General features: G+C 38.0%; 1 protein-coding gene across 1 annotated transcript; it reads right to left on the bottom strand.

Moving 5' to 3' along the window:
• Positions 1-17,581: 17,581 nt before the first annotated feature.
• RARS1 (arginyl-tRNA synthetase 1) lies at positions 17,582-61,506 on the bottom strand. The gene is made up of 15 exons (XM_007939742.2): positions 61,462-61,506; positions 58,178-58,312; positions 53,763-53,951; positions 52,165-52,273; positions 51,094-51,194; positions 50,526-50,647; positions 46,447-46,567; positions 44,272-44,401; positions 43,249-43,353; positions 38,583-38,761; positions 37,917-38,026; positions 29,981-30,086; positions 19,342-19,514; positions 18,614-18,861; positions 17,582-17,691 (listed from the first exon to the last, which is right to left on the bottom strand). Exons 1-15 carry the CDS (start codon positions 61,504-61,506, stop codon positions 17,582-17,584), a joined length of 1,983 nt encoding a protein of 660 aa, XP_007937933.2.
• Positions 61,507-63,735: the final 2,229 nt, after the last annotated feature.

Here is a 63,735-nt window from a genome sequence, read left to right as displayed (position 1 = left end):
TTCTTCAGTAGTGCTTTGCTTATCCGAGGTCTCTTTCCTTTCCATATAAAGTTAGTGATCATTTTTTCCATATCCCTAAAGAATGTTGATTGTTTGGCCTATGTTTTGACTAATTTCTACTCTCAGATCATTGACCAGAACTAATCACATGCCCTTCCTAACTGAAAGGCAATTAGGACGTGTAGGTGGCTGCTTTCACCAAAGTTATCTACCACATAATTCCAATGTCAGGCTGCTGTTCCTGGAGTCAGTTCACCCACCAGAAACATCACAGAAGAAATTCACTGTTCGATGCGCATATATTTAAAGTTACCTATCAAGACAATTACCTTATTAACACATGACTGGAATTCAGAATCATAATCAGTTCTCAATCAGACAATATCTAATACAGCTTGCTTTACCAAAAAATCCAAACCCATTGCTGTGGAATTGATTCTGACTCATAGTGACCTCCAGTGTTACAGGGTAGAACTACTCCAGTAGGTATTCTTGGCTGTAATCTTTACAGAAGATAGCCAGGCCTTTCTTCTATGGCACCACAGGGTGGATATGAACCACCAACTTTTAGGTTAGTTATCAAGTGCAAACAATTTGCACAACCCAGGGACGCTTATCTTGCTATGTAAGGTAGAACCAAAAAAAAAAAAAAAGACCAAACTCACTGCCATCGAGTCAGATCCGACTCATAGTGACCCCTCCTTGGGTTTCCGAGGCAGTATTATTACAGAAGTAGATTGCCCAACCTGCCTTCCAAGGAGTGGCTGGTGGGTTTGAACCACCAGCCTTCTGGTTAGCAGTCAAATGCCTTAGGCACTATACCCCTAGAGCTCCCACTATAAGGTAGAAAGAGAGGGAAAATATTCTTTTTTTTCCTAGTTAGAGAATAGCTAAAGTCCCTCATTTGGGATCTCATTAACATCTGGCCATTACACACCACTGCTGGGTGTGGCATTTCATCTCTGGGTAACTCAGACTCACATTCCATTTTCTCCTGTGGAATCAGTGACTGACATTTGGTAAGTGTGCTAAAAAAGCTTAGATTGACTACATTTTCAAATGTTTTCTTTCTAGAAGAAAACTAAAACCCCAAAAACCCAAACCCATTGCCATCGAGTTGCTGGCAGTTCACACACACCAGCTACGCTTTGGAAGGAAGATTGGGCAATCTACGTCTATAGTGATACTGCCTTGGAAACCCATGGAGGGTTCGCTATGAGTCAGGAACGACTCGACAACAGTGAGGTTTTTTTTTTTTTTTTTCAATCTTTACAGAAGCAGATTGTCTCATCTTGTTCTACGGAGCGGCTGATGGGTTCAAACCACTGAACTTTTGGTTTGCAACCAAGCGCTTAACCACTATGCCATTAGGTCTTCTCTTTCCAGAAGAAATCTCAGAAGTCATCTCATTTCTCATTTTACAGAGATTCAGACATAAGTTAGCTTATCCACACTACAAATCTGACAAAATATGTACAAATTCCTTTAAACAAGCTGAAGTCTAAAATTTTGTACACATATGTACAAAAATACAATGAGTTTAACTGCGGTCCCCTTCCATCCACTGTGCTTTACCTTTTATAACCGCTATCTACTCTTACATCATGAAACTGTTGGCCAGTATGGAAATAGAAAACCAAACAACAAAACAAAACAAAGTCTGTACTCAAGCTAACCTTACTGAATATTCTATTACCCAAGTGGATATTATTTGACCAGTTTTCTGGGGTAGTTAATGCTGACTATTTGGGGCCAACATTGAATAACTAAAAGACTGACAGGAAAAAATTAGCATGAAATTTGCATTGAAACAGATACTTGTTTAAACAGTTAACTTTTTTCCCATAGAAAGTTACCATCAAGGAGTCAGCAATTAACTTTGAGTGACTCCTCTCTCGGATTCTATACTTCCCCAAGTAATTTATAGCTCTTCTGCTTTCTAAGGATTTTTTTGCTCAGTGGAAAATAATCAAAGCTGCCAAGTGACTCTCACTTACCCCCAATGTATCATATAATCTCTCTGTGACCCAATTTGTATCATTAGTTTCTTCTGCTTCCTAAGAATTTGATAGTATGAAGTCCCTGCTGGGAAGGAAGGTTGGGCAATCTACTTCAGTAGTGATACCGCCTCAGGAGGGATTGCTGAGTCCGCCCAACTCGATGGCAGTGAGTTTGGTTTTTTTGGTATGAAGTCCCTGGGTGGTACAAAATTTTAACATGCACAGCTGCTAACCAAAAGATTGGTGCTTCAAGTCCACCCAGAGGCACACCAGAAGACAGACCTGGTGACCAATTTCCAAACAATCAGCCATTGAAAACTATGAAGCACAGATCTGTTCTAACATACATGGGATCACTATGAGTTGGACTTGGTGGCAGCTGGTACTGGTATTGTTCTGGTGGTGTAGTGGCTAAGGCATTTGGCTTCTAACCTAAAGGTTGGTGGTTTGAACCCACCAGCTGCTCTGCAGAAGAAAGGTGAGGCAGTCTGCTTCCATAAAAATTTACAGCCTTACATATGAGTTGAACATTTACCTGAGGTAGATACACTCCTTAGAGAGAACAAGCCTGGGAGAAAGAAGGGCTGCTTATAAACAGGGAGGCAGCTCAGGGGGCAGGAGGACATGGAGGGATGGACATAGGGAAAAGGTAAGTATTGGGAGGAAGTGGGAGGGAAGCTGTTGCATTGGGGTAAATTGTAGTCAATGTCATGAGACAAAGTGTCTGTGAACTGCTGTATGGAAAGTGAATTTGCTCTGTAAATCTTCACCCAAATCACAATTAAAAAAAAAAAAATTACAGCCTTAGAAACTCAATTGGGCTCACTATAAGTCAGAATCGACTTGATGGTATTGTTTGGTTTTGGTTTGGTATGGATATGGAAACCTCAGCTGAAGACATAAAAATGAAAACAACCATTTTTGAGTTCTACTGCTCTCATTGTTCCTCTTTGACCCTGGTGAACTTTAAAATAACCTGTTCATGACCTCATTCTTGCCCTCATAGATTTCCCCATCTCTCTAGGAATTTCTTGTTTTGTGTGTGGAGTCAAATCAGAGCCTAACAGAAAGTTTCTTCTTAAATAACCCCATGATTCCCTGTTAACCCTGAATATCTCTGACTGCTATTAAACTCCATTTATAAATGGCATCTCATTTTGGCATCTCTGTTTCTTGGGAATTTCTGGTAAGGTGGGACTAAATCAAAAGCTTCCAAAAAGATATAGATAGAAAATTGACCCCAGTCTTGTCTCTACTGCACTGCTGACCCCAGGATGATGCCTTTGGAGGTTCTCATAGGTGTCCAGGATGGAAAGTGATTTCAAAGGAAAAACAAACTTTACTAAAGTATATGTCTTTATTTTCTTTTAATAATTTATCCTTTATTTGCATTGCAAGGCTGAATATTTATCAGGCAATTGTGGTTATTAGGTACCATCAAGCTGATTCCAACTCATGGGACAAAGTAGAACTGCCCCAAAATGTTTCCAAGGCTATACATATTTACAAAACCACCTCATTTCTTACTTGTGGAGTGGCTGGTGATTTTGAACCTCTGACCTTTTGGTTAGCAGTCAAATATGTAACCACTGCACCACCAGTGCTTCTCTTGTAAAACATACATCTTTTTAAATGCAATGATCTTACCTCTATACAGTTCTTTCTTTTATTCAGTTCCCTTGGTCACAATGTGAAATCATTTTGGCAAAAATATATTGAAGTTCCCCAAACACACTCCCCCCCGCCCCTTAAATCTTAACAGTGCCCCTTATGTCTTCTTTGTGCTTCCTAGTGTGGTAGTAAAGGTTGTGTGTCAACTTGGCTGTGCCTGGGTGTGAGTGGCTGGGCAGTTGGATATAGTTATTCCCCATGATGAGACTGGTAATCAACTCCATGGCAGAGTTTACTGGAGCAGCTGAGTGGGGATGTGGGGTGCTTCCAGCATATAAGCAGCAGCATTGAGAAAGGTCTCTGAGCTTTTTGGCATGCTTGGACCCTGCCTGTAGTCGAGTCTTTATTCAGCAGCCTGCCATGTTGTTTGCCTATCTTGGGACTGTTTAACTAGTGGCTTGCCGTGTTGCTTAATAATCTTGGGCCTATGCCATTGTACTTGTGGACCTTGGGTTTGTCAGCCTTAGCAGCCAGCAGCTGCCTGAGTTAAGAGATTCCTCTAGCTCCAGTGGGCTGGGAGCAAGAGGCAGAGCTGAAGCCCAAGATTAAGGGGCTTTCACCCAGCCCTAGAGCTGGCACTTTGAACTCAGACTTCTAACCTCTTAAACTGTAAGAGAATAAATCCCTGTTTGTTCAAGCCACACATTTATGGTATGTCTGTTATAGTGGCATTAGAGAACCAAAACACTTAGAAAGGCTGAGTCTTTTTTCCAGAAGTATCTACTTTGTTTTTTCTTCAGTGACTGAAGGTGGCTCTAGTACTCGGGAGTCCTCAGCTCCCAGGGATCCACACCTATTGGTACGCTACTCAGGATTCTGTGTCCTGCAAAGAAAAAGCAGATGACATCTCTCTCAGCATACAAGGTACAAGGTTATGGGAGCAGGTGACCTGGAAGCCATGGATCATCATGGCATGATGCAAAGACTAGCCTAAATTCTGCTGGAGCTAGAAGAAAAAGTCAGGAATCTGAAAAGTAATAGAGAAGAAAGAGGAGGAAAAAAAGTAGAGAAGGAAAAACATGTATTTTAAAGGCAAACAAACATGGGTCCTAGTTCTAACTCTATGAATTGCTAACTCTGTTTTTGCAAAATTGTTGTCAGGATTACAGAATCTTACAATAAAAACCAAAACCAAACTCACAGCTATCGAGTTATTTCTGACTCATAGTGACCCCCACTGGGTTTCCAAGACTGTAAATCTTTATGGAAGTAGATCACCCAGTCTTCCTTCCGTGGAGCAGCTGGTGGGTTTGAACCACTGACCTGGTTAGTGGTCAGGTGCCTTAACCACTACGGCACCAGAGAATCTTAACAATAGGTGCTCAATAATGAGTAGTTCTTATCAAACTATTAAGCCAGAGCAGGTGTGCAGGGGCTTATGGTATTGATGGTGTGCCTTGTCTGCTAGATATTGGCACATCCTTTACTTAACTATACTCACAATTTCTTGAAAAGCCAAGAGCGGGAAAGTAAGTGGTTGATCTGGGTAAAAACTCAGCCCATGTTCTGTGAAGTCCTTTAGAACAAGGACACATATTTTATGTTCTAAAACGGCAAAAAAACAAGTATTCCTAATACTATACTGTTGTTGTTGTTGTAGTTGTTATGTGCCGTCGAGTCGGCCCCGACTCATAGCGACCCCTCCTTGGGTTTCCGAGGCAGTATCACTACGGAAGTAGGATTGCCCAACCTTCCTTCCGAGGAGTGGCTGGTGGGTTTGAACCGCCAGCCGTCTGGTTAGCAGGCAAGTGTCTTAGCCACTATGCTCTCTTGTATTCTCTCACAGAGTGAGGGTGCAATGATTATTTGTAAGCTGGTTACTTTTCCCAGTATTAAACTTGCATTATCAAGCCTGGAAAATTTACCAATATCCATGTTGGCAAGGGTGAGATTTCTCATTCATTGCTGACCATACATGGGACTTCCTATATATTTTCTCTCTAGGAAAAATTTGATCATGTGTTCTGAATCCTTAAATATGTGCAAACACTCTGAACCCAACAATTCCACTTGTAGGAACTCATTAGAAGGAGATGATCATGGATATGTCTAGAGATTTCACTCTAACAATTTTCACTGCAGTCTCATTTTAAAAAGCAGAAATTAAAAAATAAACTCTCTGTTCAACAATAAGGGATAAAGTAAATAAATTCTAGTTTATCCATGCAATCCATCATATAAACTCCAATATAATTTGACTATAAATGTGATGTCTGGAAGAATATAGAAAGCCACAGAACAATGTTCATTGAAAAAAATCTGGTTAAAAAATTGATTCTTTGTCATTAAAAATGCACACACATATTTGCACACAAAAGGACAAAATCACTACATGCTGCAATTAACAGCATTTATCAATGGGCATCAGAATTTTTATGTTATTTTTTCTTGTTATATAGTTTCTAAAATTAGTTTTCTAGCAAGAAAAAGAACTCAATTATTTTTTTAAAAAAACTAGCTATATTGCCTCTGAAACTAATTCGATTAAAATAATTTGGGTATCCATAGAAATGAAGGGACTGTAAGGAAGATAATAACAATGGCATGGGACCAATAACAAGATAATAACAAAAAATTAATCCACATTCCAGCTTCAGAAAAATGGGTTCTGTTTTTTCGTCTACTACACTCACTTATCCTTGGGGACAGGAAACAGCAACATAGAGTTCAACACAAAGGTGAGCCAACTAAATATTTTGCAAAAATAACTTAAGAGCTGGGAGTTTCTTGAATAGTTGACTAAACTCTCTGCTAAGTTGACCCTTGATATTTTGTGAATTCTTTATACAAAACAAATAAAGTGTAATATGTTGGTCTAGGGGCTCAAGGATGCTCAGGTTAGCAGAGAGCCCTCATACAACTCCTTTTAACTCACAATTTCTAGTTGCAGTTGGCACTCACTGGAAAAGGGGAAATTATGGTGAAAGCTAATTGGGAGGGAAGACTGTAGCTCTGCCTCCTTTCTTTCTTAACCAAAAACCAACCCACTGTAATGAAGTCCATTCTGAATCATAGTGACTCCTATTGAATATCCAAGGCTGTAAATCTTTACGGAAGTAGATTGCCTCATCTTCCCCCCACGGAGCACCTGGTGGGTCTGAACTGCTGAATTTGTGGTTAGTAGTAGCGTAGTGCCTAAGGCACTTGACTGCTAACCAGAAGGCTGGTGGTTCAAACCCACCAGCCAGTCCCAGGAAAGGAAGGTTGGGCAACCTACTTCCGTAATGATACCGCCTGGGAAACCCAAGGAGGGGTTCCTATGAGTCAGACCTGACTTGATGGCAGTGGGTTTGGTGTTGTTGTTTTTTTTTTTTTAAAAGCCAAATGCTTTACTCACCACACCACCAGAGCTCCTTTTCTTAACTAAGGAAGGTGGGAAAGAGTATAGATCTGAGCAAAGCAAAGGACTCCTAGGATAAGCTAGAATAAAGTTGAAGGACTCACATTTCCTAATTTTAAGATTACTACTGTTGAGTAATTTCTATGAATTGAAACAAATTTGAAACAATGCTGGTGATTTATTAGTGACCCTATTATGTACAACAGAAGGAAACACTGCCCAGTCCTGCACCATTCTCAGAATCATTGCTATGTTTGAGCCCACTGTTGCAGACATTGTGTCTACTATACTGGGAATGACACACTGAAGACTAATGGTGTTGCATTAATCATCAAAAAGAACATATCAAGATCTATCCTGAAGTACAATGCTTTCAGTGATAGTATAATATCCACCTGCCTTCAAGGAAGACTAGTTAATATGACTGTTATTCAATTTTATGTACCAACTACTAATGACAAGATGAAGAAACTGAATATTTTATTAAATTCTGCAGTCTGAAATTGATCAAACATGCAATCAGGATGCACTGATAATTACTGGTAATTTGAATGCAAACGTTGGAAACAAAAAAGAAGGATCAGTAATTGGATCATATGGGCTTTGTGACAGAAATGACACTGGAGACTGCAGGATAGAATTCTGCAAGACTAATGACTTAATCATTGTAAATACATTTTTTTCAATAACATAAACGGTGACTCTAATACTCACGGACCGCCCCAGATGGAATAAACAGGAATCAAGTTGTGGGATGACATCAAGAACATCATATCTGAAGAAAGCAAAGGTCATTAAAAAGACAGGAAAGAAAAGACCAAATTAGATGTCAGAAGAGTCTCAAACTTACTCTTCAACAGAGAGTAGCTAAAGTGAAAGGAAGAAATGATGAAGTAAAAGAGCTGAACAGGAGATTTTAAAGGGCAGCTCGAGAGGACAAAGTGAAGTATTATAATGAAATGTGCAAAGACCTGAAGTTAGAAAACCAAAAGGGAAAAACATACTTGACATTTCTCAAGCTGAAAGAACGGAAGAAAAATTTCAAGGCTTGAGTTGCAATATTGAGGTCGATCATACAATTTATGAATTGGACAACACACAGGATGAGACTGAGTGTTGCACCTGAGATCAGGCATATGGGGTTTCTATAGTCCAAAGAACAAAGTCAGGGAATTCCAAGTGGTTTCAATGAGTCTTTCAAATATTTGTCAAAATGTCTCTTGAAATCCTTTATTCTTCAGAATTTGTGTTTGGCTAAGGAGACAAATGACACAGGACTTGAGGACTTAGTGCCTGTTAACCAGGTTTCCAAATAACTAGGCAACAGTTTGTCTGGAATGTAGGACTGTTAAGCCAAAACCAAACTCACAGCCGTCAAGTCGATTTCGACTCAGAGCTACCTCTCCTTGGGTTTCCAAGGCGGTATCTCTAAGGAAGTAAGTAGATTGCACAATTTTACTTCTGAGGAGTGGCTGGTGGGTTTGAACTGCCAGCCTTTTGGTTGGTAGTCAAATGCCTTAGGCAACAGGCCACCAGAGCTCCCAAAATAGTTACACATAAACTTAAAGAGACAAGCTAGTTATTATCTAAGGTTTAGGTTACTTAATATCTTAAACATTTGCCCTGTGAAAACCAAGTAGCAGCCATAATTTTCCAGGCTTGGCATCGGTTACTTCATCTTGTTTTTAGCTTCCACAGCCACACTACAAAGCTATAATAATCAAAACATACTGGCATAAGGATATAGAGAAGATATAGATACAGATCATTGGGACAGAATTGAGAGTCCAGAAATAAACCCATACATCTATACTCAATTGATTTTCTAGAAGGGTGCCAAGACCATTCATTCAATGGAGAAAGAATAGTCTCTTCAACAAATGGTGCAAGGACAACTGGATCTACACACAGAGAAGAATGAAATTAAACCCCTACTTCATGCCATATACAAAAAATGAACTCAAAATGGATTAAAGGCCTAAATATGAGCTAAAACTACAAAACTCTTTGAAGGAAATACAGATGTAAATATTCATGATAGTTTCTTAAATATGACACCCAAAGCATAAGCAACAGAAGAAAAAATAGGCAAACTGGACTTCATTAAAAAGTTTTGTGCATCAAAAGATACTATCAAGAAAGTGAAAAGACAACACACAGAATGGAAGAAAATATTTACAAATCATATACCTGATAAAGGAGCCTTGGTGGCATGGTGAAGTGCTTAGCTGCTAACTAAAAGGTCTGTGGTTTGAATCCACCAGCTCTTCCTTGGGTGGATGATATGACAGTCTGCTTCTGTAAAGATTATTGCCTTGGCAAGCCTATGGGGGCAGTTTTGCTATGTTCTGTAGGGTTGATATGAGTCAGAGCCTATTCAATGGCAGTATTTTTATTTTTATTGTAATTTGGGTGAAAATTTACAGAGCAAATTCACTTTCCATACAGCAGCTCACATACACTTTGTCTCATGACATTGACTACAATTTCCCACAATGCAACAGCTCCCCTCCTACTTCCTCCCCATAGTTACCTCTTCCCTGTGTCCTTCCTTCCCATGTCCTCCTGCCCCCTGAGCTGTCTCCCTGTGCATACACAGCCCTTCTATTCTCTGATGATTGTTCTCTCCAAGGAGTGTATCTACCTAATGTAAATGTTCAGCTCATATGCCTGTCTTTTCTTTGGCGGGAAGCCATAGGAGTGGGCTCAATTCCAGACCTGAAGGGCAGCTAGGGCCATAGTCTCAGTGGTTCCATAAGGTTCTATCAGACCAGCAAACCTGGTCGTTTAGTTCCACATTGTTCTCCCACTCTGTCCAGTATCTCCTACATAGATCCCCCTCTGAGTAGTTGACAGTGGCTGCTGGGTAACCATCTAGTTCTTCTGGTCTCATAGTCATATAGGCTGAGGACTGCATGGTGTACCAGTCACTTGGACTAATTGTTTCCATGAATCTTTGGTTTTCTTCATTCTTCTTTGCTCTGGACAAGGAGAGACCCATCATTGCATCTAGATAGCTGCTTGCAAGCTTTTAAGATCTGTCGCTACTTGCCAAAGTAGGATGTGGAACAATGTTTTTGTGTAGTATGTTATGGAATGGCAATGGGTTCTGTTTTTTATATCTGATAAGGGTCTAGTATTCAGAATATATAAAGAATTCTTACAGTTTAGCAACAAAAAGATAACCCACTTTTCAAATGGACACACTTGAGTAGAACTTTCTCCAAAGAAGATACACAAATGGCCAATATACACATAAAAGATGCTCAACATCATTAGTCACTACGGAAATGCAAACCAAAACCATAATGTCCAGTCAAATGGCTATAATCCATAAAACAGAAAATAACAAATGGTGATGAGGATGTGGAAAAATTGGAAACCTCGTATGTTGTTGGTGGGAATGTAAAATGATGCAAGTGCTATGAAATAAAGTTAAACTGTTACTTATATGAGCTAATTCTACTCCTAGGTGTAATCAAGAGAGTTGAAAACAAGTGTTCACTCAAAAACTTCTACACAAGCATTCATAGCAGCATTATTAGTAATAGCCAAAAAAGTGGAAGAAACCGAAACGCTCATCAACAGATGAATGGATAAACAAAATGTAGTATATCCATACAAAGGAATAAGGAATAAGCACCCAGAAGAGGAATGAAGCACTGAGATATGCTGCAACATGGAGGAACCTTGAAAACGTTCCAAGTGAAAGAAGTCAGATACATAAGTTCACATATGATTCTATTTATATGGAATATTCCGAATAAGCAAGTCCATAAAGACCAATATTAGATAAATGGTTGCTAGGGGCTAGGGAGAAGGGTGTGGGGACTGACTGCTTAATGGACACAGAACTAGAGAGGAGGATCTGGGGACCCAATGGTTAGAGGATACAGTTTCCTTTTGGAGCGATGAAAATGTTCTGGGTACTGGTGATAGTTGTGTAACATTGTGAAAATACTTACCACCACTGCATTATACACTTTAAAATGGTTAAATTGGTGAATTTTATGTCAATAAAAGAAAATGTTTCATATCCTCAGTGATTTTTTTTTCCTGGTTTGATTGTTTTATCAGTTACTGAAAGAAAGCTGTTAAATCTCCCACTCTACTTTTGGATTAATCTATTTCTCTTTTGAGTTCTACTATTGTTGTTTGTACATTTTGAAATTATTCAAAAAAAAAAAAAAATCAAACTGCCGTTGAGTCTATTCAATCCATAGTGACCCCTCCTTGGGTTTCCGAGGCAGTATCACTACGGAAGTAGATTGCCCAGTCTTCCTTCCGAGGAGTGGCTGGTGGGTTTGAACCGCCAGCCTTCTGGTTAGCAGTCAAGTGCCTTAGGCATTATGCTACCAGAGCTCCTATATTCTAATATATATTCCAATATATATATGGACATACGGGGAAAATGAGGGACTCTTCTGTGGATCCGGATCCTGTTGTGCTGCCTGCAGCTGTCTGTGAGCAAACAATCCACCATTTGCTCTGGTGATCTTGGATTTATCATCCGCTGAAGTCAACAGCCAATATACTGCCTGCCAATCTTGAGCTCATCAGCCCCTCCAGCTGCGTGAGTCAGGAATAGCTTCTAGTGGCTTGATCTAGGAACTTGGAACTTCCTAGCCTCTGTAAATGTGTGAGCCATTTTCCTAAGATACATTTCTCTCTCACTGGTTTTGCTTCTCTAGAGTCGGGGCCGACTCGATGGCAAACAACAACAACAACAACAACAACAGAGAGCCTAGCCTAACACATGGTCTTTAGCCATTACATACACGCCATTGTGCTAAGTGCTTTACATTTATACTTTATTTCCTTTTCAAAGAAACCCTATGAAGTATAGGTACCATTATCATCCCCATTTTAGAGAGAGAGATTCAGAGAGGGTAAATTGCACATTGATAATGAATTTACAGAGCTGGAACTTGAACTAAAAACTAAGGGCTTTGTATGTATGATGAAACATTACAGTTTTTGTTCTGTTGATAGCAGATGCATGAAGAAAATAATTCTGGTGCATGGGTAGGTTTCTCATTGGTATTGCAGGAGTGGGCTCAAATGCGTAGGCAATACACCAAAGCTCCCTTTGAGGTTATTAGATATATAAAAATTTAGAATTGTTTTATCTTACTGGTGACTTGTCATTCTGAAATACTCCTCTGAACTGTATGCTTGCCAGTGGGCCCATGTGCCCATGTGTGTGTGTGTGTGTGTGTGCGCACATGCATGCACGCACACACACACAAATTTCTAAAAAGAGAATTGGGGATACTGCTAGGTAGACAACCTAGTTTCTGGAGCAAATATTCCTTTATAATAGTTATGTTCTCATCCCCTAGCTTACTAGTTTACTGGGGCAGCTGGGACTAATGACCACAAACTTAATGCTTAAGGCCTTCTCAGTCCTTCTTGAATATGTACATTAATTCTGGCCATGCACTTGGCCTTCTAGGTTCCCAAGAATATATAGGAACTTTTCAAAGCCCTTATTCCCCAAAGCATCTCATCCCTCAGCTTTTCCTCCTAAGCTTTGTAGTCTACTGTTTGACCCAGCTGTTACCCACTGCCCCAGGTAGCAGCAACTAAAACTTTCGTGTTTTTGATAAATGCCTCCTGGATAACTCCTCTGGATCTGAGAGTTCTGAGGTGTGGCAAAAGCAAGCCCTTTGAATTGATCCTCCAGGGAGCTACCAGATAGGTCAAAAGAATCACAATCCTTAAGTTGATGAGGTCCATTCTGCTCCCTCAGGTATGCACCTGTACCAAGAATGCAGGATTTTACTTTCAAGGCCACTACTGAGCTATAGAGTAGGGGATAGGACCAGGATTAAGTTAAAATGTTACAGAGCTCTGTTTTGAGTTTTGCCTGGTTTTTCTCAATTAAGCGTTCCCTTTGGTTGCTGCAAGCTTTTGGTTCATTTCCAGAGTGTTGAAAAAGTTGACCCTGACAGTTTTTGATTCCTTTATGGAGGGGCAAATTTTGGGAGTTCTTTACTGTGCCATTTTTGCTGACATCTGCATATACAAGCTTCAAGTAACAAGAATAACAAATGAACTTATGGATTTACTCTATTGAATAGATCATCTGACCAACTGCAGAAATCACATTCAAGGGTATATTTATAAAAACTAACTGCTGGGCAGTAAAACAATTTTAAGTAAATGTCAATAGATTAATACATCTCAGAATAGAAATGTGTATGTTTTCCAACAGATGGAATTAAAATACAACTTGATGAACAAAAGACAAGATCTGGCAGTCAATCCATTGCTAAAAACGGTTTCAGACAGAGAAGATGACTTTCTGGGGCCTCTGTTGTTGTTGTTATGTGCCGTCGAGTCAGACCCGACTCTCTGGTCATGTTCATATCAGTCACCAGCTGTCAGGATTTAAAGGTAGGGACATTAGGGAGATTCTGAGCTGGGTCTATTTCCATGCCTTAATCAGTAAACGAGTTGTCGAGTTGACTCTGGCTCATGATCAGTTCCTGTATGTCAGAGTAGAACTGTGTGCCAGTTCATTTATTTATTTTTTAAAATTATTTTATTGTATGTTTTGTGACAGTATGTACAGAAAAACAGGTTCCCATTCAATAATCACCCCATAGGGTTTTCAATGGCTTATTTTTCAGAGGTAGATTGCCAGGCCTTTCTTCTGAGGCACCACTAGGTATCGTCAAACTACCAGCTGAATGTGTTAACTATTTGCATCACCCAAGGACTCCTTAATCTCAAACTTTCCCTAATCCAGAAACATTGCTCTGCTAGTATTCACTCTCCCACAGCCCAACCCTACACTTTTCACATTTTAGCACTTCACAGGACAACTGGGGATCACACAGTTGGGTTTTTAAGTCCTTTCTTCAAACAAAATCTTCTCAACTGAGGGGAATGGGTGTCTTTTGACTCTGAGGTGGTAAATAACCTTAGTGTAGGGAGTTTTCAAATTCTCAGTCTGGGATTCTTGGCAAAGAACTTTGGCTTTCAGAGAACAGCCAGGGCCTTTTCCAATTTGTCTTTTTGCAAAAGTGACAAAATGCTAAGAATCAGTGAGTTTGAGGGAAAATATAGAGGAGCTGTTTGTGCAACTGTACTTTTCATTAGTTTAAAATTATTTCATAATGTAAAGCTTAAAAATGGAGGTTTCGTAAATGTGAATTTGCCAAAAATAATTTCATACTGAGACCAGGAAATTAAGTAATAGTTGACTGGGGAGAATTCCTATTTGTATCCAAACCAAGCACAATGCCAGAGTTGAACCCGACTCATAGTGACTCCTCGTTGGGTTTCCAAGGTGGTATCACTATGGAAGTAGATTGCCAACCTTCCTTCCAAGGCGTGACTCATGGGTTTGAACCGTCAGCCTTCTGATTAGCAGTCAAATGCCTCTGTATAGGGATCAATGAATTCAAATAGTTTTTTTTTTTTTTTTTTAATACTAAAGCTTTCTTGGGAAGACCTGAACTATATGCTCTCCAGTGGGCCCATGCACAAGCACGTGGGCACATACACATTTCTAAAAAGAGAATTGGGAATGTTGCTGGGTAGACAACCCAGTTCCTGGAGTTTCAGAAGTAACTGAGTCAAGTGTTCAGTGGTATAGAGTGCAAACACTGGGTCACTGTGCAGGGAGCTAAAGTGCTGAGATGATTTCAGGTCAGTTTCTTTTTCTGACAGTCTTCTATTTCTCACACTTATCAGCAATCATCTAGAAAGCATAAGGGGTTGATAATGAGGCCACAAATGAAGGAGGTTAACTATAGTCTATGAAGGAACGCTCAGTCATACCAGGTCAAACTTCCTCCCAGCAATTTTGTTTTCTTACTATTGTGTTTCATTGATCCTGTTGTTGTTGTTGTTATATGCTGTCGAGTCGGCCCCGACTTATAGCGACCCCTCCTTGGGTTTCCGAGGCAGTATCACTACGGAAGTAGGATTGCCCAACCTTCCTTCCGAGGAGTGGCTGGTGGGTTTGAACCGCCAGCCTTCCGGTTAGCAGTTAAGTGCCTTAGGCACTATGCTACCAGAGCTCCTCATTGATCCTAGGAGGCGCATTTTAACATCTCTGAAATCTGGATGCATCCTATAACCACCACTGGCCAGATGATGGTTGTACAATAGTTGTCATCTTCACATGAACATCAAAATCCAAAGATGTGTCAACAGTTTGGAAAATAATCCTGAAGACAAAAATGGAACATTCAAAGTGCTGCATCATCAATGTTTTGATAGCAAAGAGGATGATACTGTGAAAAAAAGACAAGACATCGAGGCTTCTGCATCACCAAGTGTCTCAAAAGAGTGGGACTCTGAATGATGTTTTAGGAATACCTATTTCATGTGTAATTTCCTTTTCTTTTTTAAAAATTTTATTTTTGTAAAAATATAAAGAACACAACAGTTGATAATTCAACATCTTGCACATGTACAATAAAATCAATTACATCAATCATGTTGTGCAACCATTACCAGTATGTTTGCCAAAGTTCCCATCCCAATAATAATAATAATAAAAAAGAAATTATAAGCTACCTAAACAATTTCCCTCTTTCCTCATCCCGAGCCTGTCCCCAGTGACCACTACTAAACTCTAATCTCTATACCTTTGCCTATTGTAGTTATTTCGTATTAGTAATACAATAATTTGTCCTTTTTTGATTGACAAATTTCACTCAGCAGCATGTTTTCAAGATTCATCCATGTTTTGGCATGTATCAGGACTTCATTTCTCTTTATGGCAGTGTAATATTCTATTGTATTATGTACCATTTTGTTTATCAATTCATCTATTGGGTGACATCTGAGTGGTTATTGTGACTAGTGCTGCAATGAACACAGGTGTAAACATCAGTTTGTGTTGCTCCTTTCAAACCTCTACCTAAGAGTGGAATTGCTGGATCACACGGTAGCTTTATATTTAACTTTTGAGGAAACATCATACCATTTTCCAAAGTGACTGTATGATTTTGCGTATGATAAAAACAAATGTAACACTTTTTATTAAGTATAAAATGAAAATTCTACCTTATGTGGAAATTCTGTCAATTTAATTGGCTAGGTTTTCTTCTTTCTCAATGGTGCAAGAAAAAAAAAAAAACTGTCTCACAATCCATGGTGTTTTAGATCTGATAAAATAACAGTACTACAATTTCCTAAAAAGCAGAGGTAAGCTTGGGGCACAGAAAGATCATTCCATTAATTAGGATTAATGACATATAGGGTCATCTGAAAACTCAACATTGTTATTTTTTTCTATTGACCAATAAATAAAATTCTTCTGAATTCTTTTAGGGTCAAATGAAGTCAATCTTGAGGGTTGCAAAAAGGTACCTCAACTAAGGACATCTAAAGTCAAACTGGTTTTATTTTCTGAACTTACCTTTTGCCCCAAGGACTAACAAAGGCTAATCAGGGATCTATTTTTATAGGAGTTTTTAAGATTATCTCTATTACTAAATGATATTTCTCTCTATAAACTAGGGTAAGAGATTATGTTCTAAGCATCAAATGGTCAGATATAATTATGGTCTTGCGATGCTAACTATCAGTATATGAACTAACCAAAACTTTGGTAAACTGAACACACCCTTATCATCTTTATTTTTTCCTACTCTTCAATGCATTGTGTTTTTAAACCACACTATCTCCAGAATCTCTCTGACCAATGGACTCAACAGTATAGACTGTCTCTTTGCAGCTAGTAGGCTAAGAGAAAACTGCTTAGTCTTTTCATGTTTGTTGGAGGGAGCAGTGATCTAGTAAAATTTGTCGTTATTTTTATATACAGAGTGTTTGTAAATGGCAGCTATTAGTTTAACTCATTAAGATCACCTCTAAGGTTCCTTTGAGCTTGGAAACCTCTGGAAATAGTATGGTACAGTATAGCTCATGTTTACTAAGCACTTATTTTTCCAGATACTGTAATTCTTTACTTGAATCTCATTTCATCTTCACAAATTTCTGAGGTAGTGTTGGCAGACTGCGTTAACTACTGATCCAATAATCATTGCTACCAGCATTCTCCACCCCATCCAGCCCAATTTCAATTTCCAGGTCTCAAATTTCAAAGAGTGAGACAACGTGCCAAACCCAGGGAACGATTGTTTATGGAAGCAGAATCTTCAGTGGAGCTGAAGGATAAGTTCAAACCACCAACCTTTTGGTTAGCAGTGTAGCACTTTAACCACTGGGGAACCAGAGGTCCTTAACAATAATAAAGGTGTGTAAAATTCCTGGAGTCTAAAGTAGGGCTCAATAAACGGGATTCTTTATCTAATTAAAATAAATGAAAACACATCCCTGTCAAGTCAATAAACTCTCTCTCACTGTGACCATCACATCCTACGTTATTCCACAGCCTCCACTAAGCCGTTTTGGTTTAACACTCAGCAGAAATAGATGTTATTTTTGAAGGTAATTTTTTCCTTTTCAGAATACTAGTTATTATAAGAAACCACATCTTACATAGGTAGTTGACAAATTTTGTTTTACATCCACATGATTGTAAAAAAGCAAACAGTGTTAACGGCCACTTTGGTAAAAGCACAGTGTTCAAACCTAAGAAGGATCACATTCTTTGGACTGGTTTTATTCCCAGGATATCAAATCCCTTGGCCATGACAGCAGCTACTGCTTCACACAGCAGCATACGCCACATGTTCACCTTTAGTACTTTTCCTGAGAAGAGAGAAAATGAAGACACTAGTTTTTCTTTCTGAAAATCATTATTAAAGGATCTGTTACTTCTGGATTTTACTGAGAATAGCCCAACCCACAAATATCTTTGGGCTTTAACTAGGAATACCTTCACCTTAAGCTAAAAGGGAAATCTAAGAATCAAAGGTTTTCTGTTCAAGAAAAGTTTTTTTTTTTAAATGGTTTCTAAAATTAGTGGGTGAAAAGTTTCATGAAGAACGGGATAGTTATAGTCTTTTTTTAAAAAATTAAAAATTTTGTTTTCAATTTTGCAGTGAAGAAAACAGTTTTTAATTGATCATCAAGATAAGAAGATACAAAGTCTGCAAGATCAGCACTATAAATTTTGTATTTCTTTTTAAAATTCAGAGTTCTTTCCTAGGCATCACAGTCTGAAATGGCAACTACAAACCTTAGTACCATAATAATGGTGCGATCTTTTTCCTAATAAAGTGTCAGTTCTCACACACAGCCCCCACATGCCTATTCACCCTGTGGCACATTAATTTAGTCTACTTCATTACCTATATGTAACATGACTGAGTAGAAACTCTAAAGAAAGAAAAGATTTTTTCCAAGGTTGGTTTCCATTAAAAGAAACCCCAAAGAGTCCTTTTTAACACTCTGGGACCTTTTGTTGAAAATGTCCCATTCCCAGTGGCCTTCCAATGGTTTTCTTTGAAGCCTGAGGGTGGAGGAGAGAATATGTGAGCAGAATTCCATTTCTGCGTTTATCAGAACTAGTTCAAATTCTGTCTGTTATATATGACATGGTTCACAGTATAACTGCTTGGGATAGAATGGGAGTGTTTCCATGAATAAAATAAGGCTGAAAAGCACTTCCACCCATTAAATGCCTCAATGGTGCCCAATCCCCAATATAGACACCGGCTGAGATACTCACCAGTCTGCCGATCTTTCTCCACACAATAGCAGCTATCATAGAACTCTGTAAAGGTTGTTGCCAGCTCATAGATATAATCACAGAGAGTATGGAGAAATAAGTCATCTAAAATCTTCTGCAGAATCTCAGGAAACCGTAAAATGCACCGGCCTAGTTTCCATTCCTTCTCATGGTCCAAGATGATTTTGGTCTCTTGAGCAGCTTTCTGGAGCATCTTTTCATCAATATTGGCCAGTCGTGCAATGGACCTGAAAAATGAGGTAAGAACTCATGTTTCTTTTTTGTAGGCACAGTCATTTTTCTCCACTCAAAAGCATGTAATAAAAAGTGACTGTTGTAAACCATAAACTAACGTCAATGAATAACAACAACAACAAAAAAATTCTTATAAAATGGATGAAATATTTTATTATAAAGCACACTATTAGACAAAACTAATAATGTGGTCTGAAGCATTTCATAATACTAAAAATAGGAATGTACTTCTTTTAGAGGGTCACTTTCTTCCTATTTAAACCAAGAATGCTGGGGAGAATATCTGCCAGAACAAACAGGGATAGGTTAGGGAATCTAAAAGAGTCCCTAAGGTCAAACTTGTCATTCTATTTTTTTTTTTTTTTTTAAATCAAACTTGTCATTCTAAAAGAAAATGTGTTACCAAAGATGCTCTTATACAGCAAAATCAATCAGGTAAAAAAATCTTGAAGCCACTTACTATTCACAATTACCTGATTCTAGTGAAGGCATATAACAAGTAAGCAGCTGTATTTCCCCTGTCATCCAGCATTTTGTCAAAGGAGAAGATGTAGTCATTCAGCCGATTATGGGAAAGATCAGCGTATTTGATACAACCATAAGCAACGGATGTTTGAGCAGCCTTCAGTTCCTCTGGCGTTAAGACCTTTGGAAAAACAAAATTAGATTTCAGAGCTTACTGGTCCTGCCTCTGTCTCAGTATCCCATAGGGAAGAAGACTAAGGTAGGAAATGTCTAATGATATTATTTTGTCAATAAAATTTAATATTAAACATTGAAAAATACAACATGGGCCAAAGTACAAAGAATAGAATGAAAAAACCTCATCAGCTATGCATAATGAAGGCTGTTTCTCTAAGAAACCTGAATTTGTAAAATGTCCATATGAGCTTAAATACTTTTTTTCCCAATGTATTCAGGAGATAGGAGACTAAAAACACCAATAATTAGTGTGCTTTATTTATTTTTGTAGTGTTCCCTCCCTCCTCTCCGACCTCTGGTAACCAACAAAGAAAGTTTCCTTCCATATATAAACCTTTCCTTGACTTTTTACAATAATGAACTAATACTACATTTGTCCTTCTGTGATTGATTTATGTCACTCAGCATAATGTCCTCTAAGTTCATCCATGTTACGGTGTTTTGCAGATTCTACATTATTATTTAGTGTTGCACAGTATTCCATTGTGTGTATGTATCATAGTTTGGTTATCCATTCTTCTGTTGATAGGCACCTAGGTTGTTTCCATCTTTTTGCTATTGTTAATAGTTAAAAGTACCAATAATTAGTTTATATTCATTTCATTCTGTGATTCGGAGGTAGCTTATAGAGAATATTGTAATATAGTACAATAAAAACAAAAAAACATTAAGTAATTAATTGATGAGTCTTTGTGTGGCACAAATGGTTCATTTGCTTGACTGCTAACCAAGACACAGAGGCTTGAGGCTATCCAAAAGCACCTAGGAAGAAAGCCCTGACAATCTACTTCTAAAAAATCTGTCACTGAAAACCCTATGGAGCACAGTTCTAGTGGCACACATGGGACTGCCATGAGTCAAGACTGACTCTATAGTTTGGCAGAGATACTTCTATATATGTGTCTTTATGTGCTATAAGAATATCCATATATATAATAGTGCTAACAGGGGGCAAAGTTAGGATAACTTCTTAGACATAGCCAAACACGTTGAGGGAATGAATCATTACGTCTGTGGGCTCGGGACCATGGTCACAGGGAACATCAAGCTCAATTGGCACAACATACTAAACAAAAACATTGTTCCACATCCTACTTTGTTGAGTAGTGATGAGGGTCTTGAAAGCTTGCAAGTGGCCATCTAAGATGCAGTACTTGGTTTCTCCTCCTCTGGAGCAAGGAAGAGTAAAGAAAATGAAAAACACATGGAAACAATTTGTCCAAGGGACTAGTAGACCATGGGAATCTCAGTCTAAATGATCCGGAGACTAGATGAACTAGATGTTGCCAAGCTAACACTGTTAATCACTTTGGAAAGGGATCAAAATTGGAGACCATGGATAGAGTGGGAGAAAAATATGGAACAAAACTCAAAACCATAAAAAAGACCTGGCTTACTGGTTTGATAGAGACTGGTGAAACCCCTGAGACTATGGTCCCTAGTCACCCTTCAGGCCTGGAATGGAACTTACTCCCATGGCTTCCAGCCAAACAACAGACAGGTCTAACAAGGGGAAGAATTACACTCGGTAGGTACACAGTAGGTAAACGCCTTAGAACAATCAACCACCATGGGAGATCAGAAGGGCAGCATTTGTATAAGGAGAAAGCTGAGATGGCAGGAATGCACAGGAAAGAAGGACACAGGAAAAGGTAACCACAGGTGAAAGTGGGAAGAGAACTGTTAAAATGTGGGGATTCTAATCAATGTCACAAAACAAAATATTATTGAATGGAATACAAATTTGCTCTGTAAATTTTCATCCAAATCAAAATAAAAAAAAAATAGTGAGACAAAGTCTGGCCATTCTTGCTTCCAAGGAGCAGTCTGGCTACACTTATTCCAGGGCAGATTTGTTCGTTCTTTCGGCAGTCCATGGGATTTTCAGTATTCTCCAACACCATAATTCAAAGGCATCAACTCCTCTTCATTTTCTCTTATCCACTGTCCAGTCTTGACATGCATATAAGGTGACTGAAAATACCATGGCTTGGGTTAGGTACATCTTACCATTCAAAGTGACATCTTTGCTTCTTAACACTTGAAAGAGGTCTTCTGCAGAAGAATCGCTCAGTTCAATATGACATTTGATTTTGTGACTGGTGTTTCTGTGGGTGCTGACTGTGGATCCAAGTAAAATGAAATCCTTGACAACTTCAATCTTTTCTCCATTTATCATGATTTTGCTTATTGGTCCAGTTATGAGGATTCTCATTATAAAATGAGGTGTAATTTCATTATATATTGAGGTGTAATCCATACTGAAGACTGTAGTCTTTGATCTTTATCAGTAAATTCTTCAAGTCACTTCATTTTCAGTGAGAAAAGTTGTGTCATCTGCATATCACAGGTTGTTAATGAGTCTTCTTCCAATCTTGATGCCATGTTTTTCTTCATATAGTCCAGAGTGAATAAGTATGGTGAAAAGATACAACCATGATGCACACCTTTCCTGATTTTAAACCATGCGGTATACCTTTGTTCTGGTCAAACAATAGCCTCTTGGTCTATGTACAGGTTTCTCATGAGTACAATTGTTTGGAATTCCCATTCTTCACAATGTTATCCAAAATTTGTTATGATCCACACAGTCAAATGTCTTTGCATGGTCAATATAACTCAGGGAAACATCTTCCTGGTATTTGCATTCAGCCAAGATACATCCAACATCAGCAATGTTATCCCTAGTTCCACATCCTCTTCTGAATGTGGCTTGAATTTCCGGAAATACCCTGTCAATATGCTGCTGCAACTGTTTTTGAATTATCTTCAGCAAAATTTTACCTGCATGTGTATTAATGATATTGTTCAATAATTTCCACATTCTGTTGGATCACCTTTTGCTGGAATGGGGATAAATATGGATCTCTCCCAGTCAGTTGGCCAGGTAGCTGTCTGCCAAATTTTTTGCCATAGATGAGTAAGTGCCTCCAGCATGGCAACAGTTTGTTGAACATCTCAATGGGTATTCTGTCAATTCCTGGAGCCTTGTTTTTCCCTAATTCCTTCAGTGCAGCTTCAACTTCTTCCTTCAATACCACTGGTTCTCGATCATATGCCACCTCCTGAAACACATGAACATTGACCAATTCTCTTTTGTACAGTGACACTGTGTATTCCTTCCATCTTCATTTGATGCCTCCCACATCATTCAATATTTTGTCCACAGAATTCTTCAGTATTGCAACTCAAGGCTTGATTTTTCCCTTCACTTCTTTCAGCTTGAGAAATGCCAAGTGTGTTATTCCCTTTTGGTTTTCTAACTCTAGATCTTTGCACATTTCATCATAATACTTTCCTTTGTTTCTTGAGCTGCCCTTTGAAATCTATTTAGCTCTACTATCTCATCATTTGTTTCATTCGCTTTAGCTACTCTCTGTTCAAGAGCAAGTTTCAGAGTCTCTTCTGACATCATTTTGGTCTTTTCTTTGTCTCCTGTCTTTACTGGCTATTTGTTTATGTGCTTTCTTCATATTATGATATTCTTGATGTCATCTCACAATTCCTCTGGTTTTTGGTTACTGGTGTTCAATGCATCAAATATGTTTTTCACACGGTCTCTAAATTCAGGTAGGATATAATCAAGATCATATTTTGGCTCTCGTGGATTTGTTTTAATTTTCTTTAGCTTCAACTAGAACTTGCAAATAAGCAACCAATGGTCTGTTTCACAGTTAGCTCCTGGTATCACTCTGACTAATGATACTGATCTTCTACCTCTTTCTACAGATTGAGCCACTGTGAGTCCTGTATATTCCATCTGCTGAGGTCCACATGTATAGCTTCCTTTTATATTGCTGAAAAATGTATTTGTAATGAGTAAGTAATGGGTCTTGCAAAATTCTATCATGAGATCTCCAGCGTCACTTCTATCACCATGGCTGTATTTTCCAATTACTGGCAATTCTTCATTTTCAGCTTTCACATTCCAGTCACCAGTAATCATCAATACATCTTGGCTGCATGTTTGGTCAATTTCAGACTGCAGAAGGTGGTAAAAATCTTCAGTTATGTCATTTTTGGCATTAGTGGTTGGTGTATAAATTTGAGTAACAGTATTATAAACTGGTATTAGGCATAAGTAAGTGATGCAGGATTTCTGTTCTGACCTGTAGCTGACTAACCCTCACACCTAAAGCAACTATTTAAAAGCTAGATAAACCACAATGAACAATGATGCAACAAGCAAAGTTTGAGGAGCTATAGCCATTAACAAGGCAAATACTAAGAGAAGGCAAAAAAATTCTGAGGGCAAGCAGGAAGAGAACCTAAGCAGAAAGAAGTGGTGTTCCTGAGATACAGAAACAGATGTTAGAGTCTGGGACAACCAAATAAGCTAGGACAAAATTTCCAAGAAGAGGGAAACACAGAAAGCAAATAAAAAATTCTGCAAATAAATTTTCCTCAAATTGTCATATGGCTGACATGCACAAGGCAAGTCTGAAAAACACAATCCAGCAGGAAAGACCGCTATGTGGTTAAACAGCAGTGCAGAGATTTCAATAGCTGTGTGATACTGGGGAGATGGAGCTTGGAGTCCCAGCAGTGGAAGGGCAGAACTAAACACTCCAGGCTTTGGTTTGTGACATCAGAATGACCACATTTCAGAAGAAATTTCTACCAGGAGTAAGGAGAAAACTGAAAAAGTTCAGTCCTAACAAAAAGTCCAAGACCATCCCTGACAGGATCAAGATTATTAGCTGGTACTGTATCCGCTGGCCAGAAGAAAACTTAATCTTTTTGGATGAAGATAATAGCATCGTGAACTTCTATAAATTTTTGTGTTACATGCACAGTAGCCAATAAAATAACCAATGACATGCTACAAAACCACCACCAAATGGGAGTACAAACTGAAGAAGGGACAAGATGAAAGAACAAGATAACAGAAACATTAGGAAAAAAGACAATAGCAACTTTACAGTCTGAAATTGTTTTAAAGGGAAAAGTTATTTTAAAAATATTTAGCAATTAATGGAAACAATCAGTCCTAGTGACTGGCACATCATCTGATCTGCATCCTATATGACTATGAGACCAGAGAACTAGATGGTGCCTGGGTACGAATGTCAACCACTTGGAAGGGGATCTATGTAGGAGATTCTGGATAGAGAAGGAGAACAATGTGGAACAAAACTCAAAATCATTTGGAGAAAAAAAAAAGGCGGGGGGGTTTGCTGGTCTGATAGAACCTTATGGAACCACTGAGACTATGGCCCCTAGCTGCCCTTTAGGTCTGGAATTGAACCCACACCTGTGGCTTCCAGCCAAACAAAAGACAGGCATATGAGTTGAACGTTTACCCGAGGTAGATACACTCCTTGGAGAGAACAATCATGGGAGAAAGAAGGGCTGCTTTTGCACAGGTAGGCAGCTCAGGGGGCAGGAGTGCATGGAGAGATGGACACAGGGAAGAGTTAATTATCAGGAGGAAGTGGGAGGGAGCTGTTGCATTGTGGTAAATTGTGGTCAATGTCATGAGACAAAGTGCATGTGAACTGGTGTATGGAAAGTGAATTTGCTCTGTAAATTTTCACCCAAATCACAATAAAAAAAGAAAAAAATATTTAGTGATTACAAAGAGAAAAACAGTAACCTTACAGTGCAGAACTGACAGTGTTACCTATTGTAGTGCCTAAGGCACTTGACTGCTAACCAGAAGGCTGGCGGTTCAAACCCACCAGCCACTCCTTGGAAGGAAGACTGGGCAATCTACTTCCGTAGCGATACCACCTTGGAAACCCAAGGAAGGGTTGCTATGAGTTGGGTCTGATTTGATGGCACATAACAACAACAACAACAAGTGATCAAAGTTAATATTTTCAATAAATACACCAACACTATGTCTCCTGATACTACAAACTGGGAAGGATCATAAATCTATTCTTGCCAAGAATGCAAAACCTGAATTTAATCATAAGGAAAAATCAGACAAATCTAACTGAGGGTCATTCTACAAAATAACTGATCAGCCTTCTTCAAAAGTGTCAAGATCATGAATATTACAGAAAGACCAATGAACTGTTTAATTAAAGACTATTAAGATTAAAGGAGCCCTGGTGGTGTATTGCCAAAAGCATTTGACTGCTAACCAGAATACTGGTGGTTCAAACCCACTAGCCAGTCTGCAGAAAGACGACTAGGCAATCTATTTCCATAACGGTTTACCACCTCGGAAACCCAAAGGGTGTTGCTATGAGTCAGAATCAACTCAATGGCAGTGAGTTTGTTTCTTTTGGTTTAAGATTAAAGAAGACAACGAAGTACAACATGTGGTCCTGGAATGGATCCTAGACCAAAATAGACACTAGTGAGACAAATGGTGACCTCTGAACAGTAACCCCTGAACAAGACCTATAGGAGCTCTGGTGGCACAGTGGTTAAAGCATTCAGCTGCTAACTGAAAGGTACACATTTTGAAGCCACCGGGCACTTCACAGGAGAAAGAAAGTCTTAGAGCACTTCTATAGGCTCACTAACTGAGTTAGAATTGACTTGATGGCGGTTGGTTTGGTTTGCTTTTGGTCTGAAAATAAAGCCTTAAGATTAGTTAATAGTACTGTATCAACATTAATTTCCTGATCTTGATAATTGTGCCATGACTATGCAAGATGTTATTATTTGGGGAAGCTAAGTGAAGGATCTATGGGAGTTCTTTATACTATTTTATGACTTTTTTGTAAGTAAAATTTTTTCAAAATGGAAAGCTAAAAAAAAAAAACCCTGGGAGATTTATATGTTCAAGAAATTAGAGAAGATGAGCACAAATGGATAAAATGATGCAAAATTTTAACAGATAATTAAAATATAGAATAGCAAAATATCTGAAGTAAAAAATATTAAGGACGTAATATTAAAAATGAAGGAGAGAGAGAGAGAGAAAAAAAAAATCAGAGTATAAGAGACACGTGGGAGAGTTGTTAAGTTCTAACATAATATATGTACTTAGGATTCCAGAAAGAACAAGGTGGGAAAGAAGAAATATCTGAAGAGATAATGGGTGAGAATTTTCTAAAACTGATGAAAGAACCCAATCCACAGATTCAGAAAGCTCAGCAAATCTTAAGCAGGATATATCCAAAATAAACAACAACTAAACAACCCCCAAACTGCACTGAGGTTTATCTTGGTCAAAGCACTGAAAACAAAGCCTAAGGAAAGTATTAAACGAAGTCTGAGAAAAAAGTACATTACAAAGAAGCAACCATGAGACTTAGAGATGATTTTCAAAAGGAATTACGGAAGCTCAAAGACAATGGAATGGCAGCTTTAAAATGCTGCAGGAAAACAGGTGTCAACGTAGAATTGTATATTTAATAAAATATTGTTAAAAAGTTAAGGCAAAATAAAGATATTTTAAGACTAACAAATGCTGACAGACTTTGTCAACAGCTTACCTGCATTACAGAAAGATGGAAATGAGTCCTTCAGAGTAAGAGAAAACAATCTCAGATTGAAGCAAAGAAATGCAGAAAGGAATACAATACACAAGAAAAGGTAAATATGTGAATAAATATAAATGAGTATTGTTTAAAACAAAAACAATAATAAAAAATGGGCAAAAGACTTGAACAGCCCTTCCACAAAAGAAATAAACAGATGGCACAAGAAAAGGTAATCAACATCCTTATTCATTAGAGAAATGGAAATTTAAATTACAATGAGTTATCATTACACTCACCAGAAATGTAAAATAAAAAAAGGACTCAAAAAACCAAGTATCGGTAAAGATACGGAGCAATTGGAACTCTCATATGTTAGTGGTGGAAATGTATAATTTAGATTACAACTCTCTACTTGGCAATTTATAATAAAACTCAGTAGTAGAATTCTTTTATTCCACGCAGGAGACCTGGGTTTCATTCCTGGTCAAATGCTGCACCTCACGTGCAGCTACCACCCATTGGCATATATGTTGCTATGATGATGAACAGGTTCCAGGGAGCTTCTAGGTTAAGATGGACTAGGAAGAAAAAACACTTAGTGACCTACTTCTGAAATCAGCCAATGAAAACCTTACGGATCACCATACTCCAATTTGCAACTAATCATGGGGATGGTGCAGGACTCACAGAATTCTATTGTGTGTGGAGTTGCCATGAGTTGAAGCTGACTCAAAGTCAGCTAACAACAATAAATGAGTCAATCTTTTGACTCAGCAATGAAATTCTTGGATAGATATCCAAGAGAAAAAGTGCATGTGTCCAAAAAAGGATTTGAATTACAATGTTCCAATTAGCTTTTAATTATAATAGCCAATGCTCATATCCATCAAAAGAAGATTGAATAAACAAAATGTGGTACATTCACACAACAGAAGACTATTTGGCAATAAAAAGAAATGAACTATGATACACATGAAAAGAGCACTTATTATAATTTCATTTACATGAAGCTCGAGAATATGAACAAAAACTGATCTAAGGTGAAGTCAACTTCATGTGATGAAAATATTCTGTGACTTGATCTAGGTGGTAGTTACCAGGTATACATATATGTAAAAAACAACATCTAGCAGTATTAGTCAAATAAAAGAGTCAATGCACTTTTTGTTATTAGGCAAATGAAACAATTTGGTTATATCACTAATTTTCCACTTTTCATCTTATTGTGAACAAACCAAAAAAACCCACCAAACCCACTGCCATCAAATTGATTCCAAGTAATGATGACCCCATGTGAAGAACTGCTCTATAGGGTTTTCATGGCTGTCATCTTAATGGAAGCAAATTATCAGGCCTTTCTTCCACAGTACAGCTGGGTAGGTTCGAAATGCCAGTCTTTAAATTAGCAGTCCATAGCAAACTGGCAAAGCTACTTTGGAGATACTAGCCAGGCAGACTTGGCTGCCAACTATGGGAAATAGAAAAACTCTATTTCATTTTGCTGGCAGTGGAAATGGAACAACTAGAGAGAATATAGTATTATTGCTTACTTTCATGCTGTCTGACTGCCAGTGATCTAATTGAACTAAACAAATGACCTCTTTCTGGGTTTAGCTCTTTAATGTTTCTATCTTATTCTATTCTATTTCCCCTTCTGTAGTTTTGTTTATGGTAATTGTGTTCAATCAAAAACTATGATTTCACTTGCTGGAAAATAAAAGATATAATATCCCTTCACTTCTTTGCTATCCTCATCTTAAAAAAAAAAAAATTTGTTGAGTTTCATTCTAATGTACAAAAAAACCCCAAAAACTAAACGTGTTGCTGTCACATCAACAGGCTGTGGCCATTTCCAACTAGGTGGGGTTTATCCTTTCCAGATAGCAATGTTTCCTCTCTTTTTCCTAATAATAATTTCTACCATTTATTGTCTACTCTGTGCTTTGCACTTAATCTTCATTAAACCAAAAAACCAAACCAGGTGCTGTCCAGTCAACTGAGTCATGGAGACCCGAGGGGTGTCAGAGTAGAGTACTATACAGAGTTTTCAATGGCTGAATTTTTGGAAGCACATCATCAGCACTTTCTTCCAAGATACCTCTGGGTGGATTCAAACTGCCAACTTTTCAGTTAGCAGCTGAGTATTTTACCTTCTGCACCACCCAGGAACACCAATCTTTGCTCCAAAGCCACTGCTGTTGGAGTCAAATCTGACTCAGAGCGACCCTGCACCAGTGCAGTTCTCTGTCCCATAGGGTTTCCAAAATTGTAAATTATGGAAGATTTGCCTCATCTTTCTCCCTTGAGTGGTTGGCAGGCTTGAACAACTGACCTTTCAGTCAGCAGTCAAATATTTTAACCACTGCACCACCAGTTGATATGTTGTTGTCGTCATTATGTGCCATTGAGTGGGACCCAACTCATAGTGACCCCTCCATGGGTTTCTGAAGCAGTATCACTACGGAAGTAGATTGACCAACCTTCCTTCTGAGGAGTGGCTGGTGGGTTTGAACCGCCAATAATCTGGTTAGCAATCAAGTGCCTTAGGCACTACGCTAGCAGAACTCCCACCAGTTGATATAGTTCTTGAAAATTCCACACAAACCCAATCATAGCCCATTCTATGCACACTCAGAAACTCCATCACGCTGCCTGCTCTGCTGGCAAGAGTTTAAGTGGTCCATGCTGACCGTTCTGACTACTCTACAAGTGCTCCCACAGAAAGGAGTTTAGCAGATGTGGACCCTAATGAAGGCTGAAAACAGAAATAGGTAAAATGGCATTAAGAAGCAGAGGTACTATGCTACATTAACCAAGGAGGGAAAAGCCATGGCCTTTTGTTAGAGCCAAAAACTATTTTCAAAATGCTCAGGAATTAACTAAATAAACTTACTATGCAATAAAACTGAGCAGCATAAGCCTGCCATAGTAGACTGACTGACTACTTACAATCTTCCCCAGTTCTCTCTATGAAAACAAAAATGAAAAATCACAACACAATGCATGGTACACATTATGTGATTACCTTATCTCTTTCTTTTTCTTTCAATTTGTCCATGGATCGTTTCAAACCTTCTTCCAAAAGGTCTATGAGGCGTACTGTTTCACCTGAACGTGTTTTAAACTTCTTCCTAAAAACATTTAAAAGTCCCGATTAGATTTTGAAACAGACTTTCTGACTTAGAATCTTTGAAAATAAAGGTCTGAGGAATCTAACTATGAACTATAACATATCTTTGCTTCAAGTCTCCAAAGTACAGATGTCTCCTCAGAATTACTGAAAGGACTTGAAACCAATAGTGACACTCCAGCTGGCAACCAGGGAGAGTGCCAAAAGGAAATAGGGGTGCTTTTAAGGGTCTCATCTACAGCCCTCAACTCAAAGTATCCTATGCTTCAGGCTTCTAATGGTACCCTTTACATGTTTCCCTTTAATATAGTCCCTAAAAGAGAAATGAAACATTTTTGCTCATTTTTCTGGAGCAGGAGAAGTTGTTCCACCCTTTGAGCAAAATATAATGGATAATTTGTTTCTAGAACTGTTTGGGAAACAAGTAAATTCTTAACTAGAATGTCATTCACATTTTTCTATGCATATAATGATTCCTTTTATTCAGTGGTAACTAAGGTTGGACACATATTAGAATCAGCTGGAGAACTTTAAGTAATAAAATGCCAGGGCCCCATGCATACCTATTTAAATCAGAATTCTGTGGATGGGTTGGAAATCACTGATACACAATGCCCTGGGAAACTTTACTATAAAAGTGTTTTGAGAAAAGTGGATTTTACCTATTAATCAGAAGTATATAATTTGTCTTTTTCTTTTTTAAGTTATAAATCCTTCAAAAGCATCAAGGGTACAAATGAAGCATGCTTTTCTACCTAGCACAAGCCTACCAAAATAATGGTGATACTTCTCACTGAAGTTTTAATTTTAAAACTTGCCTTAGAAAAGGTCTACTTGCTCTTTATCACCTAATTAAAGCTCCTTTATTATCCCTCAAAATATGAACTACTCTATGGCTTTCCTTTTGTTGTCCCCTCCTTGAGTGTCTCACAACTTCCAAACCTGTCTGGTGAAATGAAACTCATCATAAAGCCTCGCCAAAAAGCTGAGGGAAGCCTTCCTTAACATCTCTAGTTTGCAACTGCTGGTCCCTTCCAATACTCCCTACCTGTACTTGCCTTGACTTCTTAATTTTTGCCTATTCCTCTGACCAATAAAGAAAAAAAGAAAAGGGATGCATATCAGAATATCAATATTGCTTTTTAAAAAGTAGAGATGCGTACTATCAATGTTAGACCTAATAAATCAGTAACTCCCAAGACAGGGATTCACATATTTATTTTAACAAGCTCTACAGCAATCTGCCCTGCTTGAGATTACAGGTTCGTTCAGGGAAGAGGTTATGCTTTATGTTTATTTGTATATATACTTGTAGCACCAAGCCAATACCATGAATAGAAGATCAAAAGACAGTTGTTCAAGGAATAAAAGAATGACGATGAAATAAATGGTAAGTTTTTCATTGCCAAAAACCCTAAAACAGACAAGTTCACGGAAAAATAAGTGGCAGAATCTGTGAACATTTTAATGTAAATATGTAAAATATGGTAAACTGCCATTGGTTAATTATCACTTATTCCTCTTTTAACCATTATTCTTCTTTTAAAAATATGTTGTTGTTGTTATGTGCTGTCGAGTCGGACCTGATTCATAACAAGCCCTCCTTGGGTTTGCGAGGCAGTATCACTACTGGATTGCCCAACCTTCCTTACGAGGAGTGGCTGGTAGGTTTGAACTGCCAGCCTCCTGGTTAGCCATCAGTACCTTAGACACTATGCTACCAAAGCTCCCCAAAATATACTAGGATGTTGTGATTATATGACCCTAAGACCAGTCCCTGGAGAAGGATATATCATACTTGGCAAAATAGAGGAGCAGTGAAAAAAGGGGAAGACCCTCAATGATACGGACTGACATAGTAGCTGCCAACAATGGGCTCAAGCTAGCAACGATTGTGAGGATGGCACAAGACTGGGCAATGTTTTGCTCTGTTGTACACAGAGTCCATGTGAGTTGGAACTGACTTGATAGCACCTAACAACAAGAGTGCAGAATTAAAAAATCATAAAGAGAAGAAGACCTTAGCCATTACATGAAAAATGAATTAAATGCCAAGATATGAATGTTGTAATAAGTACCAGGTATAGAATGTAAACTTGGTAATTTCACCCAAATGTAAAAATAATCACCTAAATGTTAGTCCAAAAAATGTTTAAAAAAAAAAAAAGTTAAGAAACTAAGATTCCATAAGCTAATACTCAATTCTCTGGTTACTTTTTAATTACTTTCTCTGTACTATGAACACTATAGAAGAGTCACATATTATTATAATTAGAAAATGTATGAAGTTGACTCTAATAATGATGTTTTTGTCCTTCAAATAACCTGTATCTAAAATTGTACCTTGACACACCTTTTAAATATACCTTTTTTTATCTTAATTAGGGCTCCTATGCATTGGCTGACCAAGTATCCTGAGCTACTTCATGTGATTCTTTTTTAAATTTTTTTATTGTGATTTGGGTGAAAATTTACAGCGCAAATACACTTTCCATACACTTTGTCTCATGACATTGACCACAATTTAGCACAATGCAACATCTCCCCTCCCACTTCCTCCTGATAAGTTACCTCTTCCCTGTGTCCATCCCTCCATGCACTCCCACCCCGAGCTGTCTCCCTGTGCCTGAACAGCCCTTCTTTCTCTCATGCTTATTCTCTCCAAGGAGTGTATCTACCTCAGGTAAATGCTTAACTGATATGCCTATCTATTGTTTGGCTGGAAGCCACAGGTGTGTGTTCAATTCCAGACCTGAAGGGCAGCTAGGGGCCATAGTCTCAGTGGTTGCACCAGGCTCCCTTGGGCCAGCAAACCTATTCCCTGCACCACCCCCCAAATGATTTTGAGTTTTGTTCCACACTGTTCTCCCTGTCTATCCAGGATCTCCTACAAAGATCATCTTCTAAGTGGATGACAGTGGTAGCCGAGCACCATCTATTTCTTCTGGTCTCATAGTCGTATAGGCTGCAGATCAGATGGTGTACCAGTCGCTAGGACTGATTGTTTCCATGAATTTTTGGTTTTCTTCATTCTTCTTGGCTCTGGATGAGGAGAGACCCATCGTTGCATCTAGATGGCAGCTTGCAAGCTTTTAAGATCTCAGTCGCTACCTGCCAAAGTAGGAGGTGGAACAATGTTTTGTGTAGTATGTTATGCCAATTGAGCTGGATGTCCTCTGTGACTATGGTCCCACGCCCACAGGTTCAACTACTCGGTCCCTCTGGGTAGCTGGCTGTGACCAAGCAGTGATGACAAGCTTGCCCCTTGTCAGCCCCATTATACACCTGGGAATTCAGATCATAAAGTTATTGGACCACTCTCCACCAACCCTATACCTAATTCTTGGGTGCACTCTCCACTTCATATACATACCTAGTATTTCAGCCTGTCCACCCATCTACCCACCCATATACCTGTGTTTGCCTTCACTGACCCACGCTGTACTATGTGCACAAAAGGGTTCATCTTTGTTGTCTATACTTCCCACATACCTCTCTATGTCTTTCTCTTCCTCAATGCCACTATATTAATAACTCACATTTGGTACATTGCCCTTTTCTTTCCAAATCAAAGCTTATCTCTATCTATCTAACAGTATTCCTTCCCCTCCCCTCCCACCTCTGGTAACCAACAAAGAAAATGGTCTTCCATAGATAAACGTTTCCTTGACTATTACAATAACGGACTAATACCATATTTGTCCTTTTGTGATTGACTTATTTCACTTAGCATAATGTCCTCCAGGTTCATCCATGTTATGCGGTGTTTTGCAGATTCAACATTATTTTTTAGGGTTACATAATATTCCGTTGTGTGTATGTACCATAGTTTGGATATCCCTTCCTCAGCTGATGGACACCTAGGTTGTTTCCATCTTTTGGCTATTGAAAATAGTGCTGCAATGAACATGGGTGAGCATGTGTCTGTTCTTGTCATGGCTCTCACTTCTTTAGAGTATATACCTAGTAATGGAATGGCTGGGTCAAATGGTATTTTATTTCCAACTTTTGAAGGAATCGCCATACTGCTTTCCACAATGAGTACCATTTTACAGTCCCACCAGCAGCGTATGAGAGTCCCAATCTCTCCACATCCTTGCCAGCATTTATTTTCTGTCTCAGTGAACTTTGCTACTAGTGCTGGAGCAAGATGGTATCTCATTGTTGCTTTGATTTGCATCTCTCTAACAGCTAGTGATTGTGAGCATTTCTTCATATGTTTGTTGGCTGCTTGAATATCATTCTTGGTGAAGTATCTATTCATGTCTTCCGCCCATTTTTTAATTGGATTGTTTGTCTTTTTGTATTGAGGTGTTGGAGTTTTCTATAAATTCTAGAGATAAGCCCCTTGTTGGATATGTCATTACCAAATATTTTTTCCCTATCTGTAGGTTCTCTTTTGACTCTTTCGGAGAAGTCTTTGGAAGCAAACAAAAATTTAATCTTTAGAAGGTCCCAATCATCTGGTTTTTCTTCTGCTGTCTGTGCATTTTGAGTTATGCTTGATAGTTGATTTATGCCATACATCGTTGTTGTTATGTGCCGTAGAGTCAGACCTGACTCATAGCGACCCCTCCTTGGGTTTCTGAGGCAGTATCACTACGGAAGTAGATTGCCCCATCTTCCTTCCAAGGAGTGACTGGTGAGTTTGAACCGCCAGCCTTCTGATTAGTAGCCAAGTGCCTTAGGCACTATGCTACCAGAGCTCCTATGCCATATATTAGGGCCCCTAAATTTGCCCCCCAGTTTCTCCTTGAGAAACTCTATAGTTTTGGGTTTCACATTTAAGTCTTTGATCCATCTGGAGTTCGTTTTTGTGTATGGTGTGAGGTACAAATCTTGTTTCATTTTTTTGCAAATGGATCTCCAGTTTTGCCAGCACCATTTATTAAACAAACAATCTCTTCCCCATTTAATGGATTTTGGAACTTTGTCAAAGATCAGCTGACCACAGGTCGATGGATCTACTTCTGGGTTCTCAATTCTATTCCATTGGTCTATGTATCTGACATTAAACCAATACCAGGGAGGTTTGACTACTATGGCTGTATAGTAGGTTTTGAGATCTGGCAGTGCGAGACCTCATACTTTGTTTTTCTTCTTCAACAGTGCTTTGCTTATCCGAGGTATCTTTCCTTTCCATATAAAGTTAGTGATTGTTTTTTCCATATCCCTAAAGAATGTTGATGGGATCTGGATTGGGACTGCACTGAATGTATAGATTGCTTTGGGTAGAACTGACATTTTCACAATGTTCAATCTTCCTATTCACGAGCATGGGATGTGTGTTGGATTTTATCAAATGCCTTTTCTGCATCAATTGATATGATCATGTGGTTCTTCTCCTTTCTTTTATTTATGTGGTGGATGACATTGATTGTTTTTCTAATGTTGAACCATCCTTGCATGCCTGATACGAACCTCACTTGATTATAATGAATGATTTTCTTTCTAAGTTGTTGGAATCTATTGGCTAGGATTTTGTTGAAGATTTTTGCATCTATATTCATGAGGAATATCGGTCTGTAGTTTTTCTTTTGAGTGACATCTTTTCCTGGTTTTGGTATCAAGGTTATGCTTGCTTCATAAAACGAGTTAGGGAGGATTCCATCCTTTTCTATATTTTGGAATAGTTTGAGTAGGATTGGTATCAGTTCTTCTCTGAATGTTTTGTAGAATTCTCTGGTGAAACCATCTGGGCCAGGACTTTTTTTAGTTGGTAATTTTTTGACGACCTGTTCAATTTCTTCTTCTGTGATGGGCCTGTTCAACTCTTTCACATCAGTGTGGGTTAGTTTAGGTAAATGGTGTGTTTCTAGAAAACTGTCCATTTCTTCCAGATTTTCAAATTTGTTGGAGTACAGTTCATCATAGTATACTGATATTATTCTTTTTATTTCCGTTGGTTCTGTTGTGATGTCACCCATTTTGTTGATTTTTTCTATTGCCCTTCTATTTTCTGTTTCATTGATTTCTGCTTGAATCTTGATTATTTCCTTTCTTTTGGTGACTGAGGGCTTTTCTTGTGTTCTTTTTCTAATTGCTGGAGATGTTGGTTTAACGTGTTGATTTTAGCTCTTTCTTCTTTTTTGATGTGTGCATTGATTGCTATAAATTGGCCTCTGATCACTGCTTTGCTATGTTCCAAAGATTTTGGTATGTTGTGTTATCATTCTTATTTGATTCAAGGAATTTTGAATTTCAATTTTTATTTCTTCTCTTACCCAGTCTTTCTCAAGGAGGGTGTTGCTCAGTTTCCAGGTGTTTACTCTTTTTCTGTTGATCTTATTGTTGATTTCTAGTTTGATGGCATTACGATCTGAGAAGATGCTTTGCAGTATTTCAATGTGTTTAAATTTATGAAGGCTTGGTTTGTGGCCTAACATATGGTCTATCCTGGAAAATGTTCCATGTGTACTGGAAAAGAATATATATATTGTGTTGCTGTTGGGTGAAGTGCTCTGTAGATGTCTGTAAGGCCAAGTTGGTGGACTGTAATGTTTAGCTCTTATACCTCTTTGTTGAGTTTCTTTCCAGTTGTTCTATCTTTCAATGAAAGTGGTGTGTTAAAGTCTCCCACTCTGACTGTGGAGTTGTCTATTTGGCTTTTCAACTCTTTTAAAGTCTGATTTATGCATTTTGGGGCTCTTTCACTGGGTCCATAGATATTTATTATGCTTATATCTTCATGTTCAATTGATCCTTTTAGAAACATTACATACAAACTTTGGATGATAGTAACATGTGGGTCTTGTCACCATATCTAAGATGGCAGAGTTTTAAAAAACTGAAAAAAAAAAAGAAAAAACCAAACCCACTGCCATCAAGTTCATTTTAAGTCACAGCAACCCCATAGGACAGAATAACTGCCTCATAGAGTTTTCAAGGCTGTAAATCTTTATGGGAACAGACTGCCTCATCTTTCTCCTGCAAAGCAACTGGTGGGTTCAAACCACTCACCTGTTGGCTAACAGATGAATGCTTTAACCACTATGCCATCAGAGCTCCTATACAGTTTAAGACATATGCTAACTAAATGGCTAAACAACAACATGGAATGTAAGGTTTTCAACTGTGAAAAGGTATGCTTTTGAACTGATGAATACTGTATGTAAGTATTTGATTATATTTACCTTCTTATTTTATAAAGTGAGAAATGACTGGAAAGTAGAGAAACTGAAAGAATGGATATTTGCATGTAGTTCTCAATAAACTTAACATATTTAAGAGGAAATTTATAATCTCTAGGAGCACTGAAAGCAGTGAATCTTAAACCTCAATTGGAATCTCAATGAACTTATACCTGTTAACCAAGTGTTCAACTGTGGATGACAAAAGAAAGATATTTACCCCATGTTTGAAAAAATTTGTTGAATATTTTGTCTGAAATCTGAGGAGGTACCATCATATTTTATAATTTAGATCTGTGGGAATGGAAACTAACTTTATAATCTGTTAAGCTTACAGTCTGGCGTTCATTCAATTTTTTTTTTTTTTTTTTAATTTTTACTGTGATTTAGGTAAAAGTTTACAGAGCAAATTCATTTTCCATAAAACCATACATATTTCGTCTCACAACACTGACTGCAATTTCTCACAATGTAACAGCTGTTTATTCAACTTTTATACACATTTCTCTAAGAGACTATTCTTTGGCAATAATGAAACACAGGCACAAAATTCAGCTGGGCTCACCATTACAGTATATGTAAGACAAAAGGAAATTGAGAACTTTCTTAATTCTAATATTCTATCACATGAAATGCAGATTCTCCCAAAGAACTCTGGGAGACAGGTATACCATCACCATTTTCATATTTTCCAGACTTACTTGTCTTCCCCTAGTACCACACCAAATCCAGCATGGGACACTCGAGTTACTTTAGGATCATACCAACCAATCATTTGAGCAGCAGCAAAGACTGTCTGGAAATGCAGGCACTGTAAAGGACAAAGAAATATAAAGTTACTCATTAAATTTTCTAATAATAAAATGTTATTTAAGGCCCTGCTTGTGCTTAGGCATAAAGGTTTATAAAGCTGAAATCACTCACAGATCTTGTGAAGCAAGTATAATTATAAAAGCTCTTTTAGTTTCCATATATAGCAAACAGTAAAAGCAAGACTCTTAGCACAATTTTTATGTTCACAGAGTTTAAGTAATCCTAAGATACTACTGAGTGTAAGCATTCAATTGTGAAAAGAAATGGAATTAAGGCCAGGATAGAATGCAGTAATTTGAATTAAATTTTAGGTCTGACAACAATGCTATCACACAGCGAATGGTCACTGAGATTCACAGAAATAACCATTTCCAGTTTATGAAGCCAAGCTGGAAACTGTCCAGGTTTGCCTGAGAGCAAATTCTGTTCATTCTTCCAAACCTTAGGCTTTGGGAAAAATTTATAGTTTTTCAGTGCCAAATGCCACAAACCTCACCACACTGTCTCACCTCCAACCACACACTGTAAGAACCCATACAAATCTACAAACTCACTTGTCCACTGTCTACCACATATATAATCATGTCAGCTTTTTCCTCAAATACTCTTTGTTTAATAGCAGCCAGGTCAGACGTATCATAGGTATAACCTCCATCTGATTTTACTATGGTTAATGGTACAGAACACCCTGGGACAAACACAATCTTCCTGCCATCATCCACTTGCACAAATCCTAGGTGAGAAGAAAAAAAACAAAACTTTTATAAAAAATTTTAAAAGAATCCTAAAAAAATACAAATGCTTAGTCATTCTAGGATATTTATTAAAGCTGATAAAATTTATGATTTTTTTTATCATCATCTACTTAGAAAATGACTACTGTTACAGCTGTTGGGGTGCCCATGTATCTTCTGGTTACAGGCCAGACATTCTGTCAGCTTTCTGGACTAATACCATACTTTTGCTCCAAACTTCCTTATACAACACTTCAATGGAGCCCACCTGCTCAGCAGACTGAGAACGTGGAAATCTGTCGTTTCTTTTAAAGTTGGAGCCATAACCTTCCTGTGGGAGAAAGATGCAATTTTACAGCTGCCTCTTACATTGGTGTTAGGTGCCGTCAAGTTGGCTCCAACTTATGGTGACCTGATGAACAACAAAATGAAACACTGTCTGGTTATGTGCCATCCTCACAATCCTTGCTATACCGGAGGCCATAATTGTAGCCACTGTGTCAATTCATCTCACTGAGGGTCTTCCCCTTTTTCACTGAACCTCCACTTTACCAAGCATGACATCCTCTAGGGAATGCGCCTTTCTGACAACATAAACAAAGGAGAAATGAAATCTGGCCATGCTCACCTCCAAGGAGCATTCTGGCTGCACATCTTCCAGGACAGATTTGTTAGTTCTTCTGGCAGTCCATGGTACTTTCAGTATTCTTTGCCAACTTCACAATTAAAAGCATCAAATCTTCTTTGTTGTTGTTGTTACGTGCCATCGAGTCAGACCCGACTCATAGCGACCCTTCTTTGGGTTTCCAAGGCAGTATCGCTACGGAAGTAGATTGCCCCATCTTCCTTCCGAGGAGTGGCTGGTGGGTTTGAACCGCCAGCCTTCTGGTTAGCGATCAAGTGCCTTAGCCACTATGCTACCAGAGCTCCCATGGCTTCGGTTAGGCGTACCTTAGTCTCTTCTTTAGTCTTCCTTATTCACTGTCCAGCTTTCACATGCAAATTAGGTGACTGAAAACACCATAGCTTGGGTTACTCACTGTCCTCAGTCAGATCCAACTCATAGCGACCCCTCCTTGTGTTTCCAAGGCAGTATCACTACGGAAGTAGATTGCCCAACCTTCCTCCTGAGGAGTGACTGGTAGGTTTGAACCTCCAGCCTTCTGGTTAGCAGTTAAATGCCTTATGCACTACGCCACCAGAGCTCCCATGCTTCGGTTAGGTGCACCTTAGTCTTCAAAGAGGTATCTTTGCTCTTTAGCACTCTAAAGAAGTCTTTTGCAGCAGATTTGCCCAGTGAAGTGTAACAATGACATCTGATTTCTTGACTGCTGCACCCATGGGTGCTGTCTGTGGATACAGGTAATATGACAATTTCAATCTTTTCCCCATTTATCATGATGCTTCTTATTGGTCCATTTGTGAGGATTTTTTATTTTAGGTTGAGGTGTAATCCATATGCAGACTAAGTCTTTAATTTTCATCAGTAAGTGCTTCAAATCATCTTTACTTTTAGCAAGCAAGGTTGTATGGTCTGCATATCACAGGTTGTCAATGAGTCTTCCTCCAATCCTGATGCATTCTTTATGGAGTCCACCTTCTTGGATTATGTGCTCAGCATATAGATTGAGTAATTATGGTGAAAGGATACAATCTTGACAATCCTGATTTTAAACCATGCAGAATCCCCTTGTTCTGTTACAAGGACAGCCTCCTAGTCTAGGCACAGGTTGTTCATAAGCATAATGAAGGGTTCTGGAATTCCCATTCTTCTCAATGTTATCCATAATTTGTTACGATCCACAGAGGCGAATGTTTTTGCATAGTCAATAAAACACAAGTAAACATCTTTCTGGTATTTGCTTTCAAAAGATCCATCTGACACGAGCAATGATATATATTCCTCCCTCTACGTCCTCCTCTGAATCCAGCTTGTGTTTCTGGAAGTTCCCTGTCAATAACTGCTGCAACTATTTTTGAATTGTCTTCAGCAAAAATTTATCTGCATGTGTATTAATGACAGTTTGATAACTTCCACATTCTATTGGATCACCTGTCTTTGAAATGGGCACAAATATAGACCCTCTTCCAGTTAGTTGGCCAGGTAGCTGTCTGCCAAATTTCTTGCCATAGATGAGTGAGTGCCTGCATCATGGAATCTGTTTGTTGAAACATCTCAATGGGTATTCTGTCAATTCCTGGAGCCTTGTTTTTCACTAATTCCTTCAGTGCAGCTTCAACTTCTTCCTTTAGTACTATTGGTTCTTGATCATACGTCACTTTCTGAAACAGATGACCATCAACCAATTCCTTTTTGTACAGTGACTCTGTGTATTACTTCCACCTTCTTTTGATGCTTCCTGCATCATTCAATACATTACTTACATAATCTTTCAATATTGCAACTTGAGGCCTGAATTTTTTTTTCAGTTCTTTCAGCTTGAGAAATGCCAAGTGTTCTCTTCTTGGTTTTCTAACTCTAAGTGTTTGCACATTTCATTATAATAAATGACTGTCTTCTCAAGCTGCTCTTTGAAATCTTCTGTTTGGCTTTTTTATCTTGTAATTTCCTCCATTTGCTTTAGCTACTCTCCATTCAAGAGCAAGTTTCAGAGTCTCTTTTGACATCTACCTTGGTCTCTTCTTCCTGTTCTGTCTTTTAATGACCTTTTGCTTTCTTCAAGTATGATGTTCTGATTGTCATCCCAAAATTCCTCTGGTTTATGGTCACCAGTGTTCAATGTGTCAAATCTATTCAGCTTCAACTTGAACTGGCATATGAGAAACTGATGATCTGTTTCACAGGCAGCTCCTGGCCTTGTTTTGACTGAAGATAATGAGCTTCTCCACCACTTTTTTCCACAGATGTAGTCAACCTGATGACTGTGCTTTCCATCTGGTGAGGTCCTCGTGTATAACCACCATTTATGTTGTTGAGAAAGGTATTTGTGATGGTTAAGTCTTTGTTCTTTCAAAATTCTATCATGCAATCTCTAACATCATTTCTATCACCAAAGCTGTATTTTCCAAGTACTGGTGATTCTTTGCTTCCAACTTTTACATTCCAATCACTAGTAATAATCAATACATCTATATTGCATGTTTGGTCAACTTTAGACTTCAGGAGTTGGTAAAAATCTTGTTTCCTCATCTTTGGCTTTAGTGGTTGGTGTGTCAACTCTATGGCAGTAGGCTTTTTTTTTTTTAAATTTACAAGAAGGTAAACAATGTCTGACAGTCTCTCCTTTTGTGATGACTACTGAGCTTACTATCACAAAAAGGTAGTCTATCAGACATTCATTGCCTTCTTGTAAATAAAGAAAAACTTCACTGCCATCCAGTCGACTCCGACTCACAGTGTCCCTATAGGACAAAATTCAACTGTCTCATAGTGTTTCCAATGCTGTATATCTTTACACAAACAGACTGCCTCATGTTTCTCCTGCATAGAAGTTGGTGGATTCAAACAGTTGACCCTTCGGTTAGCAGCCAAATATGTTAACCACTACATCACCAGAGCTCCCTGTTAAATAGACAAAGAAAAACAAAAAATGCAAACCAGAATCCAATCAAACTTTTTTTCTTTCAACTTTAATGTGATTTGGGTCAAAGAGCAAATCAGTTTTCCATTCAACAATTCACAAGCATTGTGTCTCATACCATCTATTGGAATCCCCTCAACTAGTATCACTCATCCTCCCTGTGATTGTTTCCCTTTCTTCCTTCTCTCCTAACCCTTCCTGCTTTCTGAACTTTGGCCTTGGGCAAATGCTGCCCTTTTGATCTTGAATGATTGATTGTTCTAAGGAGTATGTACCTCCCTAGTGTTACTGTTCACCTGGTAGAACTTATAGTGAACTTATATTTATTTGGCTTAAAGTTGAAATCACGGGGTGAGTTTGGTTCCAGGTCTAAATGATGACTAAGGGCCATACTCTCTTACACCAGTCTCTGTACGGCCATGTGAGTTTTGTGTTTTTTATTAATCAAACTTCTTTAGAAAAATATAGATAGAAGGACTATATTAAATGAAACTCTGTGGGAAATTCTATAGGGCAAATGGCTCAGTTTCTTCAATAAAAGAGAGGAAAAAAGGAGGAGGAATCTTATGGAGAGCAAACAAATGTTAGGTGAAAACTTTAAATAAGCTAATAATTTAAAAAAATTGAGTCAAAACTTGGAAAATTTGAACCCTAACTATTTGATATTAAGAAATTAATATTTTTGGTGTGATGATAATGTGGTGGGGAGTGTGTATGTTGATTTTTCAGAGGTACATGAAAAATTACAGATGAAATTATAGGATGTAAGCAGTGTGTATGGAAGATAGAGATACAATAAGATAGACTAGTAGTCATAACTGCTGAAGCTAGAAGATGGATACATGGACTTGAGGGGGGTCAATGTACTATTCTTTCCACTTTCGTTTAAAAATTTCCATAATAAAACGTTAACAAAAAAAAAAAAAAAAAGGAATAATGCTTACCTTTATCTTCAAATTCCTTTACAATGTCATTCATCCTATCTTGATAGAAGGATTCCCCCCTCTCTATTAAAGAAATGTCCAGTGCATCATAGATTTTATTAAACTCTAGGAGAAAAATGTGACCAAATTAAGAAAATGTATTATAATTTAAACACACAGGAAATATGTAGCCTACATTCAAAGTAATTTATTTAGTTAATTGAGACTTTTGGAAGGAAAGAAATTAATTACAAAAAAAAATGCATGATATGGAGGATATTTAGAAAACATCAAAGATACACATAACAAAACATTAACACTGAGTAGAATTATAGATTTTTATTTTTTCCTGTCTACGTTTTTTTTCTAAAAGGAATATGCACTTCTTGTATAACTTAAAAAAAACCTTATTCTTAAAAAATGTGAATGAGTGAAAAAAAAACGTTTTTATTTGAAGATCAAATACTTAATAAATTTTCCTAATCTGTATATATTCTGTCTGTTTAGCCATAGTACCATACCTACTACAGCATTATAAAACATTTTCCTACCTAGTACTGCAAACTAGCCATCATTAGTCTTCTTTTTCAAAGATCTACTGACAAGTTTATCCATTTATTCTTTAAAGTGACTTTGTCAAGTATGAAACCTTGAAACTCTTTTAACTATATTCTACAAATATATTTAGAGAACTAGGGAACATGGTATGGCATTCTTTTGAAACATTCTATTACCTCCTCTTTTATACACATTTTCTGAAAACAGTGTTTTATAAGTAATGTTGGTACTACATACAGGTTCTTTTCTATTCTATTCTCCAATTAATTTTTGCTGAGTTCCAAGAAAGTTAAATTTTTAATCTCCCTGTCTTATTAAACTTTCTTACTAGTTCTTTCAATTTTAAAAAAATATTTTAAGAAAACAAATCTATCTTCTAGTGCACAAAAGTTTAAAATGCCATTCGAGGTCAAGTGGAGTAAGACTCAATGGAATGATATGCAATAGCATTTGCTATTGCTTTACGAACAAAGTTCAGAAACTTACCTTGGCGGGAAACATCACAAATAAGCTTCCAAGCTTTTATGATATCTGGATTTTTACTCTGGAGTAGAACTACACACTGATACGCTCGCCTCTTAAATTCTTCCTCTGTATCAAATCTCTTTTTAGATTCCTGCATTTTAAAAAATAGTAAGGTCATAAAAAGATCCAACTCTGTATTTCTAGAGGTAGGGGAAGAATGAAGAATTTGCTTATTTCTCAAATAAAAGAAAAAGAAAATAAAAATTCAAAACTCCAGAACAAGTGTTCTACCTCAGAAAAGGTGAAAATAGTTACAAATGAATGTACCAGAAGACATTATATTTTGTGAAATCAGTTTTCTTGAAAATACAAAAATTTCACTTCACTTTTCTCCTACTTATCTAATTTACAAAAGCCCTTTAAGTACTTTTGTGTTGTGGTATAGTGCCTAAGGCATATGGCTGCTAACTAAAAGGCTGGCGGTTTGAACCCACCATCCATTCCTCAGAAGAAAGAATGGGCAATGTACTTCCATAGACATACCGCCTTGGAAACCCAAGGAGGGGTCACTATTAATCAAATTGACTTGATGGCAGTGAGTTTGTTTTTTATTTATTTATTTTTAAAAAAACAGAGATAAATTTTCCGGGTTCAATTCTCCATTTTGGATATGGATTTGGATGAGCAACTTTTTTTCTTTCATTAAATGAAAATTATTCTCATTATTTCATTTCTATTTTGAAAGCAATACATGTTTACTGTATACTTTAAAAAATCATTGTTAATCCTGCTATTTGGTGCATAATTCCAGATACATCTTTGCAAATACACATACGTGTTTTAACAAAAATTGGAAATATATATGGCTTTCTTTATCCTGGCTTTTAAATTACTAGCATATTATAAGCATTTTCTTGCACTAACAGATCTGTCTTATTATATTCAAATCACAGAATTCAAACGGGTGATTATAATACTGTTACACTAATTTCCTAGCAGTGAACATTTAATACTTTAATTTTTCTTAGAAAACACAACACAAAAACAAAACATGAAAAACTCATAAAAGTTTACTCTTTAATACAGTAATCTTATTCCTTGACATAAGAAAATCATTAAAAAAAAATCTTTATGTACAAAGTTGTTTACTTAATTTTCTATAATAAACAGTATCATGAAAAAGTTTATGATAAAATGTTAAATAAGTACAATACTAAAGAAAAACATCACTAATGATTTATCAAATGTTGGCATATGGATAGGTCAAGGACTCAGAGAAAGTTGACAACAGCAGATAACTTAAAATTGGATTGTGTGTAAATCTGTCTTTTAAAAAACTAATCTTACACTACACCTTGCTGTTGTTATATGCCGTCGAGTCAGACCCAACTCATAGCGACCCCTCCTTGGGTTGCCGAGGCAGTATCACTATGGAAGTAGATCGCCTAACCTTCCTTCTGAAGAGTGGCTGGTGGATTTGAACCGCCAGCCTTCTGGTTAGCAGTCAAGTGCCTTAGACACTACGCTACCAGAGCTCCTACACAACACTATAAATATATAAAATAGAGAGGAGAACAGCAGCATCAAAAATTTAAATAATAAAACTCATTTTAATTAACAAACTCCTAACTTCACTTAGGAAGGTTGGGCAATCCTACTTTTGTAGTGATACTGCCTCGGAAACCCAAGGAGGGGTCGCTATGAGTCGGGGCCGACTCAACGGCACATAACAACAACAACTTCACTTAACACTAGGTAATGTGGTAGAATTTAATTTTTAGCATACATCAAAAAACAAAGCAAAAAAGAACTAAGGGTGACTGTGAAATGTACGTGTGAGGGAGTGTAATGGCTCTTCCTGCATACACTATCAAATACAGTGGGTCTAGTAGCAAAAATTCAGTTTTTTAATGAAGTTAATTCAATGTATTGGCCTTTATTTTTTAATCTGTGTGTTGCTATATTACAATTGCAAAGCCAGTATATGCAAGTGTATATTCATTAAATAGTTTAAATTCAAGAGTGTCACTTATCTCAAGAGATCAGGATATGGGTGAAACAAAGGCCTCTGGAAATTCACCAACTTTTATTAAACTCCATAATAGCTTTAAATACCATTTTGAGCTCTTTAAGGAAAGTAAGTAATTGTAATGAATGGTAAACACACAAACATTATAATAATAAATGGTATCACACCTTATAAAAGGCCTGAAGATCCCCGATAGGAGGTGAAACTGTTAGATAATCTGGAAATTTATCTTGCAGGTGAGCGATGAGCATTCCAAATTGTGTTCCCCAATCTCCTACATGGTTTAATCTAATACCAATGAGAGAACATGAAATCATTTAAAAAATGATAAACATGCTTAAATAAGAACATGCTTACATTCCATTACAAATCATCAATGTTTAGGTGTCCTGGTGGCACAGTAGTTAAAGCAACTGGCTACTTACCAAAAAAGGTCAGTGGTTTGAACCCAACAGCTAGCTACTCTGTGGGCGAAAGATGGGGCAATCTGCTTCAATAAAGACTTAAAGCCTTGGAAACCCTATGGGGCAGTCCTACCATGTCCTATAGGGTTGCTATGAGTTGGAATCAACTCAAAGGCAATTTTTTTTTTTTGGAATAGCACACTTAGTAGCACATTTAGTAGTAATTTGTTTACTTGGTTGTTTCCCCAATTAGTTTGCAAGCTTCACTGAGAGGCAAAAACTATGTCTGTTATATTTAGCATTGTATACCCAGGCACAGGGGCTTCACAAAGTGGGCATCGAAGATCTGCTGGATGAAGTTCCTATCAATGAATGGTGATCTCTTAATTGTGCAGCTAACTGTGACAATGACAGCTGAAACCAATGACATCGTTACCACAGTTTTATGGAAATTTAACTTTTTAACCAATTATCTTAAGTGTAATTTAAACCAGTCATTTCCAAATATCAATGGACAAAATTTTTCAAAATATATGTCAATCCAAAGACTTCTCATCCCTCTCTGCTTTGATGTAATCCCAAACCACCAAGTCATTTCTCAACTGGAGTATTATGATAGCTTCCTAACTTATTTCAAGAGTCTCCCTTCTTTGCCTCACTTGTTCATAGCAGCCTGAATAATCTTTCAATAGATCACAATGCTTCATTAATTAAGACTTTCCATTGTCCTGCTGGGTGCTGAGGTGGTTTCAATGGTAACCTTATGTGCAACAGAACGAAACACTGCCTGGTCTTGCACCATCCTCACAATCCTTGCTACGCTCAAGCCCATTGTTGCAGCCACTACGTCAATCCATCTGGTTGAGGGTTTTCCTCTTTTTCTTTCACCATCCACATTACCAAGCATGATATCCTTCTCCCGGGACTAGTCTCTCCAGACAACATGACCAAAGTACAAAAGGTGGTTTCGCTATCCTCACGTCTAAGTAGCATTCCAGCTGTATTTCATCTAAGACAGATTAGTTTGTTCTCCTGGCAGTCCATGGTATATTCAATATTCTCTGCCAACACCACAATTCAAAGGGAATTAATTATTCTTCAGTCTTTCTTATTCATTGTCCAGCTTTTGTATTCATATGAGACAACTGAAAATACCATGGCTTGGGTCAGGCACAACTTATTCTCAAAGTGTTCTTTGCTTTTCAACACTTTAAAGAGGTCTTTTGCAGCAGATTTGCCCAATGCAATACACTATTTATTTCTTGATGGCTGCCTTCAAGGGCACTGATTGTGGATCCAAGTAAAATGAAATCTTTGACATCAATCTTTTCTCTATTTATCATGATGTCTCTTATTGGTCCAGCTGTGAGGATTTTTGTTTTATGTTAAGGCTGTAGCCTTTGATCTTCATGTTTCGTGCTTCAAATCTTTTTTGCTTCAGCAAGCAAGGTTGTGTCATCTGCATATTGCAGGTTGGTAATGAGTCTTCCTCTAATTCTGATGCTGTGCTCTTCTTCATACAGTCCAGCTTCTCAGATTACTTGTTCAGTGTACAGACTGAACAAGTACGGTAAGAGGATACAACCCTGACGCACACCTTTCCTGATTTTAAACCATGTAGCCTCCCCTTGTTCTGTCTGAATGACTGCCCCTTGGTCCACATACAGGTTCTTTAATGAGCACAATGAAGTGTTCTGGAATTTCCATATTTTGCAATGTTATATATAATTTGTTACAATCCAAAAGATTGAATTCCTTTAGTCAATAAAACACGGGTAAACATCTTTCTGGTTTGCTTTCAGCCAAGACCATCTGACATCAGCAATGACATCTCTCATTCCATGACCTCTTCTGAATCCAGCTTGAATTTCTGGCAGTTTCCAGTCAATAATTTTAGAATCATCTTCAGTAAAATTTTACTTGCATGTGATATTAATGATACTGTTCAGTAACTTCTGCATTCTGCTGGATCACCTTTCTTTGTAATGGGCACAAATATGGATCTTTTAGTTGGTCAGGTACTTTTCTTCCAAATTTCTTGACGGAGACAAGTGAGCACTTCCAGCAATGCATCCATTTGTTAGAACATCTCAACAGATATTCAAGAATTCCTGAAGAATTGTCTTCTGCCTCTTATTTCAGTGCAGCTTGGACTTCTTAATTCAGTACCACTTGTTCTTGATCATATACTACCTCCTGAAATGGGTGAACATCAGTCATTTCCTTTTGGTACAGAGACTGTTTATTCCTTTCATCTTCTTTCAATGTTTCCTTCAATCTTTCAATACTCCAAGTCAAGGCTTGAATTTTTTCTTCAGTTCTTTCTGCTTGAGATAATGCCAAGCATGTCCTTGCATTTGGGTTTTCTAATTCCAGGTCTTTGCACATTTCATTATAATACTTTGTCTTCTCAAGCTGCCCTTTGAAATCTTCTGTTCAGCTCTTTTCCTTCAATTCTTGTATTCACTGTAGCTATTCTACATTTAATAGTTAACTTTGAGTCTCTTCTGACATCCGTCTTAGTCTTTTCTTTCTTCCCTGTGGTTTTAATGCCCTTTTGCTTTCTTCATGTATGCTGTCCTTGATGGCACCTCATAACTCATCTGGTCTTTGGTCATTAGCGTTCAATGCGTTAAATCTACTCTTCAGATGGTCTCTAAATTCAGTTGGGATATAATCAAGATTGTATTTTTGCTCTTATGGACTTATTTTTCTTCAGCTTTAATTTGAACTTGCATATGAACAAATGATGGTCTTTTCCAGTGAGCCACAGTCTTGTTCTGATTGATGATACTGAGCTTCTCCATCATCTCTTTCCACAGATGTAGTCAATTTGATTCCTGTGTATTCCACTTGACAAGGTCAACATGTATAGTCATCCTTTATTTTATTGAAAAAAACATTTGCAACGAGTATCATTGGTCTTGCAAAATTCTACCATGCAATCTCAGGTGTTACATCTATCACAAAGGCCATTCTTTCCTAATTTTCACATTCCAATCACCAGTAATTATCAACATTTCTTGGTTGTACGTTTGATCAATTTCAGACTGCAGAAGTTAATAAAAATTTTCAATTTCTTCATCTTTGGCTTTAGTGGTTGATGTGTAAATTTGAATAATAATTTTATTAACTTAGTCTTCCTTGTATATGTATTGATATTGTCCTATCATGGCAGCACTGTATTTCACGATAGATCTTTTTGAGAATGAATGTGACACTATTCCTCTTTAATTGTCATTACTGTTATAGTAGACCATTATGACTGTCTGATTCAAAATGGCCAATACCAGTCCATTTCAGCTTACTATGCCTAGGATATTGAGCTTTATGAGTTTCATTTCATTTTTGACAACTTCCAATTTTCCTAGATTCATACTCTATATAGTCCACGTTCTCAATGGATATTTGCAGCTGTTTCTTCTCATTCTGAATCTTGTCACATCAGCAAATGAAGCTCCCAAAAGTTTTACTTCATCAATGTTACTAAGGTAGACCCTACAGTTAGAATAAAATTCCAATTTTCTACCATGGCCTACAAAGCTCAACATAATATTCTTTTTGCTTACCTCTTTCCCTATTAGAATATAAACTCCTGGTATACAGAAAGCATTCAATAAAGATTTTTGGAATGAATAGTGGAGCGTTTTTGTTGGTTTTGCCCCTACAGAGTCTAAAAAATCATTAGTTGGAAAGCAGGGCCCCAGGAGATTATTTATTAAAAAAGTTTACTAGGTGATGATGAAGCAGAACTAAGCTTAGGAACCATTGATTTAATCCAAGATATTTGTTTAAATGAGATGTTTCTTTAGCAGTACCTAAGCAAAGACAAGAGTGCATACCTTAGCACATTATATCCTGCAAATTCAAATAGGCGGCACATGCTCTCCCCTATGATAGTTGACCTGAGATGGCCCACATGCATCTCTTTAGCTATGTTGGGAGAGGAAAAGTCAACTATAACCTGTGACAGACAATAAAAAAAAATTTTTAAAAGAGGGATAACATTTTATTCTAACACATGCACATTCTTTAATAACATAGTAACAATCTCAGACAAAAATTAGCTTGGGTTGTAATTCAACTGCGTTAGATTTCTAATGAATCTACTTATACATTAACTGAAAAAGAATTAAATTCATTTACAGAAATTATCTATCTTCTTTTTCAGCGATACTTCATAAATGTCAATTAGCTACTTCAAGTTCTTTGTGGAATTAAAAAAAAAAAAAAAAATCATGTTTTTTTAAGAAGCAAGACCCAGGAGAAAGGCTACATTTCAGTTATGTCCATAATTCCAAATACTAATGATTAAATCTTAATACAAAAAAGTAAAAACCCTTTCCAAGTTATAGGACTTCCCAGATAGTTCTAAAAGATTAATATTTCAATAGAAGATTGTATTCACACCTTTTTATTCTCTCCAAGAGCAGGTAGTTGAACTCCATTCACCAGGAGATTGGTCAACTGTTCTGATACAAAATCCTTCCTTAAGTGGACATTAATAAAACCTAATGGATAGCAAAGGAGAGAAAATATTAGCCAGCCTCTCTCAATTTCATAGCTGTCTCCAGAGAGCTGATGTAGCTCTGGCAAAACTCTCCAGGATTCCAATACCACTTGGGGCTTTGACTTGAGCCCTCTTGTAAGCTCCCTACCGGAACATCTATTTCAAACCTTCACCACTCTCCTGAAAGCTTCCAACTTACTTCAGGTCCCCTTCACTCTCAACAAATGATTTATGTGCCTCTTAACAGAAAACAGAAGGTCCCTTTTCTACTGTTTATCTGTCATTATCTTATCTATTTCTTTTGCTGATGAAAAAATTGAATCACAGGGAGGCAAAACAACTGACCCAAGGTCAGGAAGCTAAGTGGTAGCTGAGTGTGGTATATGAGTCTAGATTAAAACTTCAGTTTCCTAACTCACAATCCAATGTGCTTATACCATCTTGTTCAGTAGAGGTTTCCCTGAATTATGATGAGGCTCTATTCTGACAATTCCATTATAAGTTGAATTTTTTTTTTAAGTTTTATCATTGTCTTTTATTATCAGTTATTTTTATAAATTCTATCTATATTTGTCAGTGTCATAACAATGTAGAACATTGCCTAACTTTCTGTCTATTAGAATTCTCTACATCAACAGACTTCACTGTAGATCAGGCCATAGCCTGCTAAATGGCAGTGTGTTTTGATCAGTAAATCATAAAATTAAACATCTGCAAGTGAATATCTGAGAATGACAACATTAGCATATTATGCACTGCAACATTTATGTAGCACATATTACTAATGATAAAATGTAAAAAAAAAAAAAAGATATTTGTTAAGTTGGGGACTATATGAATACTAGTTTTTATACTGTATATCTTCTTTTTTTTTTAAAGGTTTTCTTTCTTTCTTTCTTCTTTTTTTAATTTCGGAAAGGAACCAGCCAGCGTCACTATAACTATCTAAGAAGAATAACATTAAGTCATACCAGGACCAGCAATTTCAACTTTTTCAATACACTCATTGCTTGGAAGGTGCTTGGTAATATTTTCAGCAATTTCTCTCGGATTAACTTTCTGTTCCTTGGTTTTGAGCATCTATAACACAATATGAAATAATTAATTACACAATAGGTTTTAGTAAATTACTTGGACTTGGAGATGCATAACTGACAAAGCATGACAAAGGCAGATGCATAAAAGTCCAATCATCTTATGAATATACAGATTAACTATCAACAGTGTCAAGAAGACAAAAGTATCAAAACCACATGATCACCATTTCAACATGATTTGAAGCACATACTTCTTGTTACGTGCCATCGAGTCGGACCCTACTCATAGCAAAACTCCTTGGGTTCCCGAGGCAGTATCACTATGGAAGTAGATTGCCCAACCTTCCTTCCGAGGAGTGGCTGGTGGGTTTGAACCGCCAGCCCTCTGGTTAGCAGTCAAATGCCTTAGGCACTATGCTACCAGAGCTCCCAAGGCACATACTCAGGACTTTTATTTTATGAAGACATAACCAATTCCACAGTTATGAAGCCTGATGAAGCATATTTGTATTTCTAATTTTCAAATCATGAAAGTGGCAATATTCAAATATGAGTAATAAATACCTCCTGCCACTGAGTTGATTCCAACTCACAGTGACTCTACAGGACAGAGTAGAACTGCCCAATAGGGTTCCCAAGACACTAACCTTTACAGAAGCACAGGTGACAAATAGCACTCTTATAATACTTAACACCAGAAGCAGAGGTGATAAATAGCACTCTTATAACACTTAACCCCAATGTAGACACATAAACATTGTCCAAGGGGAATGTCTGGACTCTGTTTAGATTAACTCTTTCCTATTCAGTAAAGGAAGGAAAATTGAAATATTAAAGCCAGAGGCAATTAACCATTAACACATTTGATAATGTAGCTATTAAGCTAGAGAAATATTTTGACTGAAAATGAAAGACTCAAGTCCCACCTCAAAAACACCAGTTGTATCAAATATTCCCTAGGGATGCCACATGATATATGGCCAACTTTTAGTCTCTCATCTCCCAATACTCACCAAGAAGACACAGTGATCCTAGATGCAACATGAAGGAAGTACTAAAACTTAGTGAGTGGTTTTAAGTCTAAGTATTGCCTTCAATTGCTCAAAGTTGTCTGTTTTTTGAAAAGGGGGCTCCAGGTTTTGAGTAAAAATTTGTAGTAGCATAAGGATAGGATGATGGTACGAGAGTGTCTCATATCTCTACATTGATACCTAGAAATTTTAAGTTTAATTTAAACAAAAATGGGAAGCACATACCTTTGGTTAATACAGCAAACCTAAGACCTCAAAACAGCTACAATTATACGTAACCACTCTAGAATATATATTGAGAATACATGTAAAACTTAACTGAAAATTCAAATTTGTGTTTTTTTAATGAAAAGTGTGCATCCTTTCTCAAATTTTTCAGAACTGTTGAAAATGCCCTTTTCACTGAGGATTTAGTTTTATATTATTTACATAAATGGCAGGATGATGATAATACCCTTAATAAGATCAAATCACCAAGAATGATATATAACAATACATCACCTGAGAAATACCCATAGCACTGTTGCACTGATAGTCTCCAAACTTGGGCTGTTGACTTGGTGTGACTATCAGAGGAGGATTTTCCAAATCTGGATACGCAGACTTAATGGCACAACCAAAGACTTCCTGTAGGCGGCTATTGATGTTAATCATATTTTTAGTTGGTCTATTCCTTTCTGCTTGAAGACTCTATATAGGAAAAGAATGGAAATATGTCAGTAAAGTGCTATATCATCACACAAAACTTTCCCAAATATTCTGAGAAACCTTCAAATGTCTGAACAACTAAAATATAACATGTACTTCAAGAACCAAAATATAACCTCTACTTATAGTACAGTGCTCTCTTATCTAGGTTATACTGAAATAATTCACAGAACAAGTTCATAATACAGCATCTATGATTAGGTGGTTAATGCCCTGAGTTCATTATTTCTATGCTTCTTTTGTCAGAGGAAAAACTGGGAGTAGTAGTTCCTCCCAATCTCTGAGAAAATAACTGTATAAAATCCATCCTAAATAACTTCAGATTAAATGGACTCAATGGACAAAAAGAAAATGTATTCTATCAAAATGTTGGCCTCTTTAAGGCATGAAATGAAAAGGAGCAGCAATGGTATTATCAATACAAAAACATCAGAAAAACAATTTTATCTTACTGTTTTGATAATTTCATGTTAGACTACTCCTACCTCCTATTTCTCCTTTTCTCTGGAGTGGAATATATTTAGTAAAGATGGCTAATAATTACTTCTACAACTGCACTTATGTGGTAGTTAAGGTTGTGTGTCAACTTGGCTAGGCCATGATTTTGAGTACTAGGCAGCTGAATGCAGTTATTCACCATGATGAGATTCAAATCAATCCCATGGTGGAATCTGTTGTAAGCAGCGAATTAGTTGCCTTTGGTGTGTGGCCTGCTTCCAATATATATGGGGAAGCTTTGAGGAAGACCTCTAGCTTTTTGGCACATCTGGATCCTCCATCTGGCCAAGTCCTCATTTCAGCAGCCTGCCAATCTTAGGATTGCTCCTGGACTTAAACCAGTGGTTTGCCGTGTGCCTGATGATCTTCAGATTGTGCCATTCTACTTGCCGACCTTGGGTCTGTCAGCCTTAGGAGCAAGCAGCTGCCTGAGTTACGACAAGCCTCCAGCTCCAATGGGCCTGGAACTGAAGCCTAAGGTTGAGGGGCCTTCACCCAGCCCCTAGAACCAGCACTCAGAATTTGGACTTCTAGCCTCCTAAACTGTGAGAGAATAAATTCCTGTTTGTTAAAGCCATCCATTTGTGGTATTTCTGTTATACCAGCACTAGAGAACCAAGACAATTTATCACACCATCTCAAAATGATTTGTTTCCTCACTAGACTTCTGGATTCAGGGAAAATTCATGGATATAACTCTGGCACCTACCATAGTAGCTTCCATGTAGCAGGTTATTAAGAAATGGTGAATAAACACTCATATGCTTTTAACAGAATACAGATGAAAATACTACCTACAAATTTATGTTAACACTAATCATAATTTTATGTGAATCACAATGTCAATGATGTCTAGTATTAATGACAACAACAATGAAAGTAATATTTAAGAACTGTGTCAAGAACTGAGCCAAGTGTTTTATATGCATTACCAACAAAATTTATTTTGTTACTATTATCATCATTTTCATATTGGTTAGAGATTAAGAAACATTCCAAAGATTAAAATAATAACTGGCAAAGTCATTTAAACTTAGGTCCACTGAAATACAGAACCCAGTTCTCTGCTTCCATATCATCCCTCTCTCTGCTGAAAGGAAATATAGTCTTAAAACACTAAAACATTAATTTTCCTTACTCTTTTCATAAACATCAGTCCATTGACTCCCCTCTGTAGTGACATACTGAAAAAGGGGAATATACACATTTTACAATTTAAAGGTCTCTAATAGCAAATACTGGGAGCTCTGGTGGCGTAGTGCCTAAGGCACTTGACTGCTAACCAGAAGGCTGGTGGTTCAAACCCACCAGCCACTCCTCGGAAGGAAGATAGGGCAATCTACTTCCATAGTGATACCGCCTCGGAAACCCAAGGAGGAGTCGCTATGAGTCGGGTCTGACTCGATGGCACATAACAACAACAACAACAACAACAACAACAGCAGCAGCAAATACTAAAGTTATTTAGATATAATCATAGGACCCCAAATCCAGTATAAATCTTAATCCTTGTAATTTTAATGAATAGGGTACAGGTATGTATGTATATATATAGTTATTTAATAAAATCCCCTGTACTTGATTTTTCCACCATGCAATTTAATATTTGATCATAATCAATTTAATACTTATCTCCCTACTTGTTTTATATGTGCAAGTCTTTTCTCATCAAAAATGGTAACCTCCATAAGTTAAAGAACACTACATATGGTATATCTGACTTACCTTGATACAAGCATTCAGAAAACTTCATATTATGAAAAAAAATTACATTCTAAAAATAACATACCTTATGAGAAAAATTGAGAAAACTATTAAAAATCTATTTAACAAGAGCACTGTAACAGCTAATATTTTAAAAAAATCTTTGCTGTTAAGAAGATATTCCTAAATAAATACTAAATAAATATAAGACTATTTCAAGAAAAGGTAAGAATGCCACCAAGGCATAACAATTGGTCTCTATTCACCTGGAACAACAGAGGAATAGGAGGAGGAAATGGAATGTGTGGCTAACTACCTCCATGAACAACTGCCTTCTCTGCCACGAGGCCAGAAGAACTGGATGGTGCTTGGCTATCATCACTGAGCTTTTTGATTAAAGATTCCACAGAAGAATCCTGATCAAAGAGGAGGAAATGTAGAATAGAATTTCAACTTCTATGGACTCCACCCTTTCTGGAGCCATGGAAGGAAGATAAATCCCTAAAACTACTACCCTGAGATAATCTTTAAACCTTAAACCAAAATTATCCCCTGAAATCTTCTTAAACCAAATAACAGTTCAGCTTAACCAGTAAAATATGTCTGCCTTTAGCACTACGCTCTTTTAAAAACTATTATAGGGGATCAAATTGACAAGAGCATCTCAAAAGATTAGATATGAAACTTAGGGGGCAGTGAATTTATGTTAATGAGGGAGGAACTGCTCGGAAAGGAGGGTGAAAATGGCCAAATAATTTGAAGAATGTAATCAATGTCACTACATTGTTCATGTAGAAAAGGTCGAAATTATTTTGTTTTGCCATGTATATTCTCAACAAGAAAATAAGTAACATTTAAAGAAAAAAGAAAAGATAATAGTTCAATGGAAAAGGACATAAAGAATAGTCGAGGTTGCTGAGTTAACCAAAATAAGGGACAACCATCCATTAAGTGTTTCAAAGGTAAAGCCATGTGGCCAAAGTGAGCCGGGGAAGAAGGTGGGATGAATGGGTGTAACACACGGGACTTGATTCCTCTGAGGCTTGTTTCCAATTTGTTTGTGTACCTTGTGTTCAGCTGCTGTTACTCAGTAGTGCAAAACACTTGTGGCTGAAAGTAGTATACACACACAGAACAGTAATTATGGGTGTGAGGCCATACTCTGGGATGGTGTCATCAGCAGACCTGAAAGACAGGCCAAATAACTGAAACTCTGATGCAAACTCATGTTTTTGACAAAACTGTGATACCAGTTTAGATTAAGAGATCATTAATTAACAAATATAGCACAGGCTACATGGAAAAAAAAAGATTTTGAAATATTAAGTAAAAAAGTAACAAATGTAAAATATAAAAATGAAACCATATAATATAATAAAGAACTTAGGGCAGAGAAGGAACGTAGGTATATATTGAAACATTTCCTTTAGGATAGAGGCAATGACTTAATAATAACAAAATACACATATTTTAAAAGGCACAGGTATAAGCTAGTGAAAGAAATGTCTTAACCCTACTTGAATCTCTCCTGCAAGACATCTTCAATCCATTAATTATAGCATTTACTAGGCCCAAAGCTTATTAAGCTATCTAAACATTTAATGAGGTAACGTTTCAAAAGCCCTGAAAAGATGATGCTAAAAAGGACACCACCAACTTCTCCACTATTTGAACCAACCAAAAACTCAGTCATAATCAGAGAAAATACTGGCTTTTTCCAAATTCCATAGGGTATAGTCTTAGCATTTTCAATGACATGGGTTTTGAAAAAATCAAAACCCACTGCCACTGAGTCGGATCCGACTCACAGCGACCCCACCTTGGGTTTCTGAGGCAATATCACCACGGAAGTAGATTGCTCAACCTTCCTTCTGAGGAGTGACTGGTGGGTTTGAATGCCAGCCTTCTGGTTAGCACTCAAATACCTCAGGCACTATGCCATCAGAGCTCCCTGGGTTTTAAAATGATAAAATAACTGAAACTGTAGAATAATCCTGAGTACTCACCCTTCGAAGAATATTTACTCGATATTTTAATTTTAAATTCTCTGCTTTCAATTGCTCCAAATTTGGAGAAGCTTCTAGACAACCACAATTTTTCAGGCGATCGATTTCAGCAGTGAGAAACTTAATCTCTTTCTCCTGTGAAAGAACAGGAACTTTCTTCAGTCCAATATACTTGATGACTTCCATGACATACATTATACCATAAACTGTATTGCCCCATTTCCTCTTCCTATCAGTGCATGGCAGAGGTGATAAGACTGATGGACTTTCTTTTTCACGTTATGATTTTTCCTTTGAGGCTTTTACTGACATGAGAATATTATCCTTCATAAGAGAAATCAAAGTACAGGTATTGCCCGCTTTTCAAAAGTTAACTTTACACCACTTCTTTTTTATGAAAAACCTACTTAGTCCTGTTTTTGCTAGCAGCCATCTGAAATAAATCTGAAGAGGGTTTTCACTTTTAAGAGAATAGTGTGTGCAGAGTTGGTTTTGCAGCCAGCTGTTTATATAGTGTGCACCTTGAGCAGTGAGTGACATCACCAAACTTCTTCCCCAGGAATTACACTCAGCATCAAGCTGCCACAGCTTTGAACTGTATGTGTGAATACTATAGTGTTATTTTAGGTTTACTGTTATTTGGTATATTTGCAGGTTATTTTTTGAACCTTGGAATGCTCAATTCCCATATAAATTAATGGTAATTGCTTGTTTGTTTTACACCATTTTGGCTTATGAAAGGTTTCACAGGAACGCTCTACTTTCAGATAGTGGGGCAACCTGTACGTGTGCTGGGGAGAGAAAACGAGTATTAAGCATATAATGGGATAAACCTCCTATTCCTGGCTTCTTTAGCTCAATAAACCACTTTGATTTAGTTAGAGTATTAGTTAACTTTAAAGGTGACCAACTTGTTTTTAAAGAGCTCTGTGGTTCAGTACTTAAGTGCTTGGCTGCTAACTAGGTCAATGGTTCAAACCCACCAACCGTTCCATGGGAGAAAAATGTGGCAATTTGCTTCCATAAAGTTTCAACCCTGTTCTCATCAAGTAGGCTGCCATATCTTTCTGCTCCAGTGTGGCTGGCCCGTGGGTTGGATTGCTGGCTTTTTGGTTAGCAGCCCAGCACTTAACCACCATGCCACCAGGGCTTCTTTTTATAAACATTTCAGCCTTGGAAAGACAATGGGGGCAGTTCTACCCCCCTATATGGTCATTTTAAGTTGAACTTGATCAGGATCTCAAACCTTAGGACTTAGAGCTGTTAAAAAGCAAATGCCTTGTCACATTCAAAATAGCTTTAGTGTATGCCTTTTGGTTTTTCTGGGACTAAAGATTTCCTCATTTCTTCCTGTCTTCTTTGTTTCCAGTGTCTCAGATCCTAGATTAGCTTTTTACCTAAAACTAAAGACATGTCAGTTCAGAAAGAAATAAAACTTCCAATCCAATTGCCAAACTTAGAGGGAGAGTACTCACCTGAAATTTCAGAATGTTAAACAGCCAAAACACATTGCCATAAATGAACATATATTATGTCTCAGACATTGAGCAAAACATTTTTCAGAAATTTTCTTCATAATCTTATCAGGACCAACTGAGATGGTAATTATATCTCCATATTGACAAGAATATGGGGCTCTGAACAGCTAAGGAACTTGCCAAATCATTTGGCTAATTTGTACTTTGTGACTGCTGACTTTATTAAACCAAAGTACAAATTAACTAAGTGATTCAACAAGTTCCTTAACTGTTCAGCATCAATTCCCCTTATATAAGAGAACTGTAAACTACCATTCTATCATCCTTCCCATCATGGTATAAGAAACAATTAATTGATTCCACTTTTATAACCTGTGACTGTTTCCCTACAAATACTCAAAGCAGAAACTCCTGTTTGTCTGATGATGAGGCCTGCTCCATAGGCTTTTTTTTTTTTTTTTTTTTGGGTGATTTGGGTGAGTTTACAGGGTAAATTCACTTTTCACACAGCAGCTCACATACACTTTGTCTCATGACATTGACTACTATTTCCCACAATGAAACAGCTCTCTCCCACTTCCTCCCCATAGTTATCTCTTCCCTGTGTCCTTCCCTGATGCATTCCTGCATTCCTACTCCCCTCACCATGCCCTTCCGGGGTCTGATACCCTGTGCATACACAGCCCTTCTCCCATGATTGTTCTCTCCAAGGAGGGTATCTACCTAATATAAATGTTCAGTTCATATGCCTGTCTTTTGTTTGTACAAATTAACGAAGTGATTCAACAAGTTCCTTAACTGTTCAGCGTCAATTCTCCTGATATAAGAGAACTGTAAACTACCATTCTATCATCCTTCCCATCATGGTATAAGAAACAATGAATTGATTCCACTTTTATAACCTGTGACTGTTTCCCTACAAATACTCAAAGCAGAAACTCCTGTTTGTCTGATGATGAGGCTCTGGAAGCCACAGGAGAGGGTTCAATTCCAGACGTAAAGGGCAACTGTTGTTGTTGTTGTGTGCCGTCGAGTCGGCCACCGACTCATAGCGACCCTTCCTTGGGTTTCCGAGGCAGTATCACTACGGAAGTAGGATTGCCCAACCTTCCTTCCAAGAAGTGGCTGGTGGGTTTGAACCGCCAGCCTTCTGGTTAGCAGTCAAGTGCTTTAGCCACTATGCTACCAGAGCTCCTAAAGGGCAACTAGGGGCCACAGTCTCAGTGGTTCCATCAGGCTCTATCAGACAGGCAAATCGGGTCCTTTTTTTTTTTTTTAATGATTTTGAGTTTTATTTCACATTGTTCTCCACTACGGGCTTTCAGGAGATCTTCTTGCTCAGTGTCATACAGAATGGTGACTCAGATGTAAAACAGACCCAGGTCTCCTGATACTATTCCACTTATCAAGCTCCCCTTCAAAACGTGTGTCTATGTAGGGAGGGAGGTTGTAGAGAGATTTGTAAACAGACTCCAGCCCACCGGAGACGATGACTTGGGGAGGTCTGGGAGAGGGCGGGACCCTCCACTTTATCGGATGTCACTGCCAAATGGGTTTCGGAATGACGAACTCTTTCTCTCCCACCCTCTCCCTCTCCGTTTGAAGCGGAAACTGAACCCTGGGGAGGGCGTGCGCCTCCGAGCCACTTCAGGCCCGAGTCTCGGGGCCCCGCCACCGGCGTCTGAAGGGACTAGGACGACCTCCGCCTCGTTGCTGGGGCGGCCCACGCTTCTTGGGCGGGAATCCGGGCCAATTCCCTCTCCTCCCAGGCTTTCCACCCCCTACCCCAGTGCCACGTGGCCCGACCTGCTGCAGTAGCCGCGCAGAGCACTGTGCCACCTGCCCGTCCATCCTCACGTCAGCACCGCACATACCAAGTGGCCGGAAGCGGAAACGGCCAGTCCTGCCCGGAAGAGGAAACCCCCTCTTGTCCCGCCGATTTTGGTCGGATCGGGTGGCATCTCCTCTGCTGCCTCCTGGCGGGATCCTGGAGTCACTGCGAGGAAAACCCGCGGGAAAATCTTTCTTCGGACGGGGTTGTAGCCCTTGGATTGCGATGTTGGGATGAGGAATGAATTGAGGAGAATGTATCAGCACTGCCTTGTGGTTGGACTGACTTGAACAGAGGTACTTACCTAGAGCTTCTGTCTCTCGACAGTCTTAGTTTGCCCCTCTGTGAAATGAGCATCAAACCAAAAAACAAACCCGCTGCTGTGGAGTCAATTCCAACTCATAGCGACCCTACAGGACAGAGTATAAGTGCTCTACAGGAGCTCTGGTAGCATAGTACCTAAGGCACTTGACTGCTAACCAGAAGGCTGGCGGTTCAAACTCACCAGCCACTACTCGGAAGGAAGATGGGCAATCTACTTCCGTAGTGATAACTGCCTCGGAAACCTAAGGAGGGGTCGCTATGAGTTGGGTCCGACTGGACGGCACATAACAACAGCAACAACAGGGTTTGCAAGCATAAATCTTTACGGAAGCCAACTGCCACATCTTTCTCCTGCAGAGCGGCGGGTGAGTTTGAACTACACACTTTCCAGTTAGCAACAGAGCCTTTAATCACTGCGACGTCAGGGCTCCTGAAATGGACATAGAACTAATTAAATCAATTCATTTATTTAACAAGCATGTATGGTGCCAGACACTCTTCTAGGCGCTGGGGATACAGAGACAACAGGAGACAAGGTCCTTGCTATCATGGAGGTTTCATTCTAGAGTGAAGAAATATAATAGACCAAATAAATAAATAAATAACAATCTTAGATGATTTTAATTGCCCGGAAAGTAATGTGATAGAGTGATTTGAGTCAGGGGAGTCCCCTGAGCAAGTGACATTTGAGTTAAAAATCTTCAGTGACTAATTTAGAATGTAAGTTCTATAGAGCAGGCGATTGCAATCTACTTCCATAGAGATACTGTGCCTGGGAAACCCAAGGAGGGGTCGCTATGAATCGGGTCCAACTCGACCGCACATAACAACAATTTATGGAAAATAGTCACTATATTAATTAGTTGCTAAAGCTAGTCCTCTTTGTCAAATCAACCATCCAAATTAGATTTTCTTTTTTCAGGAAAAAACTTTGTAAATGTCCTGAGTCAACAGCTAGATTATGAAGACAAAAAGGAAGGGAATTGCAAATGAGCCAAGGTTGGAGAAACTGGCAAACTTCTAAGTCAGAGCAAAGATTTTTAATTGTATTGTAAGCATAGTGGGAACTGTTTGAAGGTTTGGATGGGGTGGTGGTGAGGTTTGATTTTTATTTTTCAAAAGGAAGGATTTGGCAGTAGTCCAGGTAATGAAGAGAGACCAAAGTGGCAGCAGATAAAATGGATGATTCATGATGAGTTTTTGAAGTAGATTTGACAGAACTTCCTGTTAGACTCTTGTTGTTAGGTGCGGTGGAGTCGATTCCATGTCATAGTGACCATATGTGGCCAACTAGAACAACTTTCTAGGCTGTAATCTTTACAGGAGCCGATTGCCAGGTCTTTTTCCTCAGAGTGGCTGGGTGGACTTGAACAGCCAATCTTTAGGTTAGCAGCGGATCACTTGACTGCTAACCAGAAGGCTGGCGTTCAGAACCACCAGCCACCAAGATTCCTTCCTTGCTGTTGGCGTAGGAACCCAAAAATGAAGACATGGAATAGGAGAAACAGAGACATCTAAATGAGACCAGAAGGAAATGAAGAAAGCTAGAAAAAGAAAGATTATCGAATCCTTAAGTTTTCCTTCCTGTGGCAAAGTTTTAATGACCTGAGTCCAATTATACTATATTTGTTTCTATCAGGAATAATATTTGCTTCACCATCATATTAAATGCTTTTTACTAGTTTTTAATTTTTTTTTCAATCAACCCATGGTAAGGAAAGCTTATCATTACAGCAATGTGTAAATGTGATACACTGCTTTAAACTATATTAAAAAAATAATAATGTAACTAACAAAACTTAGAAAGTGCTGCAGGGGGTTACAGGGAGGAGAAAGAGAAGTTATATACCACAGTTTCCTCTTTTTTTTTTTTGTTCCCTCCCCTCCCCTCCCATCCCTGGTAACCAACAAAGAAAATTTCCTTC

Source organism: Orycteropus afer, unplaced genomic scaffold, assembly GCF_000298275.1.
Source record: "Orycteropus afer afer isolate SDZICR_OR568_19922 unplaced genomic scaffold, OryAfe1.0 scaffold00062, whole genome shotgun sequence".
Classification (NCBI taxonomy): Eukaryota; Metazoa; Chordata; class Mammalia; order Tubulidentata; family Orycteropodidae; genus Orycteropus; species Orycteropus afer.
The sequence above is the reverse complement of the archived record's forward strand: the minus strand, read 5'-3'. Positions and strand labels throughout refer to the sequence as shown.

What these genes read in the sequence shown, in the direction of transcription:
- RARS1 (XM_007939742.2), bottom strand. Translation starts at nt 61,506, where the DNA reads ATGGACGGGCAGGTGGCACAGTGCTCTGCGCGGCTACTGCAGCAG. An exon ending in AGTTGAAATTGCTGGTCCTG is followed by an intron (nt 51,195 to 52,164) that starts GTATGACTTAAT and finishes GCTATCCATTAG; the next exon opens with GTTTTATTAATGTCCACTTA. An exon ending in TATGCCTTCACTAGAATCAG is followed by an intron (nt 18,862 to 19,341) that starts GTAATTGTGAAT and finishes CTCATTTTTCAG; the next exon opens with GTCCATTGCACGACTGGCCA.